This window comes from Lissotriton vulgaris, unplaced genomic scaffold, assembly GCF_964263255.1.
Source record: "Lissotriton vulgaris unplaced genomic scaffold, aLisVul1.2 SCAFFOLD_630, whole genome shotgun sequence".
Lineage (NCBI taxonomy): Eukaryota > Metazoa > Chordata > Amphibia > Caudata > Salamandridae > Lissotriton > Lissotriton vulgaris.
Window position 1 is genome coordinate 625,238 of NW_028252722.1, and position 60,948 is coordinate 686,185.

Below are 60,948 nucleotides of genomic sequence, written 5' to 3' on the forward strand. Positions count from 1 at the left end.
CGACGGGGGTCGGGTCACTAGCGTGTCGGGCTTCCGCCACTGCCAAGTCAGCCTCCAGAGTTTATAATTCTACCTGTTTCTCACTCTTAGTATTTACTATGGAGGATATTGCCTTCCCCCTGAGGACTGTGTTATAGGCCTCCCATAAGTGACATAGGAATTCACCGACCCCTCGTTCTCCTGAAAATAGTGTTTTGTCGTCTTCTTTAGCGCCTTCTTAATCTTATGGATTTTAAGATAACCAGGGCGTATCGGATAAGTCCGGCGCCGTTTTTGTTGATGGTGCGCATAGCTGAGTAGTATCGGGGAATGGTCTGAGATGCCCCGTGGTCTGATTTCGATATTGTTAATATTAGAAAGGCTACCCAAGGAGCCCAGAAAGTAATCTATTCTAGTGAGGCAGTTATGGACATTAGAGTAGTATGTGTATTGTCGCTCTGCAGGGTGGTATTTCCTCCAAACATCTATCAGTCCCATCGCTTCTAAGAAGCTCTTCAGGCGAGACACTCCCGACACGCCCACCCTCGAAGGGAGTCTATCCATGAAATTGTCTGTTACCGAATTAAAGTTTCCACCAATGAGTAGTTCCCCCGCTGGGAACCCAAGTAGAAATGCACTGAGGTCAGGGAGGACCACTGTGTGTAATGCTGGGGGTATGTATACTGAAACAATATTTAGGCGCTTCCCTTTCTATTTTGTATGTATGGCAGCAAATCGCCCTGCTCCATCAGATTTAACTTCTTTTAAAATTAGTGGAAATTGCTTTTTGACTAATATTCCAACCCCCCTGGAGTTTGATGTAAAGTTGGAGTGCGCCACCATCTTATAGCCCCATCTATCCATTGCTTTGGTAGACGTGCCTCTGAGGTGCGTCTCCTGCAGTAATACCACTGCTGGGTTTACTCTTTTTATGCATTGTAGAACCAGCCCCCGCTTAATTTTATCGCCCAGCTCTCTTACATTCCATGTGAGCACGGAGAGGGACGGAATCGTGGTGTCAGAGGCGCCCCTCAGAGTAGTCAGTGATTCATCCCCCATTATTAAAGTGGAAAAAGCTAGTGATTTCAACGCTTCGTGTCATGCTTGCTTTCTTGGGTGTTTGTGCTTGTGAAAATCATACGGACAACGTCATCCTCGAGCGAACATCTAATCATGTAGCAATCTGCTTGGGAATAAACTTGAAACAAGCCCCGATCCCCCACCATCCTCCCTGCCTCCCTGCCATGCGGACCCAAAACTGCCCGCCACCCCAATTCAGCAGAGTGCTTAAAAAACATTCCAAGAACCATTACTTGCACGTATAGGAGCGAGAAGTCCAAGGAAGACCATTCCTTCCCCATGCCCCAGAGTCCTCATCTTTTGATAGTCTTGCCGTCGTCGTTTTGTCGAGGAGCAGCTCAGTCTGCATCAGTCTGCCAGTTTGAGTCCGACGGTTGGCCGTCTCCCGGGGTCTCATTCCCTTGATTCTTCATGCAGCTGGTCATTCTCGCCCTCTCCTTGTTCAGTGCTTTCGGGGTTGACCTCTTTCTCAAGACGGCGGCGTCCCCTTTGCTCTCGTCCAGGCTTACCCATCTGTCGCCAACCTTCCAGCCAGTCATGGGCCTCTTCCGGTGTGTCGAAGAACCACATTTTGTTGTCTGCTATCACTCGCAACTTTGCCGGGAAGAGCATTGAATATGGCAGCTCGCTGGCTCTCAGCGCCTTTTTGACCTCCAGAAAGCTTCTGCGCCGTGCTGAGACCGCCACTGTGTAGTCCGGGAAGAAGAAAATCACAGAATTCTGTATTTTGATGGGTGGTGCCACACAGGCCGTTTTCAGAATAGCGTCCCTGTCTCTGAAATTGAAAATGCGGGCCACCACTGGTCTTGGGGGGGCACCGGGTCTCGGCCTACCGCCCGGCACCCTATGCGCACGTTCTACTGAGAAGTAATTAGAGAGACCCTTTGGCTGAAATCTTGTTTTAATCAAGTCCTCAATGTATAGATCCATGGCTGGGTCCCCTTCCTTCTCGGGAATCCCTATAATTAGGACAATATTCCGGCTGGAGAGTCCTCCTTGATCGTCCAGTTTTTCTGCCATTCGCTTATTTTCAGCCTCCAGGCGCTCCACTTTCTTTGCCAAAGTGGTGATGTCTTTTTTAAGAGACGTTGTTACCTGTTCCACCTCCGTGACTCTGGCGGACATTTTTTGGAAATCCGCCACAGGAATGTTACATCCGTTGAGATGGAGCCCACCATCGTCTGTACATTATTGAGAGCTGCCATTATATCTTCCAGCGTTATTTTAGGCGCAGTTGCTTCTTCCCTTCCTTTAGCTGTTTGCCCTTTCGGTTCTGGCAGTGGCGGAAAGTCTTTATTAAAGGCAAATGTGCTTAATTTCCCTTGTTGGGTCGTACAGGAACCTTTTCCACTCATCGTTTATCACTCGCCACCCGACGTCACCGCGGTGCAGTTTGTGGTAATTATCGCCTGCTGGGCCACCGGTCGCCACCTCCGCGGGTTTTCAGCCCACGATACTCCGCCGCTGTGATGCTTATCTCCTATAGCCCGGTGCAAGTCGGTCCTGGCCAGGGGTTGTTTTGCTGTCGTTGCTGTCAATTGTCCTCCCTCACCAGCACACCTTAGAGTCGTGATGAGTCGTGCAGGCCCGTACTTTGTTATCGATAAATGTATGGAGCTTCTCTAGCCAAATACATCAGGGTTAGCACTGGCTGCGCGAAATATGCCCCTCTCTAGGAAGTGTTGCACCACTCTCCGGGCGTATTGCCAGCTTTTGTCTCCTCCGGTGTACCTCACCCCGACTATTCCCAGAGGGCCAGGTATATCAGCGTCCTTTGCACGGCCTTCCCCTCATTCGGCCACCATCAGAGGCTCAAGACGCCTTACCGCCAGACCCGCTTCTATCAGGGCACCTTCCGCTGTATCTGGCCCCTTCGTCAGATGTGGCCCTCAGATCGTTGCTCTTCACGGGGGCCCCACTTCACCCAGCTTTCACCCTAGTACTCTCAGTCGCGAGGCGCCCCGCTGACCGCCGTCGCAGCTCACTTCGGCAAGTTCTGACAATCGAGTCCCCGGCTTCCACCAGGGTGTTAGCGAGCAGGCTACTACAGGGTGTACTTTATATGAGTTGGGCACTGTCAGCCTGTGTGTCCCAGATTACCTCACAGTTATATATGTAGGCCTCGCGTTGTGCACATTACAGGTCGCTCATCAAGGAACTTCAGCCTCCAGCTCCAACACCCGGTCCTTTATCGTTGTCTAGTTCCTCAGGGACCCCTTGGGATGCCCACTTCAGATTGTGGCAACCGGGGACAGCAGTCTCATTTTATTGTTTACTCTCCAAGCAGCAGGTGGTCCGGATTCTGTGTGGGCGCACAACGAGGCGTCCGCTTTTACAGCCACTGTGCCTTCCGCTCTGTCCCACCGCCACACCGCAAATCGAGGCCCCGGCCCACAGCATTTAAACAGGATGCATTCCAAAAAGGCTGCAATTATGCCTCACGGAGCAGTGAGAGTCCTCAGCGTTTGTCTGCCGGGTGTCGATCCGCCTCTGAGTCACTGTTAGTTGGGTCCCAAATGTTGTAGAGGCTCTCCGCACAAGAGCTCCGGTCCCCGGCTCCAGCACCCGGCCACGCGATTCCTCCAGCCCGGTCCCCAGCTCTTGGGCTCACGGCAATCTCCTGGCTCACACTACCGTACTCGGCGCCAGCTATCTCCGTTGGCAGATATCAGGGATCAACTCGGTCGCGGCGTCGAGAGGAGGCGATTCCCCCTCAGCTGCCACTCAATCTACGCCGCACTTTTGTCGCCTCTGCAGAAATCGAGCCCCCGGCTTCGTTCCCAATCGCAGGCCGCAGTCAGCAGTGTTCGATATCTCCTGCCACGGAGCATGTAGAAGCTCCGGCTTTGCTACGTTTCACGCCGCTTCACCTCTGATTCAAAAATGTTGGCTCTGGGTACATTATTTATGACGGATAAATGAGCGGATTAATGGGGAGTTGGTCTCAGTCTCAGAGCCCCTTCAGGCTGCGGCCATTTCGCTCGGCTGCAAGCCACGCCCCCCATTTATGACTATTTTTAACTCTGCTATCTTCACTGTATTTCTGACGCTCTCCGGTCCACCGTGGTGCTTTTCTGCCATTTGTGTGGAGAGAGTCGGGCGGGAAGAGGGTGTCATCATTATCTACAGCCGCCATTTTCGGCGGTTGGAGGTCTAGCTGCTCACACTGTCAGAGCCTGCCTCACTACTTAATCGGCCCTGATGAGGTTGTGTAGTGGACATGTGCAGTAGGCGCGCCAAAGGCAAGCCCGTCTGTTTCGGCCCGCGCCAGCCACGCTGCTGGGTTTGGTAAAGACTCTCCCGGTATGCACATGTACTCCCGAGACAGACTGTTGGCTCTTTCCACCACTATACCGCGCTGCTCTGGTCCAGTCCTCAAATGTGTAAAAAATTCAGACCCTCGGAAAAGTCACATATGTAATTTACAGCTTTTGAACATCAAAATTACACATACCAGCATTCCCCAGAAGGCCCAGTCAAGGCTTCAGTGCGCTCTTATCAACGCACGCTCGCTTGTCAAACATAAATTTGAATTTGCTGACTTTGTGGAAGAACAGAAGCTTGACATTGTGTTCGTAGTAGAAACTTGGGCAGAGGAGACTTCAGAGCCCGACATGGTGGTAGCTATTCAGCCAGGCTTCTCCAACATTAGGAAAGATCACAGAGGTAGAAAATTAGGTGGGCTAGCTATTGTCTATAGCAGGGGTACTCATAGTACGGCCCGCAGGCCAGTGGCGGCCCGGCAAGCCTTCCCTGGCGGCCCACGGACCTGTCTGCAAACAGAGCGTGACTCAGACTCTGCTGCTCTGTGGGGGCCGGGCGATTCTCACTATAGTCCAAGTGGAGCTGTCGGGGCGCTGAAAGGTGAACAAAAGCTTATTAACATGCCAATGGTCGTTTCAAAAACGTGTGAAGTGCTTGGGTGCGGCTGTGTGTGGAGATTGTGTGTGCGTGCCCAGTAAAGAAATGTTCTCAAATCGCTGCGCTTCTTCGCAGGCGGGCAGCAGCACTTTGAAGCTGAACAGCATAGGAGACACGCCGTTTCCAAGACTGTTTTTAGGACTAAATGAAGCGAGGCTTTTTCATTTGCGTCCGCTTGGATAGTTGATGTTTACTTTGCAAGCGCCGGAACGCCTCAGCGACTTGCTTATTGATTTGATGCACCTGTTCTGTGTCAGCGCGCGGGTTTTTGAGTCTCTCTGGGGTCACTGAGGGAACGGGTGGCAGTGGTGCCCGCCAGGTGCCCGCAAGTCATGGCAGCAAATGGTGATGGCTCACAGAGGTTCCCGCCGCGAGGGGCACAGGGGGAGGCGGTCCGTGGCACAGGCTGATGCTGACAACACAGGTACAGAGACTCCTGTTGTTTTGCACTCTGTGACCTCCAGGGGAGCTGCCTAGAACCTCATCGGCTCTACCCTGTTCTGGGGGCACCTGGGACAGAGCAGACGCTCTTTAGAGGTTCAGCCCTTCATGGCCGGTGCACAGTGGCAGAGGCGATGGTGTCCAACAATGTCTGGGAACACCAGGGGCGTTGCGGAGTGTCCTGTGCTGCCCGCCTCTGCGTGCTCCAGGGACAGAGCCGAGGCTCGTGCAGCGCCCTGATCTCTGCGTGAGTTTCACTGGCTTTAGGGACCCAGCGCCCGATGTTTGGCAGAGCCAGAGATAGAGACGTTGCTCTCAAAGAGTCCGTCATCTCAGGTGTCCGGGTAGTAGAGACAGGTTGACGAGCCCTGTCTGCCTGTAAGGGCTCCAGGGAGAGAGCCGAGGCTCTCCGAGCGTCCTGATGTCCGCACCAGGGGTCTGGGGTAGCGACATAGGGTCCGGCAGTGTCTGGTGTTTGGGGCGCTAGAGACAGAGCCGAGCCTCCGGCAGCGCCCTGCCCTCTGCGTGAGTTTCACTGGCTTTAGGGACGCAGTGCCCGGTTTTGGGCAGCCGTGGCTCTCAAAGAGTCCGTCAGCTCAGGGGTACGGTCCGGTAGTGAAGAGAGGTGGTGGACGAGCCATAAGGCCTGCAGGCACGATGCCGAGCCTCTCCGAGCGTCCTGGTGTCTGCACCAGGGGTCTGGGGCTAGCGACATAGGGTCGGGCAGTGCCTGGGGTTAGGGACGCTAGAGCGCGAGGGAGGGAGAGCGAGGGAGGGAGGGAGAGCAAGCAAGGGAGCGAGGGAGAGCGAGAGAGGGAGCGAGGGACAGTGAGGGAGGGAGGGCGAGGGAGGGAGAGCGAGGGAGAGTGAGGGAGGGAGGGAGGGAGAGCGAGGGAGGGAGAGCAAGTGAGGGAGCGAGGGAGAGCGAGAGGGAGCGCGAGGGAGGGAGAGGGAGCGGGAGGGAGAGGGAGGGAGGGAGGGAGAGCAAGTGAGGGAGAGCGAGAGAGAGAGCGAGGGAGAGCGAGGGAGGGAGGGAGAGCGAGGAGCGAGGGAGAGGGAGGGAGGGAGGGAGAGCGAGGATGGGAGAGCAAGTGAGGGAGCGAGGGAAAGCGAGAGGGAGGGAGGGAGGGACAGCAAGCGAGGGAGAGCGAGAGAGAGGGAGGGAGAGCAAGGGAGGGAGAGCGAGGGAGGGAGAGCAAGCGAGGGAGCGAGGGAGAGCGAGGGAGGGAGAGCGAGGGAGGGAGGGAGGGAGAGCGAGGGAGTGAGACAGAGCGAGGGAGACAGAGGGAGGGAGACAGAAGGAGGGAGACAGAAGGAGGGAGACAGAAGGAGGGAGACAAAAGGAGAGAAAGGGAGACCTCAGAGTGAGGGAGACAGAGGGAAGGAGACAGAGGGAGGGAGACAGAGGGAGGGAGACAGAGGGAGCGAGACCTCAGAGTGAGGGAGAGAGAGGGAGACCTCAGAGAGAGGGATAGCTCAGAGTGAGGGGGAGGAAAGGAGAGAGAGAGAGACCTCAGAGAGAGGGAGAGCTCAGAGTGAGGGGGAGTGAAGGAGAGAGAGGGAGAACTCAGAGTGAGGGAGAGGGAAGGAGAGAGAGGGAGACCTCAGAGTGAGGGAGACCTCAAAGTGAGGGAGAGGGAAGGAGAGAGAGGGAGGCAGAGGGAATGAGGGTGAGGGAAGGAGAGAGAGGGAGAGAGAGGGAAGGAGGGAGAGGGAAGGAGGGAGAGGGAAATAGAGTGAGGGAGAAGGAAACAGAGAGAGAGGGAGAGGGAAGGAGAGAGAGGGAGACAGAAGGAAATAGAGAAAGGGGAGAAAAGGAAATAGAGTGGGAGAGAGGGAAATAGAGTGAGGGAGAGGGAAATAGAGTGAGGGAGAGGGAAACAGAGAGAGAGGGAGACAGAGAGAGAGAGAGAGAGAGAAACAGTCAGGGTGAGTGAGACAGAGGAAGAGAGGGAGGGAGACAGTCAGAGTGAATGAGACAGAGGAAGAGAGGGAGTGAAAGAGTCAGAGTGAGTGAGACAGAGGGAGACAGAGAGACAGAGGTAGGGAGAGAGAAGAAGGAGGGAGATAGAGAAAGAGAGGGAGGGAGAGAGAAAGAGAAAGAGAGTGAGAGAGAGAGAGATGTGTGTATGCCGGGTCTGGTGGCTCAGTGGACGAAGGCGTCCACTGCAGGGACCTGTGATCAACCTCATGGTCACAGGTTTTCTTTGCTCTAGCCCCGCCCCCTTCCCCACTGACCCCGCCCCGATCGGTGCGGCCCTTGGACACAAACCACACTGTAAATTTGGCCCCCGAGAGAAAGTTTGTGAGTACCCGTGGTTTATAGGAACCACTTTAACGAGGTTGCCACCGGAGCGAGTTGTGAAGTGCTTTCCTTTCAATTAGGTATTAATCACACGTATTCCTTTAAAGGAATGTTGATCTATTGCCCCCCTGGACCCAGGGTTAACTTTCAACAAACCCTGGGTTTACATACAGTTACTTGAACACAAGTCCGTTTTCAATACTATACCATTCTCTGGGACCTAAACTTTCATTTAGTTAACCTACATGATAAAGATTTGAGTTTCCTTATGGACCTTCTAACCAGTGAAGGCTTGGCACAGCTGATTGAAGGTCCTACTCATAGAGCTGGACACCTGCTGGACGCTGTTTTCTCTGACTGTCCGCTTCTGAAATCTAAAGGTACCCTGTAACTACTATGGTCGGACCATGCAGCAGTCAAGCTAACTCTCACATTGCCTTCCACAGTTGCTAATAGACCATCATTTATTAAAAGCCACAGGCACTTCCAATGGCACTGCCTGGACAAAAATAAGTTCAATTCTCAACTTAGGCTGAGCAGACCTCTCCTATCTCTAGACCCAGAAAGAGCAGCTCTAGAATACCGTGATTGAATTGGGTCTGCAGTTCTAGAAACAATTCCTCAACAAACTGGGAAAATTACCAGGACAGCACCCACCGAACCCTGGTTCTTAGAAGAGCTAAGACTTCTTAAAAGGCCTTGCCACAGACAAGAAAGGCGCTGGAGACTTAATGATGATTTAAAGGAAAAAGAGCGCCATGGGGAATTATTAACCCAGTACAAAGGAACAGTCCACACCACAAAAATTAAGTACTTTTCAGAAAAAATCAAAAAAGCCAAGAATAATTCTAAAGAACTGTTTGCCACGGTCTAAAAACTCAGCCAAGTGCAAGTTAACAAAGATAATACACCGTATCAAGCCTTCTGTGATACCTTGGCTTCCACCGTTTGCAGTAAGGTTTGCTGTGTCTTTGATAAATTTACACTGGTTCCAACTCATGTCGCAGGAAGTCTAGATCTCTATGTTCCTAAGAACTCCAAAAGCCCTAACTCTGCGTATCTCTTGGAGTTTCCACCTATAACTCATGAGCAGGTCATTAAACTTCTTTCTGTTGCAAAATCTGGCTCACCGTTGGACTCATGTCCTCCTAAGATTGTTCTCTCTGTGATTGATCCAATAACCGGCCATCTCACAGAGGTATTTAACCTTGTTCTTAAAACTGGTATTTTCTCTAACAAATGGAAAAAGACTTCAATTCTGCCACTATTAAAAAAACAATTTGGATAAAGCAGACTCAGGCAACTATTGTTCCATTGACCGCCTGCCAATACAGGCAAAAATTCTTGAAAAAATACATAAACCAAAAATGTACTTCTTTTATCCTTAACAATGACATTCTGGATCCATCTCAATACGGTTTCCGAAGTGGACATAGCACGAGTTTGTCCTGATCATAGCGTCCGAAGAAATCAGACACTCTGTAGATAAGGGTGGCATGGCGGCACTGATCCCACTGGATCTATCAGCAGTGTTAGATACGGTGGACCATAGCCTCCGACTACATCGCCTTCAAGTAATAGATGTTGCTAGTGCTGCCTTATCATTGTTCGATTCTTTCCTCTAGGACTGGGAATAATTTGTGGAGATGGACCGCCTCAGCTCTCAGAGCTTCAATCTTCCGTGTTGCGTTCCACAGGTCTCGTCTTTAAGCCTGACTCTTATTAATCTTTAAGTGGTCCCCCTGGCCAGGCTTATCAAATCCTACAGATTTGCTATGGTGTCATACGCTGATTACACCCAGAATATAGTATCCATCTCAGATGACTCCCGAAACACATTCCATAACTGTTATGCCTGTATGGGACATGTGAGTAGATGGATGTCAGAGAACTGTCTTAAGTTGCACTCAAATAAGACGGAGGTTCTTCTTTTTGGCAGAGATGTCTCTCTCTGGTCTTTGGACTGGTGGCCTATGGAACTAGGCCCTCTCCCCACACCAGTCACCAAGGCAAAAAACCTGGGTGTCATCTTTGACACCGCCCTGTCCTTTTTCCACCATGTGAATTACCTCAGCTGCCTGCTATTCTCCGAAGGTCCTGAGGAAAATTTTCCCTTTCATACCACTGGACCTGCAGAAAACAGTGGTTTCAGCCTTAGTCCCATCAAAGCTGGACTATTGCAATGGCCTTTTGATTGGAATTAACAAAGTCCTCCTTGGTTAAACTACAGGTTATATAGAATTCGGCTGCCCGTCTGCTTTTTAGATTACCAAAATACTCTTCGGCAAAGGCGTCCCTCAGTACCCTACACTAGCTACCAGTGGAAAAACAGATCAACTTTAAGGCACTTTACATTGCTTTTAGGGCACTGCAAAACCAGGGCCCTGCATATTTGATTGACCACTTTCGCTGGTATACACCAACCAGAATGCTGCAGTCCTCTTCACATATGTTAGTAGAGGTTCCCAAAGCAAGACTTTCTAACTGGGGTGGTAAAAGTTTTTTTAAATATCACTACTAGATTGTGGAATCAGCTGCCATTTACACTTAAAAACTCCCCTGACCTGATCTCTTTTAGGAAGGGTCTAAAGACAAGGCGCTTTAAGGCATAACTTTGATACATTTCTATTTTTATTTTCATTACTCAGCACTTTTCACCTCATGGCAGCAGGATGTTGGTCGACAAGCGCCTAGACGCCTTAGGGTATTAGAGGCGCTATATAAATAAAATACAAAAACGTTCCTCAAGGCCATGGAACTATCACACAAAGACGTATAGTCAAAAGAGGAGTGGGCCTATCTGTCGTGTGCAAGCAATCATTAAATATCACTAAAGCTGGCGATGCCTCCATACAAGGTTTTGAAGCCCGCTTGACCAGATGCAACCATACACCATCTTCCCCCTGTAACTTCCTACTCCTTTACAGACCTCTACCTATCAATGCAACATTCCCAGACACACTTCTAGACACAGTTTAAAACCTGATGACACTACACTCCAATCTATGCATTCATGGTGACCTAAACATTTGGTATGGCTAACAAAATATACCCCATCTAAAAACAATCATCACTGGCCTAGATAGACTGAACCCACATCAGATTGTCCTCAAACTCACACACATCCCACACAGCTTAGATGTCATTTCTACAAATCCAGAAATAGTTACCTTTCAAACAATTACTCCAGTCACATAGTCAGACTGCCATTTGCTTGATTCCCAACATAAAACACCACAAAGTAACACACCTAAAGCCCCCTTACATGAATTCACCTATTGTCTGTGGAACAAACTCAACTTTGAACACTTTGAAACACAAATAACATCCAATAAAGATCTAGGCACAATAATATTCCATTTAAAAACTAAATGAGTGGCTACAGGATGCTCTTGAAATCCCATACCACTGACAACAAACCAACAGAACAAAAGAAAACAGGAAGCAACTTGGAGAAATACAGAACTAAAAGAGATAAAACAGCAAATTAGAAAGCTGCAATGCATCTAGCTCAAAACAAACCCCAATCAAGACAAACTTCACTTGCAGAAACTTAACAGATCATACAAGTCAGCAATCAAAAAAGCTATGAGAAGATACTACTCAGACAGAATTCACAATGCTAAATATGGTAATAAAGAATTCGATAAAATTTGCACTGAATTTCGTAAACCGAATTGCCTAGAAGGAGCTCATCCCATTACTCAAGACTTCACAGACACAAACTGGCCAATCATTAACAACCAAAGCAGACATGTTGGGCTCCTATTTAATACAAAAAAAGAACACCAGCACCAATTCCTTTCCAAAAAACCCCTCCAAGAGTAGGCTAACTCAGCCTCTGAATTCCTTCCAACAAAAATCACACAATGAATTTATGGACCAGGTCAAAGCATGCAGGCCTGCCGGCAGCCCTTCTAACCCATGGCCGCCACAAACCTTCAAGAAAATTCTTCTAACTACCTCTGCTGCCACACCACTAAGAAGAATCATCAAAAAATCCTTAACTACTGTAATCTTTCCTGAAGACCTAAAAAAGGCCAACATACGCCTATTACTTAAGAAAACAAACCTGGAACCTCTTAACCCCGAGAACTACAGACTGATTACAAATGGACCTTTCCTGTGCAAACTGATAGAAAGAGCAACATTCGCCCAGATGTCACAATTCATTGAAGATGATTCCATACTTTGAGACTTCCAAACAGGATTGCATCCAGGAAGAGGCACAAATTCTGCCCTCATTGCCATCTGGGGTGACCTTAAGAACACAGTTGACCGGAAAGGGGTGCTGCACTACTTTTCTTGGTTCTCTCGGCTGCCTTTGACACAGTTTACTATGGCACTCTAATACAAAAACTCTATGAAGCCGGCATAGAGGAGACTTTTTGACTGGATCACATCCTACTTTCAAAACAGAACTAATGTCATCCATACCCCCTTTCTCATCCAAACCGATTTTCACAAAAGTAGGCGTCCCTCAATTCTATATCAACTCACCCATACTTTTCAACATCTACATAAAGTAATTACTGGCACTGATCAATGAATTTCACCTTACATGCTATAACAATGCAGATGACACACAAGTACTCCTTAAACTGGAAAGCCCCAAAGACATTGGAAACCCACAATTTTCAGTTGCCTCAGAGCCATGGATCAGTGGAGGGCATGGAGCGAAACTGAATGCTTTCAAAACGGAAATACTCATGTGGTGATTGGAAAAATTATGACCCACTTGCCGCATGGCCTGACAATCTGGGAACACCGCCTAAAGTATCTAAGGAATTAAGAAACCTCGAAATTACCATGGACTTCAAGCTATCAATGAATGCCCAAGTGGACAAACTAGCAAGCTCGAGCTTCATTACTATAAAAAATGTGCAAGGTATTTTCCCCCACCTGGGATTTCCACACAAGGTCAAGTCTACAATCTTTCTTGTTCTGTCTAAACTCGATTACGCCAATAGCCTCTACCACAGATCATCTTTAACAACTATGAAAAGACTTTAATGGATTCAGAACTCTGCTGCCAGACTACTCTTAAATATATAGCCACAATCTCACATTTCCCCTGCCTTGAAGGCCCTAGATTGGTTACCAGTTGCCAGAAGATCCACATTCAGGCTGCTTTGTAGCACCCACAAAGCGATACATGGAACAGGGCCGCTCCTCATCAGGAATAAAATCACCAAGGGGGCGTTGCTTAGGGGCTGATGCGGATGGACGTGTGAGCTGAGAGCTCTGCGCCAACCCCAACATTTCTCCTGTCTGGGGGCGGATATTGCCCCTATAAGAAAAATCCACTGACGTGCCACATCGTCTTGGAGGTGCCCGCGGTGGTTGTCGGGGGAAAAGGCACAGTTCCTGGGAACCTGGGGATGAACTTGAGCGAGACCCCAGCTGCTCAAAATGGCGCTGAGCTGAGGGGTGATGAGCCACTCTGAAGCGGAGCGCGATGGACAGATGATGCGGCAGCTGAGCGGAGGATCGGTGGGCAGAGTATCCTAATTCCAGTGAAGTGGATCCTGGAGCGGCCCCGGCTACTTGCCGCGGAGGGGATCCTGGAGCGGCGGCGGCTTAGGCAGAACACGGAGGTTTCCCCCCTCCGGCCCCCTTCCTCCCAGTGGCGTAAGTGGCGATTGAGGCGGCAGCGGTGAAATAGAGAGACGGAGCGGGTCTCCGAGGCACAGCGGGGGAGGACCGGACAAATTGTAGCAGAGATCTCCCCACGCTGACACTGCGAATCGCGGAGGACACAGGCTGCTTGCGGGGAATGCGAGGCCGCCATTTTGGAGTATCTACGGTGCAGCACGAAGATTGTCTGAGCAGCACTTGCCGCAGAAACCATTTGGGCCTGGGGCGAGGCAAATAACGAAGAGGCCCCTGTGGGAGGGGCCCATACAAGAGGGGGCAGATGGTTGGTGGACCAAGTGGAAGCCCCCTAGATACTACAACAGGAGCCTGTGGAGCTAGCTGGCACAGCTCCTTGGGCGGTGAGTGGGGGCACCGGAAATTCGGATGAGGAGGCCATAGGGCAGTGAGAGGACAGTCTGGACCCGGCGTCTGGGCTGCCCCCTGGCAGGGAAGAAGCACTGGTAGACCCCATTTCTGATGGCCAGAAGATCGCGGCTTACTCCTGATCACAAAAGAGTACAGCACTCCAGTGAGGTGCAGGACGCAGAGGTTGGACTATAGAAGATAAGGCCAGAGTGCAGGGATTGGGGGCACTGGACAACGGAGTACATCCAAATGGCATAGTGTGAGCTGCTAAGTTCCTTGACCGGGACCATCAGGGTTGTGGCAGGGTTGGCCGAGTTTCTTCCTCCAGAGCTAGGCGTATCCGAGAGTGGAGCCGAGTAAGCGGCCACTTGGGACCTCAGGAGACGGATGGGGTCCAGCACTTAGTGGACCAACGACCAGCGGGGAGTGGCCAGGAGAAAGCTCTGTGAGCCTTGCAGACTGAATGGTGACAGACTGCTACTAGGTATTGTGGTAAGGACGCCCCACAACAGGGAACGTCGCGAAGAATCCTGGCGAGAGCGGAAGACTAGAGAGGGCACGGTAAACCGCCGGGGGAACTGTTGGACCGGTGGACAGGGAAATAATGGGAAAACCGAGGGGCAAGCAGGGGGGTGCGCCCCCGGGACATGAAGAGGAGGCAGCAGATCAGCGGAAGACGGAGGCGTTGGAATCGCAGCCTGAGTGGATGATGCAACAGCAAGTGGAGGTGATCCTGAAAGCCATCATGGACACTAGAGACGCTCTCCAGCGGGACATAGCACAGGTGTCGTTGCGGCTGGGCCTACTCCGAGTGGACCACACAAAACTGGCAGACCGGGTGAAACAGACCAAGGCCACCTTGGAATCCTGGAACGAGCACACAAAACCCTGGAGACACAAATGGGGGAAGTGCATCGTCGATTACAGACTCTGGAGAAAAGGACAGAGGAAGCTGAAGGGGGGAAAAGAAGGAATAATGTACGGGTGGTAGGACTGCCGGAAGGAGTGGAAGGAGACAACATGGTGGAATATTTGGAGACCTGGCTGAGGACGGAAGTGGCCCCGGAGGGTTTGTCCCCCTTCTTCACCTTGGAGAGGGCTCATAGGGTACCGGCAGGTCCTTTGAACCCCGGGAAACCACCCAGGCCAGTGGTAGCACGCTTGCTCCACTACAAAGATAGAGATATGCTTCTGAATAGGGCATGCTCTGTGGGCCCCTTCGGGGTGAACAATAATAGTGTGACGCTGTTCCCTGACAATACCTTTGAGGTGCAACGACAGTGGGCCTCATTTTTGGAAGTTAAGAAAGCACCTCGTGATGAAGGATTGCAATACTCACTGATGTTCCCGGCGGGTCTTAGGGTGGCCATGGACGGTAAAACGTATTTTTTCAATAGTCCTGAAGAAGCGTAGGACTGGCTGGAATCCTACAGGTCAGGGCGGGGAGAAACTGGCCGCGACCCGGAGGCCGGCAGGGGGGTGCCGAGCCCTCCCCGGCCACAGCGTTCTGGAAGAAGGCTGTTTGGTTCTCAGAAGCCAACGATATCTCAGACGGAGAAGGAAAGGATGATGGCACTTCAAGCAGTGACTGAGATATCTCAGGAGCAGGGATCGGAATCGAAGGGGGCGATTGATACTCAGAAGTGATCAGAACGGACGGCATCAGAAGAATGGAATGAGGCGAGTGTCACCATGCCTCATGTCACACCAGGGACTGCTGATGAGATAGATCGCTGATGCATAGCAGTAAGACTGTTTCAAGGACTGGAGGATGCCTTTGCTTATTGACAATCCTGTGTCGCATTGTGGGGGGTGGTAAGATGGGTTTTGGGTGTGGGTTGGGCGGTTGGGGGATGGTTACAGGGGTGGGGCTCCCTTAAATCGGGGTGCTACAGCGGGAGCTGTGGCATTAGTGGGAATGGCACAAGATGGTGGGGCTCTTCTGAATCGGAGTCGCTAGGCACCTCCCCTCCTTTTGTTTTCTATTTAGCCGGCCCTGGTAGCTACTAGGGAGGCAACTTAGTTGTGACTTTGAATTGGTGCTGATTAGTTAGGACCTGTTCTGGGGCGGGATTGTTGCGGAATGTTATGAATGTTGTTTGGGGATGTAGGGGCTACCGGTGTGTCCATGGTCAATGTACAGAGGTTCCGAGAGGTGGAAGATCGTAATGGTGACATATTGAGAGGGATGCACACAATGGGAAAACGGAACAGGGTGCATGCTTATTTGGTGCGAAGGGGGGGGTGCATGTAGCCTTTCTACAGGAGAATCATATTAATCGAGCGGAGGGCAGGGCACTGCAACAAAGATGGCAGCTGCAATACCAATGCGGCGCTTACGACCGGAGGTGCTAAGGACACTGTCTTCCGTAAGGATATAGAAACGGGAATTGAGCAGTATTTTGCTGCCAATGAGGGGACGGCGCCTAGTGTTGTGATGGAGTGGGACGGCTTTAAGGCGGTGGTGACGGGAATGTGCATTGCCAAAATGGCGGGTGTGAGGAGGACATCGCTGCGTGATGTTGAATCGGCAGAACACCGCTTCCGAAGAGAGAGAGCGGCCTGAGAACCCAGAGGCGCAGGAGGAAGTGTCAGGTACCAGGGAGGAGGTGGCGACCTTGATAGAGAGATTACGTAGTTATGATTATAGGGCGTACCTAGCATGGGTGCATGCGGAACGAGACAAGGCAAGTAAGCTGCTGGCTTGGCTAGCTAACCCAGCGCACATCTATCCTGCCGTTGAGCTCACCGTCGGGTACTCCGGTTTACACTCAGAAAGGGATTAACGGTTTGTTTTTGGAGTATTACGATGACTTATATAGAAGCCGGTTGAGGGGCCCTGATTTTGCACTGGAGGAATTTTTGGCAGATATAACATTGCCACAGCTAGAGGAGGAGCAGGCAGATGTATTGGGGCAGGACATTATGCTGGGGGAAATATGCGGGCCATTAAACACATGGCGCGTAACAAAACACCGGGCACTGATGGCCTACCCATTGAGTTTTACTCAACTTATATTGATATACTAGGTCCAAGATTGTTGATGGTTTATAAAGAGGCACGAGCGGGGGGAAGGCTCCCAACCTCAATGAGAGAAGCTATTGTTATCCCGCTTCTGAAACCGTGAAGGGACCCTTTAGATAGGTCGGTGTATCGCCCGCTATCTATGCTGACGTCTGATTATAAGATATTGAGCAGCATTTTGGCGACTCGGCTCCTCCCCCACATGGTACATCTGGTGCATCGTGGTCAGGCGGGTTTTATCCCGCCTCAGAATATGGCCTCTAATATAAGACGTTTTCTCCGCATACTGGATGCAGACCACAAGGATACCACCAATGTGGCGGTACTATCGGTGGACATAGAAAAGGCATTTGACAGCCTAGAGTGGCCCTACCTGTATCGAGTTATGCGTGTATTTAGCCTAGGGGAGGCATTTGTGAGATGGACGGGGTTGCTGTACAGCGCTGCAACAGCAAGGGTGCAGACGTGGATGGTGATATCCTCCCCCTGCTCCATAGGTCGAGGCACACGACAGGGATGTCCACTGTCATTATTGTTTGCGTTGGCCATTAAACCGTTGGCCGTGCATGCTAGAATAGGATGGCACTACCAGGGACTGGCATTGAGGGGCGACAAACAGCATATATATCTAAACACTGATGATCTCCTTATTTACCTGGCCAATACAGATGAAGAGTTGGAGGGGGCAACGAACCTGCTGCGGGTGCTTGGAGAGATCTCGGGTCTGGGGGTCAACTGGGGAAGACATACCTCTTCCTGGTGCTTCCGTCAGAGGTGGGCTCTGCGCAAGTAGCGGGAATTCAGTGGGTGCCGAGATGCTTGCCCTATCTGGGGGCTAATATATACCATGTGCCTGCTGACTTGTTGGAAGGGAATGCGGGAAGGGCCTTACGTGGGCTGCGAGCAAACGTTTTGGAGTGGGCTGCCCCTGTCGGTACCTGGCAGGGTGGCGCTCCTGAAGATGGTGGTGCTCCCCTGCCTGCTATATTATTTTAGGACATTGCCAATTTGAATACCGGGGGCAACCTTTAGGCAGCTTCGATCCATGGTTAGCGTTTTTTTGTTGGGAAACAGCATTAGCCACTCTTGGCCTCAGCATTATAGGCAAAGCCACCCTTCGGTGGCTTTGCCTATAATGCTGAGGCCAAGAGTGGTTGGGGGACTGGCGGGCCAGATTTTGAACTCTATTATTTGGCGGCTCAGCTACAATGGCTCACTCAGGCGGTGGCTCGCAGGTTTCACAGCCCGGATGGACCTGAGGGCCGATGGCTTCCACGTCACGGTCTATCATTTACAAGATTGCAGCAACGCCTGCACTTGGGATCGCTTACTGCTGAGAAGCGGACATTGAGACAGTGCTGGAACAGGTACCAGCGTAGAGCCGGACTTAATCGTCCGTATACCCCGGAGATTCTATTGGACATGTGTTCTGCCCTTCCGCATGGAAGGATTGGTCGGCAGTGGCAGAATGGGAGACGTTGGGGGTCCAGGTGATGGGTGACTTGTACAAAGACAGGGTGTTGTGACCCTTCCAGACGTTGCGAGATAGATATGACCTGCCGCAAGGAGATTATTTGCTACATGCAGCCCTGGCCTTGGTGATACAGCGTGTGATACTTTTGTAATGGGCGGGGACCCAGAAAAGGCTTATACAGCGTGAATTCCTTCTAATATTCCTTCATTGAATAAATCAAACAAAATATATTTGTTCAATCGGTCTTCTCTTGACTCTATTCTCTTTCTCTCCTTCTTTCCAGGATCTTCTTGTGGCAGTCCCAGGGCTGATGTCTTGCTGACCCAGCTTCCCTCAAAGAAAGAAAAGGCTCAGGTAAGTCTTTCAACCTACTCTGTTCTCTTAATGGGGAAGGGTGTGAGGGACCACCAGAACCCCCCAAAAATTACAGGGATAAAGTTATAGGGGTAGGGGAATGGAGGAATACGACCAGTTGCAAGGCTGTCAGCACCTATGTGAAAACGCTAGGAACTTCTTTTTATTAGCACTCCCAGTTATGATGTGCTTCCAACCCCCTCTGTCTTTTGTCCCTCCCGACCTCTATCTAGCTCTCCCCTTAAATAACCCTGCAGGCATCCATGCACCTGTGAAAGCCACGACCCTCCTGGGCCATGGATGGGTTCTTCCGTGGTACTCTGCGGCGACTGCTTTCTTCGCTCTGCTTCACGTTCTGAAGTATCCGCTCTTTTCTCTCCGTTTCCGTCTTTCTTCACTTTCAGGGGCTCCTCCATATCGGGAAACACCTATTCTTTCTCTTCGCGTCTTGTCTGCGTCTTTTTCCCCGCCTCCTGTGTTCCTTTTCCGTGTTCCTCTTCCAATGACGTTGTGCTCACGTGAAATTCCCCGTGGAATGTGAAAGGGCCTGTTCTGAAGGGCCTGCAGTCTTCTTTCTTGTCAGTAGCGGGTGATAGCAGGTATGGCATTCCAGTTTGGCTGTAAATTCCAGTTTGGCTGTAAATAAAAGAGGTGGGAGCTGTGAGGTGGAATGCAGTCCGCATCTCCCGTCTCTGGTATTTCTTGCTCAGCGGTTCTAGGACATACCCCAGCCCCAGTTTTTTCCCGTTCGGGGAAATCTGAGGTACGTGAAAGAAAATCAGCACTCCCGTTTTCTATTCCTTTCCGATGTCATATGTCAACGGAATAAGGTTACAAGGATGAGAACCACAGGAGTACACATGGGTTGTTACCCTTGTTGCGACTCATCCATAATAGGGGAGCATGATCTGTATACAAGGTGAAAAGGGTTCCTTCTAAGTAATAACATAACTTCTCTATTGCCCATTTGATGGCTAAGCACTCTTTCTCAATTGTAGAATATTTATTTTCCCTTGGGAACAGTTTACTACTAATAAACAATACCAGGTGTTCCAAATTATCCTCGGTCCATTGGGAGAGAATGGCTCCTAAACCTGGCTCTGAGGCATCGGTTTGCAACAGGAAAGGTTTCTTGAAATTAGGGGAAACAAGGACAGAACTGCTAGTTAGGGCCTCTTTGAGAGCAGAAAATGCTCCTCTGGCTGTTTGGGAGGGGTTCAGTAATTCTTTATTTTTGACTTCTTTCTTTAGCAGATCGGTTAGGGGTACTACTTTCTCAAAATAGTTAGGAATAAACCGGCAGTAATATCCTATTAGGCCCAAAAAAGATCTGATAACTTTCTTAGTAGAAGGAAAAGGGATATCCAGGATTGCTTTGATCTTTTCTTGTTGAAGTGCAATTACCCCATCCCCTAAAAAGTATCCCAAATATATTACTTTAGTGTAACCTGCTTCTGACTTTTTTGAATTGACGTGTAGTCCTGCCATTTTATGTGTGTGAAACACCTCTTTACAATGGAGGAGTTGTTGTTCCCAATTGGGACTGAATATAATGATGTCATCTAAGTATGCTGATAAATAGGCTTGGTGTTGATGGAGTACCTTATTCATCAGACGTTGACAAGTTGCAGAGGCCCCATGTAACCCAAAAGGAAACACTGTAAATTCGTATAAGCCAGTGGGGGAACTGAAGGCTGTTTTCTCCTGATCTTCCTGTCTCAGTGGAACCTGCCAATACCGCTTTGTGAGATAGAGGGTAGTTATGTATTGGGCTTCACCTAGTTTCTCGATTAATTCATCAATACTGGGTAAGGGATAGGCGTTAAATTTTGATATAGCATTAACCGCTCTGAAGTCAATGCAAAAGCGTATGGAGCCATCAGGTTTTGGTACTATGACAATAGGGGAAGACCAGTTGCTATGGGACGGCTTGATAACACCTAAGTTTAACATGTTCTCTATTTCAGTGATAACCGCATCTCACATGGCTGCGGGAAGTCTATAGGGGCGTTGCTTTACTATTTTCCCCAGAGGAGTGGTGATAGTATGTTCGATTAGGGAGGTTCTACCCGGAAAATCAGAGAAAATGGAAGAAAAGTTCTCTAAGAGGTGGAAGAGAGACTCTTTTTGATCGCGAGTTAGGTTCTCATTTATATTTGGTCTACGGAAGAAGGAAAGGATTCAGTTTCCATAAAGGTCATTTGGACAGCTTTAGGAAGGGATCTAACCACTTCTTTAAAAGATTTATGTGGCAAATGTGTTTTTTTTTTGGTGATAATCGTAACTGATAGGTTTAAGACCTATTTTATCAATGACTTCGTAGGGTCCCTTCCATTCTGCCTGTTTAAGGATATGGAAGAGGGTAACAAAACCAGAGCCCAATCATGGATGTTGAGTTGTCTCCATTTCTTTCCTTTGTTATGGTATAGTTGTTGCTTTCTTTGGGCTTGTTCTAGATTGGCGGAAGCAAAGTCTCTTAATTTTTGTAGGCGTGATTTTGATGCTTGAGTATATTCAAGAAGATTTTGGGTATCCCCCTGTTTCACCTACTCCCAAGCCTCTTTTGTCATCTTGAGAAGGGTTCTAGGCTGTCTCCCATAAAGGAGTTCAAATGGGGAGCAACCCAGACTACTCTGGGTTTGACTACGAATAACAAAGAGAGCCTCCTGTGTTCCTTTTCCGTGTTCCTCTTCCAATGACGTCGAGCTCACTTGACCTTCCCCGTGGAATGTGAAAGGGCCTGTTTTAAAGGGCCTACAGTCTTCTTTCTCGTCAGTAGCGGTGATAGCAGGTATGGCATTCCAGTTTGGCTGTAAATTCCAGTTTGGCTGTAAATAAAGGAGGAGAGAGATGTGAGGTGGAATGCAGTCCGCATCTCCCGTCTCTGGTATTTATTGCTCAGCGGTTCTGTGACACAGCGTCATTGGAAAGAAGGGCTTTTGGAACCAAAGACCTCTATGACATGCCAATATGTAGTAATGGCGGCGGGACGATCAAAGTGATCACCTATGTATATAGGCGACTGGTTACAGAAGGCCTGCAGCCGCTGCAAGACTTACGAAGAAAGTGGGAGGTGGATCTCGGGAAGGACATACCAGAAAAAAACATGGGCGCAATTGATTCGGAGGACCTGGAAGAGTACTAGGAATGCAAGCTGCCAATTAATACACTTCTTTATATTACACAGGGCTTATTTAACCCCGGCCAAGATTATTCTGTATTTTCAGACAGATACCGCCCAGTGCCCACGCTGCCAATTAGAGGGAGCAGAGTTGCATCACATGTTGTGGAGTTGTGGACAGTTAGGAACATATTGGGAAGAGGTGGTCGAGCTGCATTGTGGAATTACGGAGTGCCACATAGACACTGACATGGGCACCTGTATACTACACTGGTTTCCGCATAACCCCAGAACGAAAATCACGAGTAAGTTCCTGGACCTGGGCCTACTGCTAGCTAAGAGAGAGATCACGGGCCAATGGAAATCAATGCGGGGGCCTAGCATAGGGAAGTGAAAATCGGAGTTACTCAAGTGGTCTACGACCGAGAGCACGGTTAGATTGCAACAGGCGGTACGTGCTAATAATGAGAAGGTGATGGAAGCGGAGAGGGCGTGGGAGGCCCTAGTAATAGCTTTACAGATACCTGACACTGACTCGGAAGTGGGCTCTGTCGGGGAGGCATCAGTGGGTCCCCCCTTGCTGGGCCTGGGAATAGGGGTGGGCCTAATAGTTTAGTTTGGAGTTAAATGATGGGAGTCCTGTGAGAAAAACAGGAGGCAGGAGACATTGTCCCCTAAGTATACTGAAACGAAACACGAAGGAACTGTTACTAATATTGAAATGTGAAATTAGGGACCTGGACACACTGGACTAAGAGGGAGGGGGAGGGGGTTTCATTGCGATGGCTCATTGTTATTTATACGGATTGCAATATCAGACATAGACATTGAGTAGTCCTCAACTTGTTCCTAATAACTTATGCGTACACACATCGAGAAGTTTGCAGTAAAAGGGAATAAAAATGTATAAATAATATAAGGAATGTTACACTGTTAGGAGAGAGGGTGGGGCAATAGGACTGGTATGATGTACAGAACAGATGTAACTCATTGATGTATGATTTCCATATGCTGTTTTGGAGAAAAAATAAAAACTGTTTAAAAAAAAGGAATAAAATCACCCAAAACATTCAACAAAGGAACCTCTGCTCTAGATTGGCACCTAATCTCAAAATCCCACCATACATGACAAAAACCGTAGGTGGCACATACTTCTCTGTTCAAGCAGCCAAACTATGAAACTCTTTACTTACGATCCACACCTTATCTTCAGAAGACTACTCAAGAGATGGCTCTTCCCCACATAACCACCATACTCAAACATAAATATACAGGATATCCCTGTGTATATAAACAGATATTTGGATGATATATTTGTACCTAGATATGTGTATTCCTTTGTGTAAATCTGTATAATCATGTTTATAAATATTTAGATATTCATTAGTTCGTATTAACAAATGTACATATTACTTACGGTTACATTATTCCATGTTTATCATGCATATAGGTCAGTGCATAAATAAGCTAATTGTTATCATAACTATCCGTCTACAATTGCTTCAGTATTGAAGAAAAAACCCAATTTAAAATAAATTAGCTTAAAGTACAGCAACATTTGAAAGTCTGGGTTTATTAAATACAACTCAAATCTAGATATAATCCCTTACTGATACGTATATACCTTCCATGTACATATGTATCTTTATATTTATTACTTTACTCCTAATTCAGAATCTCTAATGCATTACCCTATATCTCAACCTATACCTCTCTCAATATATCATTTACCTCCATTCTCTGACAACTCAAACCTCAATCTACTACCTACTTCAATGTACTACTACCCTGTGTCTCACACTGTACCTGTCTCAATATATCCTCTACTTTCACTCTCTGATTCACCCCAAACCCCATTCTGCTACCATGACCGCCAAAATAACCTTTTCTAGACATTTCCCTCCTCTACCCCTCCTTGCATCTTAAACCTCTTATACTTTTCACAACTCCCAAACAAGCCTCTATAAACCCTTCCCTCTAACTCTTGCCCCCTCCCCATCTCATGCCAAACTTCCTCCTGCTGCTACGATCTCCACATAAACACTTTTTAGACCCTACACTCTTCTATCTCTCAACTATCCTTTGCAATCCAACTAACAGACTCACATGTCCACCACTCAAATTAATTTCATATTTCCCTATTCTAATTCACCTCTAATCCTGGTTGGGTTCCGGAGTAGCGTGCTACTCGACGAAAAGCGCTTTGACACCTCATCTGGGGTACCAAGCGCTATATAAATGTAAACCCTCCTCTCTTCTATCCTTACACTATCCTTATTCAATCTAAATAACAGATTTGCACGTTCACTGCTCAAATTAATTTTCAGATTTTCCTATTCTAATTCACCAATAATCCTTTTTGTGTTCTGGAGTAGCGTGCTACTCGCTGAAAAGTGCTTTGATGCCTCGTCAGGGGTAGTAAGCGTTATATAAATGCAAATGCAATGACCTCCTCAAATGCATCCTTGAAACCAAACCCTCCAACCATTCCTCTGACCCCATCCCTAGTGTCATTGCCATTGATTTCTACACCAATACTCTCTCTTACTGGACCCGGCTAGTTAATCTCTTCCTCTGTCAATGCTCCCTCCCTGCTGCCCCCAAAATAGGACAGGTTACCCCTCTTCTAAAAAAAACCTCTGCAGATGCGAACGACCTCAACAACTTCCACCCCATCACCATTGTCCCTTTTCTTTCTAAAATCACAGAAAAATGTGTTGTGAAACAACTTTCCCTACATATTATGGACAAAAATCTCCTTGACGTATTCCAGTCTGGCTTCATTCAAAATTACAGCACTGAAACAGCTTTGTTGCAAGTAATTGATGATGCGCTGCATTTACTCGAATCTGGGGAATCGTGCCTTCTGATTCTTCTTGACCTCTCTGCAGCCCTTGACACTGTTAATCACAACACCCTCCTTAACACTCTTCAACAGAGAATGGGCGTGGAAGGCACAGTGCTTAAATGGTTTGCCTCATTCCTCTCTGACAGATCCCAAATGATCAAGATAGCGAACAATCTTTCGTCTCAATTGGAGGTAGGACAAGGCATCCCTCAAGGTTCTATCCTTGCACCCACTTTGTTTAACTTTGGCGCCAGGATTCTGGAACACCCTTCCCCCCAAACTGCCCCAAACTCCCTCCTATCCTCAGTTTAGGAAATCTCTCAAGATGTGGCTCTTTTCCCAGGCTTTTAATTAACTATCTCTCGCTGAATCTGTCCATGCATCCCCGTCTAGCGCCAAGAAACCGCTGGTGAACGTGCGCTTAATAAATGATTTTATCATATCATATCAATCACGGTCTGGAACCATTAGGGAAGCTCCTAAGTAAATCTGGGATCCACTACCATCTCTATGTGGATGACACTCAAATCTACCTTAAGGTGTCTTCCGCTCACGATCACTCACAACTCAACGCTACTCTCAACTCTTTTCACAACTGGATGTTAGTTCACCAACTCATTCTCAATCCCTCCAAAACTGAATTCCTCCTACTATCCACCTCTCTCTCCCCTCCTCCTGTTCAATCCTGGATGGACCAGCTGAACTTACTCAACAATAAACCCATCATTGTCGACAGCGCTAAATCCCTAGGTGTCATACTTGGCAAAAGACTCAACCTAATCTCCCACATCAACTCCATTGCTAGGAATGCATGTTACCAGCTGCGCCTTCTGTGGGGGATTCATCGGTTCTTCACGGAGAAACACCTAAAAACATTGGTCCAATGGCTAGTTCTCTCTAGACTGGGTTACTGCAATTCTCTTCTGACTGGCCTACCCAAATCTCACCTCTCCCCCCTCAAATCCATTCTCCATTCAGCAGCTCGCTTTAATTCAGGGTCCAAATGAAGAGACCACATCACTCCTATCCTGTCTTCTCGTCAATGGCTTCCCATCGAGGCAAGATCTATTTACAAAACTGCCTGCATCACCCACAAAGCCTTACACACTTCCTCCCCTTGTTACCTGGCGAATAAACTGAAAATGTCTGGAGGTTCGAGACCTTCTCGTAATGTGGAAAAGTTTCTGTTTGAGCCCTTTCCTTCAAAAGGGAAAGATCGATGGCTCAATCGTTCTCAGGTAATGCAGTGAGAATCTGGAACTCGCTTCCACCATTGCTCTGTGCCACCGCCTCCATCATGATTTTCAAAGCTGACCTCAAATCTATTCTCTTCCAAAGACACTTTCAGAACTAATACCCTCATTCTCAGACCCCTCTAGGAAGTTAGATCATCAATGTAAATTTTTAATATTTTCTTGTTCATTCCCCACCCTTGATTGCTGTATTTGATATTGTGTTATTGCCTCTATGGTTTTACCCTATCTCTTCTAGTCTCCTGTTTATTTTTGTAACGTTCTATTTTGTACCATTTCTCTCATGTAACGCAACTGGTTCTATTGTACAGCGCTCTGGCACCTTCGGGTAAAGTCTGCGCTATATAAAAATGCATTAAATTAATAAATACATAATAATAAATTACATTATTGCTACATGACACGGCGATTGGTGGAGAGATGGACTACTGGCGATCGTGGGTTAAGTAGTTGTAAGTTTATGTTTTTAGGTTTTGCCTAGCGAAAGCTGCGCTCTGCGCAGCTTTTTCGCGCAGGCGAAAACCTGATGAGAACTGTAGTGTGCTTTGGGTCGGCCCTCGTCATTCATTGGCTGGCTCCGTAAATGGAGCCTTGCCATTGGACGAGGGGCCTGTCCGTCAATGCCGGACCAGACACGGGGGCGTTCCTGACATTCTTTGGCTTTTGCCGACGTCACGCGACGCCGGGAACGCCCCCGAGTCTGGTCCGGCATTGCCGGGACCTGCGTTTGCTGACGTGTCGGGTTTCTTTGTCTGTGGCGGAACAAATTGCAGGTAAGCGATGGTGTCTTTTGTAATCTAAATGACTGTCTCTTTTGAATGCCCCAGCCGAAATGTTTAATGACGTATTTTTTTTTGTTGTTCTCTGCAGGTTGCCGGGACCTGCCTTTGCTGACGTGTCGGGTTTCTTTGTCTGTGGCGGAACAAATTGCAGGTAAGCGATGGTGTCTTTTGTAATATAAATGACTGTCTTTTTTGAATGCCCCAGCCGAAATGTTTAATCGCGTATTTTTTGTTGTTGTTCTCTGCAGGTATTTTGCGACGGCCCGGTGGGGGGAACAATTTCCGGTCGGGATCCTTGGCTCGCTGTCTGTCTCCGTCTCCGTGCTCCAAGGGATTTCTTGCAGGTAAGCGATGGTGTCTTTTGTAATATAAATGACTGTATTTTTTGAATGCCCCATCCGAAATGTTTAATCACGTATTTTTTGTTGTTGTTCTCTGCAGGTATTTTGCGACGGCCCGGTGGGGGGAACAATTTCCGGTCGGGATCCTTGCCTCGCTGTCTGTCTCCGTCTCCGTGCTCCAAGGGATTTCTTGCAGGTAAGCGATGGTGTCTTTTGTAATATAAATGACTGTCTTTTTTGAATGCCCCAGCCGAAATGTTTAATCACGTATTTTTTGTTGTTGTTCTCTGCAGGTATTTTGCGGCGGGTCTCCGTCTCCGTGCTCCAAGGGATTTCTTGCAGGTAAGCGATGGTGTCTTTTGTAATATAAATGACTGTATTTTTTGAATGCCCCATCCGAAATGTTTAATCACGTATTTTTTGTTGTTGTTCTCTGCAGGTATTTTGCGACGGCCCGGTGGGGGGAACAATTTCCGGTCGGGATCCTTGCCTCGCTGTCTGTCTCCGTCTCCGTGCTCCAAGGGATTTCTTGCAGGTAAGCGATGGTGTCTTTTGTAATATAAATGACTGTATTTTTTGAATGCCCCATCCGAAATGTTTAATCACGTATTTTTTGTTGTTGTTCTCTGCAGGTTGCCGGGACCTGCCTTTGCTGACGTGTCGGGTTTCTTTGTCTGTGGCGGAACAAATTGCAGGTAAGCGATGGTGTCTTTTGTAATATAAATGACTGTCTTTTTTGAATGCCCCAGCCGAAATGTTTAATCGCGTATTTTTTGTTGTTGTTCTCTGCAGGTATTTTGCGACGGCCCGGTGGGGGGAACAATTTCCGGTCGGGATCCTTGGCTCGCTGTCTGTCTCCGTCTCCGTGCTCCAAGGGATTTCTTGCAGGTAAGCGATGGTGTCTTTTGTAATATAAATGACTGTATTTTTTGAATGCCCCATCCGAAATGTTTAATCACGTATTTTTTGTTGTTGTTCTCTGCAGGTATTTTGCGACGGCCCGGTGGGGGGAACAATTTCCGGTCGGGATCCTTGCCTCGCTGTCTGTCTCCGTCTCCGTGCTCCAAGGGATTTCTTGCAGGTAAGCGATGGTGTCTTTTGTAATATAAATGACTGTCTTTTTTGAATGCCCCAGCCGAAATGTTTAATCACGTATTTTTTGTTGTTGTTCTCTGCAGGTATTTTGCGGCGGGTCTCCGTCTCCGTGCTCCAAGGGATTTCTTGCAGGTAAGCGATGGTGTCTTTTGTAATATAAATGACTGTATTTTTTGAATGCCCCATCCGAAATGTTTAATCACGTATTTTTTGTTGTTGTTCTCTGCAGGTATTTTGCGACGGCCCGGTGGGGGGAACAATTTCCGGTCGGGATCCTTGCCTCGCTGTCTGTCTCCGTCTCCGTGCTCCAAGGGATTTCTTGCAGGTAAGCGATGGTGTCTTTTGTAATATAAATGACTGTATTTTTTGAATGCCCCATCCGAAATGTTTAATCACGTATTTTTTGTTGTTGTTCTCTGCAGGTATTTTGCGACGGCCCGGTGGGGGGAACAATTTCCGGTCGGGATCCTTGCCTCGCTGTCTGTCTCCGTCTCCGTGCTCCAAGGGATTTCTTGCAGGTAAGCGATGGTGTCTTTTGTAATATAAATGACTGTCTTTTTTGAATGCCCCAGCCGAAATGTTTAATCACGTATTTTTTGTTGTTGTTCTCTGCAGGTATTTTGCGGCGGGTCTCCGTCTCCGTGCTCCAAGGGATTTCTTGCAGGTAAGCGATGGTGTCTTTTGTAATATAAATGACTGTATTTTTTGAATGCCCCATCCGAAATGTTTAATCACGTATTTTTTGTTGTTGTTCTCTGCAGGTATTTTGCGACGGCCCGGTGGGGGGAACAATTTCCGGTCGGGATCCTTGCCTCGCTGTCTGTCTCCGTCTCCGTGCTCCAAGGGATTTCTTGCAGGTAAGCGATGGTGTCTTTTGTAATATAAATGACTGTATTTTTTGAATGCCCCATCCGAAATGTTTAATCACGTATTTTTTGTTGTTGTTCTCTGCAGGTATTTTGCGACGGCCCGGTGGGGGGAACAATTTCCGGTCGGGATCCTTGCCTCGCTGTCTGTCTCCGTCTCCGTGCTCCAAGGGATTTCTTGCAGGTAAGCGATGGTGTCTTTTGTAATATAAATGACTGTATTTTTTGAATGCCCCATCCGAAATGTTTAATCACGTATTTTTTGTTGTTGTTCTCTGCAGGTATTTTGCGACGGCCCGGTGGGGGGAACAATTTCCGGTCTGGATCCTTGCCTCGCTGTCTGTCTCCGTCTCCGTGCTCCAAGGGATTTCTTGCAGGTAAGCGATGGTGTCTTTTGTAATATAAATGACTGTCTTTTTTGAATGCCCCAGCCGAAATGTTTAATCACGTATTTTTTGTTGTTGTTCTCTGCAGGTATTTTGCGGCGGGTCTCCGTCTCCGTGCTCCAAGGGATTTCTTGCAGGTAAGCGATGGTGTCTTTTGTAATATAAATGACTGTATTTTTTGAATGCCCCATCCGAAATGTTTAATCACGTATTTTTTGTTGTTGTTCTCTGCAGGTATTTTGCGACGGCCCGGTGGGGGGAACAATTTCCGGTCGGGATCCTTGCCTCGCTGTCTGTCTCCGTCTCCGTGCTCCAAGGGATTTCTTGCAGGTAAGCGATGGTGTCTTTTGTAATATAAATGACTGTATTTTTTGAATGCCCCATCCGAAATGTTTAATCACGTATTTTTTGTTGTTGTTCTCTGCAGGTATTTTGCGACGGCCCGGTGGGGGGAACAATTTCCGGTCGGGATCCTTGCCTCGCTGTCTGTCTCCGTCTCCGTGCTCCAAGGGATTTCTTGCAGGTAAGCGATGGTGTCTTTTGTAATATAAATGACTGTCTTTTTTGAATGCCCCAGCCGAAATGTTTAATCACGTATTTTTTGTTGTTGTTCTCTGCAGGTATTTTGCGGCGGGTCTCCGTCTCCGTGCTCCAAGGGATTTCTTGCAGGTAAGCGATGGTGTCTTTTGTAATATAAATGACTGTCTTTTTTGAATGCCCCAGCCGAAATGTTTAATCACGTATTTTTTGTTGTTGTTCTCTGCAGGTATTTTGCGACGGCCCGGTGGGGGGAACAATTTCCGGTCGGGATCCTTGGCTCGCTGTCTGTCTCCGTCTCCGTGCTCCAAGGGATTTCTTGCAGGTAAGCGATGGTGTCTTTTGTAATATAAATGACTGTCTTTTTTGAATGCCCCAGCCGAAATGTTTAATCACGTATTTTTTGTTGTTCTCTGCAGGTATTTTGCGGCGGCCCGGTGGGGGGAACAATTTCCGGTCGGGATCCTTGGCTCGCTGTCTGTCTCCTGGTCTCCTCCGTGGCGTGACGACTTGCAGGTAAGCGATGGTGTGTTTTCTAATAGTGTTTTCGTGTCGGGTACCCAATTTACATTTTTATGTCATACTTATTTTGTTTACAAGTCTTTAGCCTATTTGTTTTATATATTTTGCGCTTGTTCTCTCTAATGTTTCCGTGTCGGGTCTCCTCCGTGGCGTGACGACTTGCAGGTAAGCGATGGTGTGTTTTTTAATTTACATTTTTATGTCGCTGTAATTTCTTTTATGTGTTCAGTCTATTCTGTTTTTATTGTAATGTATTTATTTTTTGTGCCTGTTCTCTCTAATGTTTCCGTGTCGGGTCGCCTTCGTGGCGTGACGACTTGCAGGTAAGCGATGGTGTGTGTTGTAATTAATAAATGACTGTCTCTTTTTAATGACTGTGAGTTTTTGTAACTTTGTAAAGCTTTTTTTAGAATTAATTTATCTCACTTCTTTTGCAGGTTTTTTTCGGCGTCGCTGCGTGGTCCCGGTATCTGGGCGTGGTCACGGTTTCCGGTCGCCATTTTGCGCTCGTGTCTGTCTTCGTGGTACGATGGATTTCAGGTACGCGATTTAAATTTGTATGTAATTGTAATTTGTTTTATGTGTTCTACTTTTTATAACTTTGCAAAGTGTTTTAGAAATTAATTTATCTCACTTTCTTTGCAGGTTTTTTTCGGCGTCGCTGCGTGGTCCCGGTTTCTGGGCGTGGTCACGATTTCCGGTCGCCATTTTGCGCTCGGTGTCTGGCTTCGTGGTACGATGGATTTCAGGTACGCGATTTAAATTTGTATATAATTGTAATTTGTTTTATGTGTTCTACAGTCTTTAGCCTATTTGTTTTATATATTTTGCGCTTGTTCTCTCTAATGTTTCCGTGTCGGGTCTCCTCCGTGGCGTGACGACTTGCAGGTAAGCGATGGTGTGTTTTTTAATTTACATTTTTATGTCGCTGTAATTTCTTTTATGTGTTCAGCCTATTCTGTTTTTATTGTAATGTATTTATTTTTTGGGCCTGTTCTCTCTAATGTTTCCGTGTCGGGTCGCCTTCGTGGCGTGACGACTTGCAGGTAAGCGATGGTGTGTGTTGTAATTAATAAATGACTGTCTCTTTTTAATGACTGTGAGTTTTTGTAACTTTGTAAAGCTTTTTTTAGAATTAATTTATCTCACTTCTTTTGCAGGTTTTTTTCGGCGTCGCTGCGTGGTCCCGGTATCTGGGCGTGGTCACGGTTTCCGGTCGCCATTTTGCGCTCGGTGTCTGTCTTCGTGGTACGATGGATTTCAGGTACGCGATTTAAATTTGTATGTAATTGTAATTTGTTTTATGTGTTCTACTTTTTATAACTTTGCAAAGTGTTTTAGAAATTAATTTATCTCACTTTCTTTGCAGGTTTTTTTCGGCGTCGCTGCGTGGTCCCGGTTTCTGGGCGTGGTCACGATTTCCGGTCGCCATTTTGCGCTCGGTGTCTGGCTTCGTGGTACGATGGATTTCAGGTACGCGATTTAAATTTGTATGTAATTGTAATTTGTTTTATGTGTTCTACAGTCTTTAGCCTATTTGTTTTATATATTTTGCGCTTGTTCTCTTTAATGTTTCCGTGTCGGGTCTCCTCCGTGGCGTGACGACTTGCAGGTAAGCGATGGTGTGTTTTTTAATTTACATTTTTATGTCGCTGTAATTTCTTTTATGTGTTCAGCCTATTCTGTTTTTATTGTAATGTATTTATTTTTTGGGCCTGTTCTCTCTAATGTTTCCGTGTCGGGTCACCTTCGTGGCGTGACGACTTGCAGGTAAGCGATGGTGTGTGTTGTAATTAATAAATGACTGTCTCTTTTTAATGACTGTGAGTTTTTGTAACTTTGTAAAGCTTTTTTTAGAATTAATTTATCTCACTTCTTTTGCAGGTTTTTTTCGGCGTCGCTGCGTGGTCCCGGTATCTGGGCGTGGTCACGGTTTCCGGTCGCCATTTTGCGCTCGGTGTCTGTCTTCGTGGTACGATGGATTTCAGGTACGCGATTTAAATTTGTATGTAATTGTAATTTGTTTTATGTGTTCTACTTTTTATAACTTTGCAAAGTGTTTTAGAAATTAATTTATCTCACTTTCTTTGCAGGTTTTTTTCGGCGTCGCTGCGTGGTCCCGGTTTCTGGGCGTGGTCACGATTTCCAGTCGCCATTTTGCGCTCGGTGTCTGGCTTCGTGGTACGATGGATTTCAGGTACGCGATTTAAATTTGTATGTAATTGTAATTTGTTTTATGTGTTCTACAGTCTTTAGCCTATTTGTTTTATATATTTTGCGCTTGTTCTCTCTAATGTTTCCGTGTCGGGTCTCCTCCGTGGCGTGACGACTTGCAGGTAAGCGATGGTGTGTTTTTTAATTTACATTTTTATGTCGCTGTAATTTCTTTTATGTGTTCAGCCTATTCTGTTTTTATTGTAATGTATTTATTTTTTGGGCCTGTTCTCTCTAATGTTTCCGTGTCGGGTCGCCTTCGTGGCGTGACGACTTGCAGGTAAGCGATGGTGTGTGTTGTAATTAATAAATGACTGTCTCTTTTTAATGACTGTGAGTTTTTGTAACTTTGTAAAGCTTTTTTTAGAATTAATTTATCTCACTTCTTTTGCAGGTTTTTTTCGGCGTCGCTGCGTGGTCCCGGTATCTGGGCGTGGTCACGGTTTCCGGTCGCCATTTTGCGCTCGGTGTCTGTCTTCGTGGTACGATGGATTTCAGGTACGCGATTTAAATTTGTATGTAATTGTAATTTGTTTTATGTGTTCTACTTTTTATAACTTTGCAAAGTGTTTTAGAAATTAATTTATCTCACTTTCTTTGCAGGTTTTTTTCGGCGTCGCTGCGTGGTCCCGGTTTCTGGGCGTGGTCACGATTTCCGGTCGCCATTTTGCGCTCGGTGTCTGGCTTCGTGGTACGATGGATTTCAGGTACGCGATTTAAATTTGTATGTAATTGTAATTTGTTTTATGTGTTCTACAGTCTTTAGCCTATTTGTTTTATATATTTTGCGCTTGTTCTCTCTAATGTTTCCGTGTCGGGTCTCCTCCGTGGCGTGACGACTTGCAGGTAAGCGATGGTGTGTTTTTTAATTTACATTTTTATGTCGCTGTAATTTCTTTTATGTGTTCAGCCTATTCTGTTTTTATTGTAATGTATTTATTTTTTGGGCCTGTTCTCTCTAATGTTTCCGTGTCGGGTCGCCTTCGTGGCGTGACGACTTGCAGGTAAGCGATGGTGTGTGTTGTAATTAATAAATGACTGTCTCTTTTTAATGACTGTGAGTTTTTGTAACTTTGTAAAGCTTTTTTTAGAATTAATTTATCTCACTTCTTTTGCAGGTTTTTTTCGGCGTCGCGGCGTGGTCCCGGTTTCTGGGCGTGGTCACGGTTTCCGGTCGCCATTTTGCGCTCGGTGTCTGTCTTCGTGGTACGATGGATTTCAGGTACGCGATTTAAATTTGTATGTAATTGTAATTTGTTTTATGTGTTCTACTTTTTATAACTTTGGAAAGTGTTTTAGAAATTAATTTATCTCAATTTCGTTGCAGGTATTTTTCGGCGTCGCGGCGTGGTCCCGGTTTTGGGTGTGGTCACGGTTTCCGGTCGCCATTTTGTCTTTGGATTCTTGGCTCGCTCGGTGTCTGTCTCCGTGGTACGATGGATTTCAGGTATGCGATTTACATTTTTATGTCATTGTAATTTATTTTATATGTATTCAGTCTATTTTGTTTATATTGTTATGTATTTATTTTTGGGGCCTGTTCTCTCTAGTGTTTTTGTGTCGGGTCTCCTTCGTGGCGTGACGACTTGCAGGTAAGCGATGGTGTGTTTTTGTAATTTACATTTTTATGTCATTGTAATTTTTTATATGTGTTCAGCCTCTTGTGTTTATATTGTAATGTAGTTATTTTTTGGGCCTGTTCTCTCTAATGTTTCCGTGTCGGGTCTCCTTCGTGGCGTGACGACTTACAGGTAAGCGATGGTGTGTTTTGTAATTAATAAATGACTGTCTCTTTTTAATGACTGTGAGTTTTTGTAACTTTGAAAAGCGTTTTTTAGAATTAATTTTTCTAACTTTCTTTGCAGGTATTTTTCGGCGTCGCGGCGTGGTCACGGTTTCCGGTCGCCATTTTGTCTTTGGATTCTTGCCTCGCTCGGTGTCTGTCTCCGTGGTACGATGGATTTCAGGTATGCGATTGGCATTTGTATGTCATTGTAATTTCTTTTATATGTGTTCAGTGTATTTTGTTTATATTGTAATGTATTTATTTTTTGGGCCTGTTCTCTCTTGTGTTTTTGTGTCGGGTCTCCTCCGTTGCGTGACGACTTGCAGGTAAGCGATTGTGTGTTTTGTAATAGTGTTTTTGTGTCGGGTACGCAATTTACATTTTCATGTAATACTTATTTTGTTTACAAGTGTTTTGCCTATTGGTCTTATATATTTTGGGCCTGTTCTCTCTAATGTTTCCGTGTCGGGTCTCCTCCATGGCGTGACGACTTGCACGTAAGCGATGGTGTGTTGTGTAATTTACATTTTTATGTCATTGTATTTTCTTTTATGTGTTCAGCCTGTTTTGTTTATATTGTAATGTATTTCTTTTTTGGGACTGTTCTCTTTTGTGTTTTTGTGTAGGGTCTCATTCGTGGCGTGACGACTTGCAGGTAAGCCATGTTGTGTTTTGTAACAAATGACTGTCCCTTTTCAATGCCCGGGAGTTTTTTAACTTGGAAAAGGTATTTTTGAGTTTATGTATCTTCCTTTCTTTGCAGGAATTGAACGGCGGCGGCGTGGGAACGATTTCCGGTCGCCATTTTGTCATGGGATCTTTGGCTGTCTGTCTCCGTCTCCTTGGTCCAAGGGATTTCAGGTACGCGATTTAAATTGTAATGTAATTAGTATTTCTTTTACAGGTGTTCAGCCTTTTTGGTTTATATTCTTTTAATGTTTCTTTTTTGGGCTGTTCTCTCTAGTGTTTCCGTGTAGCCTGCCGTGACGTGTCGGGTTTCCTTCCCCGTGGACGAACGACTTTAAGGTAAGGGCTGTGGTCATGTATTAGTGTGACTCGGTGTAGATAGATTCGAATGTAATTTGTATTTTCTTACAGGTGTTGTAGATTTAACATAACAGGTGTTCGGGCTATTTGGTTTATGTTCTTCTGATGTTTCTTTTTTGGCCTGTTCTCTATAGTGTTTCCGTGTCGGGTCTCATCCGTGGCGTGACGACTTGCAGGTAAGCGATGTGTTTTGTAACTAAACAATTACTGTCACTTTCGAATACCCGGAGTGTTTTTTTACGTTTCAAAAGTAATTTCTGACTTCATTTCTTTTCCTTTATTTGCAGGAATCTGTCGGCGGCGTGGTGTCGTAATTCTATTATGCTTACTTTAATAGTTATTTTATATCGTGTGCTTTCTGTGTAGGGAATTATTGCAAAGAGCTATCATGTTTTTCTACTTTAACAAAATGATATTTACCAGCACTTCTTTTTGTATTTGCAGGCAGCGTGGCGCCAACTCGTCTACCACTAAGCTTTGATATTCAAGATCGGCAAAAGTCGCACATAGCCACTAAGTACTCTAACGAGTCACAGCATCCACGACCTTTTCATTCGGCCAGACAGCCTCCTATCGGCAATTTACATATGTCGAGACAGCAACATCCTAAACAACATCTCACCTACATGTTCTTAACAACAAACTTTGCAAGTCTTTTGTTATTTAATGAACTAACTGCGTTTTTTTTTGTCTTCCACAGTATGTAAAGGACTACAGCCACGGAAAGAAACATTTCTTCGAGCGAGCTCAGAAGGTATACTTCGTGACAGTGGACTGGAGCCTCTCGATTTCTCGACCGATCTCAGGAGGTATACTTCGAGACAGCGGACTGGAGCCTTTCGACATAAACTGTAAGTTCCTTCCTGTCTGTGAAAGTAATTTGTCCTTTTGAGCAGCGGTATTACGACCACAATTTTCAGTTTTACACGCGCAAACAAAGCAGTAATAATATGAATCACTTTAGAATTAAATTGTGTTGCCTATACGTTTGTCCAATTTTACCATGTTTTTGTTTAATGCGTTTGAGTTCTTTTTGGTACATCGCCAATAGGTACATTTACGATATAAATGTTGTCGCATGTCTCCTTTCTTCATGAACTTTTCAAATTCAAACAAATGCTTACATTGTAAGGACCTCTGTTTATTCAAATTCGCCATTATGTACATTTTGGATGCCTTGTTTGTGCGATGCCACATTTTATTTAATATGCAGAAATCGTGGGGCTGAGTTAGCTGACCACAAGCATGTATTTGTCGCAACACTAGATTTAGTCAAAGCATGAAGGCCTGTTACATTTACTGAGAGCATAAAGAACAGTTAGGATAAGGTGAGACCGACGAGTTTCAGTGCAAAGTTATACATCGGCAAACTGTGCATTTAGGAGGAAAATGTAGGTAGATTTACGATATAAATGTTTGCGCATGTCTACTTTATTGATGGCCTTTGAAAATTAGAACACATGCTTACTTTGTAAGGCCTTGCTGTTTAATCCAATTCGTCATTATGTACATTTTGGATGCCTTGTTTGTGCGATGCCAGATTTTATTTCATATGCTCAAATCGTAGGGCTGAGAGTTAACTGAACACAAGCATGTGTTTGTCGCAACACTCGATTTAGTCAGAGCATGAAGGCCCGTTACATTTACTGAGAGCATAAAGAACAGTTAGGATAAGGTGAGACACGACGACTTTCAGTGCAAAGTTATACATCGGCAAACTGCATTTAGGAGGAAAATGTTTGCGCATGTAAGTTTAGCCCTTTCTGTGAAAGTAATTTGTCCCCTTTTTTATTTCATATGCTCAAATCGTAGGGCTGAGAGTTAGATGAGCACAAGCATGTGTTTGTCGCAACACTAGATTTAGTCATTGCATGAAGGCCCGTTACATTTACTGAGAGCATAAAGAACAGTTAGGATAAGGTGAGACACGACGACTTTCAGTGCAAAGTTATACATCGGCAAACTGAGCATTTAGGAGGAAAATGTTTGCGCATGTAAGTTTCGCCCTTTCTGTGAAAGTCATTTGTCCCAGATTTTATACTGAGAGCATAAAGAACAGTTAGGATAAGGTGAGACCGACGAGTTTCAGTGCAAAGTTATACATCGGAAAAATGCATTTAGGAGAAAAATGTAGGTAGATTTACGATATAAATGTTTGCGCATGTCTACTTTATTCATGGCCTTTGAAAATTCGAACACATGCTTACTTTGTAAGGCCTTGCTGTTTAATGCAATTCGTCATTATGTACATTTTGGATGCCTTGTTTGTGCGATGCCAGATTTTATTTCATATGCTCAAATCGTAGGGCTGAGAGTTAGATGAGCACAAGCATGTGTTTGTCGCAACACTAAATTTAGTCATTGCATGAAGGCCCGTTACATTTACTGAGAGCATAAAGAACAGTTAGGATAAGGTGAGACACGACGACTTTCAGTGCAAAGTTATACATCGGCAAACTGAGCATTTAGGAGGAAAATGTTTGCGCATGTAAGTTTCGCCCTTTCTGTGAAAGTCATTTGTCCCAGATTTTATACTGAGAGCATAAAGACCAGTTAGGATAAGGTGAGACACGACGACTTTCAGTGCAAAGTTATACATCGGCAAACTGCATAAAGGAGGAAAATGTTTGCGCATGTAAGTTTAGCCCTTTCTGTGAAAGTAATTTGTCCCCTTTTTTATTTCATATGCTCAAATCGTAGGGCTGAGAGTTAGATGAGCACAAGCATGTGTTTGTCGCAACACTAGATTTAGTCAGAGCATGAAGGCCCGTTACATTTACTGAGAGCATAAAGAACAGTTAGGATAAGGTGAGACACGACGACTTTCAGTGCAAAGTTATACATGGGCAAACTGTGCATTTAGGATGAAAATGTTTGCGCATGTAAGTTCAGGCCTTTCTGTGAAAGTAATCTGTTCTTTTGAGCAGCGGTATTACGAGCACATTTTTCAGTTTTTATACGCGCAAACAAATCAGTAATAATACGTATCACTTTAGATTTAAATTGTCTTGCATATACATTTGGCCAATTTCCCCATGTTTTTGTTTAATGCCTTTGAGTTCTTTTTCATACATCGCCAATAGGTACATTTACGATATAAATGTTTGCAAACTGTGCATTTAGGATGAAAATGTTTGCGCATGTAAGTATGCCTTTCTGTGAAACTAATTTGCAGTAAGAATACGTATCACTTTACAATTAAATTGTGTTGTATATACATTTGGCCAATTTCACCATGTTTTTGGTTAATCCATTTCAGTTCTTTAGGTAAGACTAATCTTTCACACACACATATATATATATATATGTTCAGTTACAACTTTAGTTCACAAACTGCTTTGCACGATGCGAGAAATTAAATAAAACACTGACAACATTCCTTCTTTTATTTTCACTACGTGCATGCGCGGATTTCTATATTTTTAAAGGCACATACAAACCAGTAACGTGACGCAAATAATTGCCATACTATTACATTAAAACGCATTAATCGCTAATACGCAAAGCTTTAGCTAAGATTCAATTTGCACAGTTTGCATGAGAAAATCACTGCTTTTTTTGCCTCCACTCATAATATTTTGCTAATGCTATTTTTGTTTTATAGGGTAAAAAAGTACACGTTTGTTGCAACTGACTCATCGACTACACAATTTGAAATTCGTTATATAAACACGGTATGTTAATACTTTATTTATTTTACTTAATACATTTCTTTTTTTAATAATTGCTGTTTGTACTGAGCATTCTTTGCTGTATACTTATACACAAAATTTCGCTCATAAAGCACATCTTATGCTTTTGTACAAGAGCGGCACTGGTGAAGTTGTAGTCAGCAGAGAAGGAAAACTTATAACAAACACTTTTTTTACAGGTCCCTGTAGGAAATGCTTTGACTCATTTACCACACGCAATATACATAGATCTCTTTCTTTCCTGCCTTCCCTTTCAATTTCTTTCTTGCCTTTCCTTATGTCTCTCTTCTGCATTTACTCTGCATCTCCTTCACAATTTTACATTCACTGTCCTTTCTTTCACTCTCGCATTATTCTTCTCTCCTTTTCTCCTACTTTCTCTTTCTTTTGCTCTCCTTCTCTCTCCTGCATCCTCACTCTTCTGCCTTCACCCTATATATTCATCCCCACCTTCTTTACAGGTCCCGGCAGCAAATGCTTACATACTAAGCTAGCACATGCAACATACATACATTTCACTCTCTTGACTTCCAGTTCAATTTTGCATTTTTGCCTTTATCTCTTTTGCATTTACTCTGCATCTCCTTTCCCATTTTGCCATCAGTCTTTCTCTTTTATTTACTCCTGCTCTATTCTTCCCTCACTATTACACCTACTTTCTTTCTTCTTCTCTTCTCCCTCTTTTTTTCATGCCCTCTCTTATACCTTCTCTCTCCTGTTTTAATCTTCTTTCCTTCTATCATGCACACTTTCTTTTACTCCCTCTCTATTCAGCTCTCACTTTTACCCATCCTTTTCTTCTCTCTCCTGCTCTCTATTTTTTGCGTCCTCCCCCTTCTGCTTGCTATCTCCCGACTTATCTATTATGCTTATCTCTTTTACCTTCTCTTTTCCTATTCCTTCTATCTTTATTTCTCTCACTCTCTTGATATCTTAACCTTTTGCCCCTCTCTTCTTCCATACACTTTCCACCACTCCTTCTTTCTCTCCTCCTTATATCTCGCTCTTTTGTATTCCTTCTTTATTTCTCTCAATTTTGCACACTCTACCCATCTTACTTTCACACTCTTGTGCTTTTCTTCTTTATATACCCTTTTTCACATTCTTTTGTCAAAATCTAGTTCCTCCCGTTCTCTCTTGCACTCTCTCTTCCTTTTTTCAATTACCAGCTGCTCTCTCCTTCCTTCTTGCTCCCTCTCTATTATGCTTCACTCTTTATCTATCTATCATACTTCTATTTCCTGCACTCTCTTACTTTATCTTTGTCGTCTTTTCACTTCTTTGCGTTCTCTCCTTATCAAGCTTCTTTTTAACTTGCACTGTTCATCATCCTTCTCCTTTTTTATTTTCACTCCTTTTCTTTTTGCCTATCCTCCCCTCTTTCTTTCCATCTCTCTCTTCTTCCTGACCTCTATCTCTTTCTACCTTGCTACTTTATAGTCTTTACTACTATACTAGTTACTCTATAATACATAGTGCTTCTAATTCTCTATTTACAACTTCTAATATACTTCACACAAATGTCCTCACTCTTTTCAATCTTTTGCTAACAGTATATTTTACTTTTACAGGACAAAAAATTTGCCATTTGGTCCAACTGCCCCATCGAGGACACATCTTTCAAATTCGTTCATTCAACACGGTACGTTCATACTTAAAACTTATTTTACTTTAGACATTTTTGGGTAGTACTTCCTGTCTGTACTGGGCATTCTTTGCTAGATAGTTATACACAAAAGTTTGCCTCATAAACAACATTTAATTTACTTTGGAGATGAAAGCAGCACTGGTGAGGTCGTAATCAGGAGAGAGGTCAAAACTAAAGGAAAACTTATAACTAAGACTTTGTTCTTCCTGTCTGTACTGGGCATTCTTTGCTGGATATACATAAAAGTTTGCCTCATAAACAACATTTAATTTAGTTTGGAGATGAAAGCTGCACTGGTGAGGTCGTAATCAAGAGAGAGGTCAAAACTAAAGGAAAACTTATAACCAAGACTTTGTTCATACGTCTCTACACACACCCTATATCTTCTTCCACATCCTGCAGCAAATGCTTAGATACTGAGACAGCACATGCAACATATATACATCTCCTTCTCTTGCCTTCCCTTTCAATTTTGCATTCTTGCCTTTCCTCTCTCTTGCATTTACTCTGCATCTCCTTCATGATTTTGCCAGCAGTCTTTCTATTTTATTTACTCCTGCTCTATTCTTCCCTCACTTTCTCCTACTTTCATTCTTTTTTTCCTCTCCCTCTTTTGCATCCTTTCTCTTCTACACTCTCTCCTGTATTCCCCTCTTCTCTTTCTTTCTATCATGCACTTTCTTTTACTCACTCTATTCTGCTCTCACTTTTACTCCTCCTTACCTTCTCTCTCATGCTCTTTCTATCTTGCGTCTCGGCTTGCTCTCTCTACTTATGCTTGCTCTCTCCCTACTTATCTATTATGCTTATCTCTCCTTCCCTCTCTTTTCCTATTCCTTCTATCTTTATCTCTCTCCCTCTTGCTCTCTTACCTTTTGCCCCTCTCTTCTTCTTGCATACCCTTTCATCTCTCTCCTTTCTTTCTCTACTTCCTAGATGTAGCTGTCTCTTGAATTCATTCTTTATCTCTCTATTTCATGCGTCCTTTCTCCTTTCTGCTTGCTCTCTCCCTCCTTTTCTATCATGCTTATCTCTCATGCCCTCTCTTTTCCTATTCCTTCTATCTTTATCTCTCTCCCTCTTGCTCTCTTACCTTTTGCCCCTCTTCTTCTTGCATACCCTTTCCATCTCTCTCTCCTTTCTTTCTCTACTTCCTAAATGTAGCTGTCTCTTGAATTCATTCTTTATCTCTCTATTTCCTGCGTCCTTTCTCCTTTCTGCTTCCTCTCTCCCTTTTCTATCATGCTTATCTCTCCTGCCATCTCTTTTCCTATTCCTTCTATCTTTATCTCTCCCGCATGCTCTTACCTTTTGCCCCTCTCTTCTTCTTGCATACTCTTTCCATCTCTCTCCTTTCTTTCTCTCCTCCTTATGTCGCTATCTTGTATTCCTTCTTTATTTCTCTTTATTTTGCCCACTCCATCTTACATTCACACTCTTGTGCTTTTTTTCATCTACACTCTCACCTTCTTTCTTCCATCACAATCTGTTCCCTCCTGCTCTCTTTATCGCTCTCCTATATATATCTCTCCTTTCTGCTCTCTCCTTCTCCCTACTACCCCCTATTTCAACTGCTCTCTCTTTCCTTCTTGCTCCCACTCGATTATGCTTCTCTTTTTATCTCCCTCCTTTCTGCTCTTTTCTCTTTGTCATCAATCTCCCTCTTGCACCCTCTTCCAACTGCTCCATTCTTACTTATTTCTTGCTCATGCCCTCCTTCCCACCCTCTCTTTACCTCATGCATTTTCTCTCTCTCCCTTGCTCTCCCTTTTGCCCTCTCTTTTACTTTCACTTTCTATCTCCTTCCCTATGTTGTTCTCCATTTCCATCTTGCACTCCTTCTCTTTCTTGCTCTCTGACTCCATTCTGCACTCTCTTCTCTCTCCTTTTTGCTCTTTTTTCTCTCTCCTGCACCCTATTCCATCTCCTCTCTCTCCTTCCTTCTTCCTCCCTCTCTATCATGATTATTTTTGTATCTCCCTTCTGCTATTTTCCCTTTGCCATCACTCTCCCTCTTGCCCCCTCTTCCAACTGCTCCCTTCTTAATTCTTTCTTGCTCATGCACACCCTCCCTTTAACTCCTGCTTTCTCTCTTTCTTGCTCTTCCTTTTGCACTCTGTGACTTTCACTTTCTATCTCCTTCCCTATCTTGTTCTGGCTTTCCATCTTGCACTCCTTCTATTTTTTGCCCTATGCCTCCATTCTGCAGTCTTTTCCCCTTTCTACGTTCTCTCTCATGATCTCCATTATCTTGCATCCTCTTTACTTCCTTATCTATCATACTTCTATCTCCTGCACTCTCTTCCTCTTTCTCTATCTTCTTTTTACCTCCTCTCTGCGTACTCCGTTCTTTTTATGCACTCTCTCTTCTTTTTTTAAATTACTTCTTTATTCTTTCTTCTCTATATATCTCTCCTTTCTGCTCTCTTCCTTCTTCTTCCTGCCCCCTATTCCATCTGCTCTCTCCTTTCTTCTTGCTCCTTTTCTATCTATCATGCTTCTCTGTCCTGCACTCTCCTTCTTTTCTAATACTCTCCGTGTTCCTCTTCCTCCCTATCTTTCATTCTTCTCTCTATCTCTTTTATGCTTTCTTTTCTCTCTACCATCCCTCTCTCCTGCACCCTCTTCCATCTGCTCTCTCTCCCTCCCTCCTTGCTCATGCCCTACTTCTTACTCTTCCTTTACCTTCTGCCTTTCTTCTTACTCCTGCGTATTATCTCCTTCCTGCCTTCACTCTCCATCTCTGTCCTTAAAATACACCATCTCTTACCTGCAAGAAATCCCTTGTACCATGGAGACGGAGACAGACAGCGAGCCAAGGATACAGACCGGAAATTGTTACCCCCACCGTGCCGTCGCCAAATACCTGCAGAGAACAACAACAAAAAATACGTCATTAAACATTTCAGCTGGGGCATTCAAAAGAGACAGTCATTTATATTACAAAAGACACCATCGCTTACCTGCAATTTGTTCCGCCACAGACAAAGAAACCTGATACGTCATCAAAGGCAGGTCCCGGCAATGCCGGGCCAGAATCGGGGGCGTTCCCGGCGTCGTTTTGTCGGCAAAAGCCAAAGAATCTTGAACGCCCCTGAGTCTGCTTTAAATTGACGGACAGGCCCCTCGTCCAATGGCTAGGCTCAATTTATGGAGCTAGACAATGAATGACGAGGGCCGACCCAAACTCACACTACAGTTCTCATTAGGTTTTGGCCTGCGCAAAAAAGCTGCTCCCTTTGCGCCCTGCGTCCTTTCTCCTTTCTGCTTGCTCTCTCCATCCTTTTCTATCATGCTTATCTCTCCTGCCCTCTCTTCCTATTCCTTCGATCTTTATCTCTCTCCCTGTTGCTCTCTTACCTTTTGCCCCTCTCTTCTTCTTGCATACCCTTTCCATCTCTCTCCTTTCTTTCTCTGCTCCTTATGTCGCTATCTTGTATTCCTTCTTTATTTCTCTTTATTTTGCCCACTCCATCCTATATTCACACTCTTGTGCTTTTCTTCATCTACCCTCTCACCTTCTTTCTTCCATCCCTCTCTTTACATCATGCTTTCTCTCTCTCTCCCTTGCTCTCCCTTTTGCCCTCTCTCTTACTTTCACTTTCTATCTCCTTCCCTATATTGTGCTACATTTCCATCTTGCACTCCTTCTCTTTCTTGCCCTCTGACTCCATTCTGCACTCTCTTCTCTTTTCTCTCTCCTTTTTGCTCTCTTTCTTCTTACTCTTGACCCCTATTCCATCTGCTCTCTCTCCTTCCTTCTTCCTCCCTCTCTATCATGATTCTTTTTTTATCTCCCTTCTGCTATTTTCCCTTTGCCATCACTCTCCCTCTTGCCCCCTCTTCCAACTGCTCCCTTCTTAATTCTTTCTTGCTCATGCACACCCTCCCTTTAACTCCTGCTTTCTCTCTTTCTTGCTCTTCCTTTTGCACTCTGTGACTTTCACTCTCTATCTCCTTCCCTATCTTGTTCTGCCTTTCCATCTTGCACTCCTTATATTTTTTGCCCTCTGCCTCCATTCTGCAGTCTTTTCCCCCTTTCTACGTTCTCTCTCATGATCTCCATTTATCTTGCATCCTCTCTACTTCCTTATCTATCATACTTCTATCTCCGGCACTCTCTTTCTCTTTCTTACTTATCTTTCTCTATCTTCTTTTCACCTCCTCTCTGCATACTCCGTTCTTTCTTGGCACTCTCTCTTCCTTTTTTTAATTACTTCTTTATTCATTCTTCTCTATATATCTCTCCTTTATGCTCTCTTCCTTCTTCCTGCCCCCTATTCCATCTGCTCTCTCCTTTCTTCTAGCTCCTTTTCTATCTATCATGCTTCTCTGTCCTGCACTCTCCTTTTTCTTTTCTTTTCCTCTTTCTAATACTCTCCGTGTTCCTCTTCCTCCCTATCTATCATTCTTCTCTCTATCTCCTTTATGCTTTCTTTTCTCTCTACCATCCCTCTCTCCTGCACCCTCTTCCATCTGCTCTCTCTCCCTCCCTCTTGCTCATGCCCTACTTCTTACTCTTCCTTAACCTTCTGTCTTTCTTCTTACTCCTGCGTTTTATCTCCTTCCTGCCTTCACTCTCCATCTCTGTCCTCATCTTGTCTTCTCTTTCTATCTTGCACTCTTTGGCTCACTGTCTCAGTCTCCATGGTGCAAGGACCCCCATAGAGAGAGATGTAGATGGAGGGCAGTAAGAAGAGAGCAGTTGGAAGAGGGGGCAAGAGGAAGAGTGATGGCAAAGGGAAAAAAAGCAGAAAGGAGAGGGAGATAAAGAATAAGGATAGATAAGGCAAGAGAGAGAGTATGCAGAGAGTGAGCAATAGAAAAAACAGATAAAAAAGAGAAAGTTAAAAGGATAAAAGAGGGAGCAAGTGCAAGAGAAAAATAGTACATAGGGAGGAAGAGAAAAAAAAGACAAAAAGAAACGTAAGGGTAGAATGAAGTCAAAAAATCCTTTTCAAACTTAAAAAAAAATCTGGTCATTCAAAAGAGACAGTCATTTATTTGTTACAAAACACATCGCTTACCTGAAAGTTGTTACGCCAAGGAGGAGACCCAACACGGAAACACTAGAGAGAACAGCCCAAAAAAAAACATATTATAAGAATATAAACAAAATAGTTAAACACCTGTAAGAGAAATACTAATTACATTACAATTTAAAACGCATACCTGAAATCCCTTGTGCCATGGAGACAGCGAGCCATGGATCCCAAGACAAAATGCCGACCGGAAATAGTTACTATCTTGCACTCTTTGTTTCCTATCTTCTCGCTCCATTGTACACTTACTTTTCGTCTTCCCTCTCTCTTCCTCCCTCTCTTCCTCCCTATCTACTATTCTTCTCTCTTGCACATTCTCCCTGTTTTCCCTTTAACTTTCTCTCTTTTCTATCTTTTATCTGTTTTTTCCTCTTGCTCACTCTCTGCATCCACTCTTTCTCTCCTTCCTTATCTATCATTATTCTCTTTATCTCCCTCTCCGCTTTTTTCCCCTTTGCTATCACTCTTCCTCTTGTTTCCCCTTTGCTATCACTCTTCCTCTTGCCCACTCTTCCAACTGCTCTCTTCTTTACTGCCCTCCATCTACATCTATCTCTATGGGGGTCCTTGCACCATGGACACTGACAGCGAGCCAAAGATCTCAAGACAAAATGGCAACAAGAAATACTTGCCCAACCCTGCTGTCAAATACTGCAACAAAAGAAAAATAAATTTAGTCACATTCGGCGCATTCAAAGTGACAGTATTATCAGCTTTACAAAACACAAAATTGCTTACCTGAAAGTCTTTACACCACTGAGCTGGCCCTCTTGCTCCTGCACTTTCTTCCATCCATTCCTCCTTCTTGCTCATGCCCTACATCCTACCCTCCCTTTTTCTCTCTCTCTCATGTCCTCTCTCCTTCCTGCCTTCACTCTCTATCTACGTCTCCATCTTGTCTTCACTTTCTATCTTGCACTTTTTTTACTTGCTATCTTCTCACTCCATTCTGCACTTACTTCTCTTCTTGCTTTCTAGCTCTCTTGATCTCTCTTATGTGTCTCCTCTCTTCATCAACACTTTCTAGCTACTTTGTGTGCTTTACACACATTTTTCCACTTCACTTTACTAAGTTAGTGTGAGCATCCCTATAAGGCTATATAGATATATAGATGATGTTAACTATAGTGTTTATTTAGGAACACTATGCAACAACTATAGAACACCCTGGACAAACGCAATGACTTATATTTACAACTAATTGTGTGAAAGTTTTATATGTTTGTCTGTTATTTCTTTTACAGGTGCACAAACACTCCGCAATTAGGAGTATTTTTGGAATGAGCAATTGCTCTTCCCCCTTTTTTATGCACTAAATCATTTTTTTGATATTTTCACTTTCACGCCCCCAGGTCAGGGTGGGCGATTAGAGAGTCCATACCTCCGGGGTATAATTCTGTCATTATAAATGCCTAAGTAAATGTAAACAACTGTAAAACATGAAACATGTTGACTGACTAATTAGTATTTTAAATTAACAAATCCATTACCTTGGGCATTAAATTCAGACACATAACTCTTTCATTTGTGTACTAAGCATCAAGAATTATAGATTTTTACTTACACATTAGGCAGTTTTAATTATAAAACTCACAACATGCCTTTTTCACAAAACCTGCTCCGCAGTCTTCTGGCGTCGTAGCACACCAAAGAGGCATTCGGCCTCTTTGGTGGGGCCCAATGATGAAGCATGACACTGACTAGGTCGGTGTGTGAGGGCTTTCTTTCCACCTAAAGTGAGTGTGCAATTCCCCAGTTGCATCACTCAGTCTCTGTAGCAATTTCAGATTTATTTAACGTCTCTTCTATTGTTTATTTAGATTTAACAAGGGATTAAGTGTTCCTTAATCTCACTACCTCTCCTATTCCTTTGTACTTGCTTAAAATTACAAACAATGCATCTAATACACTCTTTACAACTTCTAATAAAAATCACATCATGTAATTTACATTTCTATTTTTTTTTAGCTTCCTTTCTACACCTCTATATCCTCTCTCCCTTATCAGACTTCTCTTTTCCTTATCTTTCTCTTCATCTTTCCACTACTCTCAATATTGCCTAACAACCCCTCTTTATTAACATCTCTTCTTCCTGCCCTCCATCTCTCTCTATCTTGCTCACTTTATCCTCCTTACTACTATACTTTACTAGTTACTCTATACTACATACACTTCTAATACTCGATTTACGACTACTAATATACTTCATCACTCAGTCCACACACATACTACACATACAACTTCTACACATAGTCTTAAAGTATGTACTACATATACACTTTGTACACACAATTTCTACACATATGCCTTTGTACATATACGTTTGGCACTCATTACACATGCACTCTTTACACATGCACTCTTTACACATGCACTCTTTACACATGCACTCTTTACACATGCACTCTTTACACATGCACTCTTTAGCCATGCACTCTTTAGCCATGCACTCTTTAGCCATGCACTCTTTAGCCATGCACTCTTTACACATGCACTCTTTACACATGCACTCTTTACACATGCACTCTTTACACATGCACTCTTTACACATGCACTCTTTACACATGCACTCTAGTCACAATGTTTCAAAAACCTATATCAACATACAATACAATACACTATATAGTATTAAATATAACTTACTGTATACACAATTTAATACTATTAATTAATTACAAATAAAAAATGTTTTGCTAAAATTTTTAAAATACTAACAATGATTAGGAGTATCGAGCCGCTTTTATTATATTAATATGTAAACTCAATATTAATGCTTGTTTCATTCTTCCTTAGATTGCCAATTGATTGAATAACATCAGACGTTCATAATTGTTTGACACAACATCAGTGAAAACATCATCACGGTAAAAGTATCTATTTTGCTTCTGTATTGACTTGTAAGTATAGAAATAGCAAGGGAAAAAATAAGACACATATCAACACACACACACATATATATATATATATATATATATATATAGTATATACTTAAAATTCGAAAATATCATATAGAAGATTTCCATAGGTAACATTAATCTTAAGAAAAAAAAATAGTTAACAAAAAAGTAAAACTAATTGCTTTTTATTTTGCTACCAGCTCCAACTATAAAACAAGTCCAAAACAACAATAGAGTGGATTTAGAGAAAAAAAACTAGACCAAATCAGATATATAATTAGTTATTTAAAAAATTATATATATATTTATATACTTACCATTGAAAATTATTTCTTTTATAAAGACAATTGCTAATTGTTTGGAAATATATACAATTAGAAGTATGTTTTTTAAATAAGCTATCAACCTGTAACTTGGAATATATTTAACAGTAAAATAACTATATATATATATACATATAAATATATCCAAATATATATATATCCAAATATATATATATATATATATATATATATATATATGCTAATAGTATAACTTATAGCTAGTACATCACTAAAATTGTAAACAAAATACATCTAAAGCTGCTACCTAAAATACAAAGCAAAAAAATAGTGTTCAATTAATTGCCTTGCATTATAGTTAACTACAAAACAAATATAAATTAGCAATATATATATATATAGAGAGATTAAATAAGAGAGAACGAAAATAGACTCACGTATAACAAAAAAATCTAGCAATACTGTAGCGATATCAAATTATTTCATAAATTAGATTAGCTAAGATGCAAATACTAGCAGCAGATTATCATCAAGGTCATGACAAATTTACATGCAATTCTAGAGGTTATCAATGCTTGCCAAATAGTACTTTTGCAATTATACACAACTATTACAAAGATGCACATACATGGACTAAAGAAGACTTGCATTACATTATGAAATTAGGTGATGCTTTATATATAGATATGCATTTACTTAATAGCGAACAACTTAGGCATCCAGATGAGTTACCAAATTTTATTGAACACAATACTACTATCTATTCTCTTAAACTTAAAGAACCTTATTATGGAGACATATTACAACAATGTGACCCTTCGTTTCCAAATCTCAACAAAATATTAAAACCTGCACTTGATTCCAACTCCGGTGTTATACTTTGCATGGAAATTTATGTTATTTCCATTTTTAAGAAAAATGATTCGTACTTTGTATTTGACTCACATAGTCGTGATAACACTGGAATGCCTCATCCAAATGGAACATGTATTACTATACAGTTCACATTTGAAAAACTTCTAGAGTACATCACTAATCTGGCACACTATCTTAAGAAACCAAACATGAATTGTGTGCCGTATGAATTAACTCCAATACAAGTAAGTACGATTACAAAAGAATCACTTCAAAAAGCAATGGTGCGTCATGAAAAAAATAAGAATGCAGTAGCACCGAAATTTTTTTATGTGTATTCTACTAAAGGTAGTGAAAATTTTTTCACACAAGCATTTGAAATGCGTATAGAAAATGCCAAAAAAATCATTCAGAGATGTCAATCTAAAAAAAATACTTTTTGGAATAAGGAACAGCCATTAGCATTTTTAGATAATACTCCTAGTACTAGTACGTATTCCTGTGCAATTCTCACTACAACAGGGCCTAATAATCAATCTAAAAAGAACAGCAAGCAGATCAGCACAACACAATATACTAATACACGAGAAGAGACTACTCCTACTGACACATATGCAAGTATACTTAAGAAAACACTTAAGAGCAACACAGAAAGACAACATATTAATAGCACACACATAAATGTACAACAAACAATACCAGCAAGTAATTTAAATACCAACACATATTCTACTAATGTAATTAATAACACACACATAAATGTACAACAAACAATAAACACAAGTAATGTACATACAAACACATATTCAAGTGATTACTATAATACATATAAACTTATTACTGGAAGTAATGACAGTTTACTTCATGATAATATACACAATAGCACATTGCAGAACAAGGAAAGTAGCACAAATAATACCAATATAGATTCAAATATTTTAACACAAACACCACAAGAAATTCCCTTTTTACATAACACACATCCACAGGAAAAAAATACACATAGTGATAAAACTATTCACTATACACATTGTCTTCAAAATAGTATATTTGCTATTCTAAAGAACTACTGTAAACCAGCATATATTTGGGATAGTGTAGACTTGCACTGTATTATGAATCTTGGAGATGCTTTGTACACTGAAATGCACTCTCTCGATGAACAAGATTGTATGCAACCTCTAAAGTTACCAAATTACATAGTTAGCAATGACATAATCTATTCTACAAAGCTCAAAAAATGCTTTAGCGAAGAACTAACAAAATCAGCACAAACTTTACATAGTAAATTTATATCTGCATTAACTTCTACAATTAATTCACAAACTGGTATATTGATCTCTATAGGTAGATATATAATTTCAGTCTTCAAAACTATACATACATACTCTCTATTTGATTCACATAGCCAAAATGAAAATGCAATACAACATCCTAATGGAACATGTATTGCTATCCAAATTGACTCTATTAATCTTATTATAGAATACATCCTAAAGTTAGGCAATAGAGAACAAATTACTAATTCTGAGAGTATTACTTTAGATTTAACTACAGTGAACATAACAACAATTAGCAAAAAAGGATTACACCAAACACAACGGAATCATAAACAAGGAAATGTAAAGTCTAGAAAAAGCATATATGTTCATACGACACATATATCTATAAATGCATTAGGGGAAAATCCTTCAAATAACTTACAAGTAGAAAATACAATAATAAACACACAAAACAGCAATAGTCAGGACAATAGACTGCATGTAACAGAAGACAGTTATTTACCTTCACACATAGCTCTTAACAATACTGAGATAATAAACACATTAACAGCTGATGTTGAATCACTAATTCAACCAACCAATATAGAAATTCTAGAAATAAACAGTAATAGAAAAAGAAAACGGACACAAAACAAAGAGAATGAACCTAATCATAGACATATAGCAGGTCAAACAACAAATGAGATAATTAGGATATTTCAGGAAGAAATACGATATGGACCCGAGTACACTTGCACTATTTGCAATCAACTATGGCATAAGCAAAGTCTTCAAAATACACACAGTATTAGTAAGAGAGCTAAATTCATAGAATGTAATATTAGCAAATACAGAACAAATGAGATATGCAGAACATGTTACACATATATATCTAAAGACAAAATACCTCCATGTTCAGTATATAATGGGATGACATTTCCTGATATCCCAGCAGTCTTACACTTGCATAACTTAGAAGAAAGATTAGTATCACCAAGAATACCTTTTTTACAAATTAGAACATTACCACGTGGATTCCAAAAATCTCTATCAGGTGCAGTAGTAAATGTCCCTGCAGACGTTATGACAACAGTAACTGTTTTACCAAGGCAAATTAATGATAACATGACAATTCCAATAAAATTAAAAAGGAAATTAAGTTATAAATCTTATACCCATTATGAAAATGTTAGACCAAACAAAGTTAAACGTGCAGCTTTATATTTAGCCACTAATAGCACTTTGTTTCAAGAATATGGAATCACTATTAATAAAGATTGGGATTATACAACACAAGATATACATTCTTGTGATGAGACTTCAGATACAAGTAATACGTCAGATTCCTCAGACAACATTCCAGCAGGAAATTTAGATACTATGTTAGATAATGAAACTATTACTACAGAAACAAATAATATTTTAAGTTTAGCACCTGCAGAATATAACACACCAAGAGGCCTGTATGAAGACAAAGATTCTGAATATTTGGCATTCCCAACTATATTTTGCGGAAAACGAAGGCCGACTAATGAAGAAAGGCATGTCCCAATACATTACAGCACAATCTGTCAATCAGAAGTAAGAAGTAATGATCTAAGAGTAGCAAAGTGTGTTACTAATCTTTTCTTTAAATTAAAAACATTACACATTAAACAATTACAGAGCAAAATATTTATATCTCTTAGGAAATACTTTAATAATGGAAACATTATAACTGCCAAAGACATAAAGAATAAATTAGATACAATTTTGCAGTATAATGAAGGATACAAAATACTTAAAACTATCCGTAGTTCACCACCATATTGGGAGCAATGCAAAAAAGACCTCTTTGCTATGATTAGACAATTAGGATTACCAACATTTTTTTTAACTTTATCTGCTGCAGAAACGAAATGGTATCACTTAATTAACATATTATTACGTACAGAAAAGAGACCAGAATGCACAAAAGAAGAATTTAACAATATGTCATGGGAAACAAAATGCAAATTAATACAGCAAAATCCCATTACATGTGCAAGACATTTTGACTTCCAAGTTCGGAAATTATTTAATTCTGTTTTATTGCATGAAAGTAATCCAATTGGCAAAATTATTGATTACTTTTATAGAGTGGAATTCCAACAACGGGGATCACCACATATACATGCTATAATATGGATAGAAAATGCTCCACTATATGAAACTTCTGATAGAAATGAAGTCACTACTTTCATAAATAAGTATGTTACATGTGCAAAAATAGAAGAACCAGATATAGAGTCTTTACTACCTCTACAAAGACACGGCCATACCAAAAACTGCCGTATCAAACATAAAAGAACATGCAAATATCATTATCCCAGATATCCAATGCCTGAAACTTTTATACTAGAACCAATAGAGCTAGACAAAACAAATAACGAGCTCTTACAGCAAATTGAACTAATACATCTAACTATAAATAGCCAAGAATTTTCAAATTATACTTTTGAACAGTTTTTACATTCAATGAACATAGATCTAAAACAATATACTTTATGTATACAATCTATTATACAAAAAAATACTATTTTCTTGAAAAGGACACCAGCTGAATGCTTTATAAATAACTACAATCCAACTATTTTGAAAGCATGGCAAGCAAACATAGATATACAATACATCTTAGATGCATATGCATGTGCTGTGTATATTGTTTCATACATTAGTAAATCACAGCGAGGAATGAGCAAACTAATTGCCCAAGCTGCTAAAGAAGTACATGCCAATCCAAGTATTAAAGAACAACTTAAGCATATAGGGAACAAATTCTTAAACTGTACAGAAATAAGTGCCCAAGAAGCAGCATATCTAATACTACAAATTCCTTTACGGAAAAGTTCAAGATCTTTTGTATTTATCAATACAAGTCCTAATGAAAAGCGTACATACTTATTAAAAGACATCGAAACTATCAATTCTTTACCAGATGAGTCTTGTAAAATACAATATGATAATATTATAGTCAGGTATAGTAAACGCCCTGTAAAATTAGAAACATGTACATTAGCTGACTATGCATCTATGTATAATGAAAAGAAAAAATGTAAAGGAAAAGAAGAAACAGGCCATGACAATTTCCTTATTGAAAATAACTTTCATAGCTCAGATGACGAAGAACTTGAGATAAATTTAGTAGACGAAACAAACTGCATAAAAAGAAAAAAAGCAAGAGTAATTCGCTATTGCAGATTTAACATCAAAAATGACTCAGAAAATTACTATAGAGAATTGCTCATGCTTTTTTACCCATGGCGAAATGAACATAATATAATTAATAACAAGGAAACTTATTATGAACGCTATCTAGAACTTAAAAATGCAGTTGATTCAAACCATAATAAATATAATAAACATAATAAACAACTAACAACTAATAGCAATGAAACTAGTATATTAGATACATTGCTACCACCAATAGATACAGAAGAAGATAACACCATATTCCATGAAGTGCAAAATAATGAAAACCCATTGTATGACCTATCATTTGATTTAGGGATTAGAAGTACAAGTAGAGAAGAATCAGTAAGCAATAACATAATGCCAAAAGAACAATATGATAGTATAATGCAAAATCTAACAGCAGAACAACTTAACTTTATATATCATCATTTGCATTGGGTTAAAACAAAAGAAACACCATGCTACACATTTTGTACAGGTGGTGCAGGAGTAGGCAAAAGTTTCCTTATAACAGCACTTTACCAAACATTAGTACGTTATTACAATACAAAAGCAGGAGAAAACCCAGATAACATATATGTATTGCTTACAGCTCCAACTGGCAAAGCAGCACATAACATTCAAGGCCAAACACTACATAGTACTTTTAAAATACCTATTTCACAAACACTAACTCATAGACAGCTAACTCATGAGAATAGAAGCACACTACAAGGTCAGCTAATGCATCTTAAATTGCTAATAATTGATGAAATATCAATGGTAGGGGCTAATGTATTCAACTTTATACATAATAGATTGCAAGAGATAAAAATGTCTGATCTCCCTTTTGGCGGAATATCTATTTTAGCAATTGGAGACTTTTACCAATTGAAGCCAGTTTTTGACCCATACATATTTGACAACCCAAAACATTCATATAGGCCAGTAAGTACTAATTTATGGCAGACACATTTCAAGTTATTTGAGTTGACTAAAATAATGAGACAACAAAATGACTTGCCATTTGCTCAACTACTAAACAGATTAAGAGAAGGGAAACAAACAAATGAGGATATTATACAGATAAAAACACGAGAAATAGAGCCACCTGAAAACATTAGCAAAACGATCCCTTACATTATGGGAACTAACAATGAAGTCAATAGCATAAATAATGCAGTTTTATTAGAACATATAACCCATTACCCAGTTTACACAGCTACAGCAATAGATACAGTTGCAGCAGACTTAAGTGAAGCAGTAAAAAAAAAAATACTCAAACAGTTGCCCACAGATTCTACTAAAACAATGAGCCTGCCATCAATATTACATATTGCATTGCAATTAAGATATGATTTAACTAACAATATAAATGTCAATGATGGTTTAACAAATGGTGCAACAGGTATAGTAGAATTTGTAGAAACTATCAATAACAGCCCAAATGTAATTTGGATTAATTTTGATAAAGAAACAGTAGGCAAATTAACAAGACAAGAAAACAAACACATATATCACAGTAATATTTTGCCTCATTGGACACCCATTCATGCTATTACACGGCATTTCCAATATACACAGAAATTTATAACTATTATACGCAAACAATTCCCATTGCGACAATCATCTGCAAGAACTATACATAGAACACAAGGAGAAACAATTGAGCCCATTTACATTCACTTTAACAACAGTAAAGTACATCATCTACATTATGTAGCTTTAAGCAGAGCTAAATCTTTAGACAACATATACATTAGAAACTTTCAGCAAGACAAAATAGCTGTACATCCAAAAGTGCATGAAGAAATGACACGTTTAAGAACACACATGCAATTACAAATATCAGTACCACAATTAGATAGCTATAGACAACAGTGTAATATAATTGTCCATAACATACGGTCCTTGCAAAGAAATTACACTGCTATTAAATCAGACAAAAATATCATGAACAGTGATATTATATGCCTCACTGAAATCAACACAACTAGAAAAGCAGATAAGAATACGTTCTTAATAGAACAATATCACCTAGTATTATTTGATAAATTTCACAACCAGCACACAAAGCATGGTATTGCCATTTACTACAAAAAAAACATGCTTTTATCGCCAATATATCAAACACAACACGAAATTGACTTTTTATTTTTCACTCAGCATCTTAATGATTCAGAATACTTATTTATTATACTGTACAAACCACCACATGTACTTTTGCAGACATTACTACAAGTTTTAAGTAGCATAATTAACTTGTATCCAAATTCAAAATATGTCATCATGGGAGACTTCAATATAGATTTAACACAAATGTCACCAAACAGAACTTTGCTATTAGAATATATGCTGCAGCAATTTCAATGCCAGCAAAAAATACAACAATACACAACAGACTACAATTCTACACTAGATCACATCTATACTAATGACAACATCATGCACTACGGTACATTAGAATCATATTATAGTGATCACAAAGCATTATGGGTGGCAGTTTAAAATGCAACCACTTCATTAACATGCTATTTTATTACAGGTAATAGCAAAAGGGGAAAAATTTATGCTCAGAATGTGTACTAACATTTTCTCTCATTTCAGATGATTTCCATACAAGACCTCAAACAAATGAAACATGAAGACAACAAACCTTACCAAAAAACAATCCGAGCCAACGTAATAAAATGTTCGACAAAAACAAACTATACAAATGCTAAACAAGAGCACAAAGTCATGTATCATCTAGCTCTAGCTGATGAAAGTAGTTGCATTAAAGCAACGTGCTACAATGAGCCATTTTACCAGCAAACTAAAGAAGGACAAGCTATTATGATTCGCAATTTCTTAGCCAAAAACAATGTGATTATCATCACGAAACAAACGAAACTATCACGCATGATGCCCTTATCTATACCTCAAGAAATAATACAGGAGGCAGAATATATCCTACAACCCCCTGCTCCACCAATATCACCGATAAAAACAGTTAAAGCAGCTTCACTACGCTCATTAATGAGCATTTCTGGGACTATTGCTGAGGTAAGCTTATAAAAAAAAAAACACACACTCACCCTTTTACACGCACACTATATACCAAAAACTCTTGCACACAATACTTACACCTTTGACAAACTCTCACTCTTTGACAAACTCTCCCTCTTTGACAGACTCTCCCTCTTTGACAGACTCTCTCGCTCTTTGACAGACTCTCTCTCTCTTTGACAGACTCTCTCTCTCTTTGACAGACTCTCTCTCTCTTTGACAGACTCTCTCTCTTTGACAGACTCTCTCTTTGACTCTCTTTGACTCTCTCTTTGACTCTCTTTAACTCTCTCTTTGACTCTCTCTTTGACTCTCTCTTTGACTCCCTCTCTCTCTCTTTGACAGACTCTCTCTCTCTTTAACAGACTCTCTCTCTCTCTCACAGACTCTCTCTCTCTTTCACAGACTCTCTCTCTCTTTGACAGACTCTCTCTCTCTTTGACAGACTCTCTCTCTTTGACAGACTCTCTCTCTCTTTGACAGACTCTCTCTCTTTGACAGACTCTCTCTCTTTGACTCTATTTGACTCTCTCTTTGACTCTCTTTGACTCTCTCTTTGACTCCCTCTCTCTCTCTTTGACAGACTCTCTCTCTCTTTAACAGACTCTCTCTCTCTTTGACAGACTCTCTCTCTCTTTGACAGACTCTCTCTTTGACAGACTCTCTCTCTTTGACAGACTCTCTCTCTTTGACAGACTCTCTCTCTCTTTGACAGACTCTCTCTCGTTGACTCTCTTTGACTCTCTCTTTGACTCTCTCTTTGACTCCCTCTCTTTGACAGACTCTCTCTCTCTTTGACAGACTTTCTCTCTTTGACAGACTCTCTCTCTCTTTGACAGACTCTCTCTCTTTGACAGACTCTCTCTTTCACAGACTCTCTCTTTCTTTTACAGACTCTCTCTTTCTTTGACAGACTCTCTTTGACTATCTCTCTTTGACTCTCTCTTTGACTCACTCTCTCTCTTTGACAGACTCTCTTTGACAGACTCTCTCTTTGACAGACTCTCTCTTTGACAGACTCTCTCTTTGACAGACTCTCTCTTTGACAGACTCTCTCTCTCTTTGACAGACTCTTTGACAGACTCTCTCTCTTTGACTATCTCTCTTTGACAGACTCTCTCTCTTTGACAGACTTTCTTCGACAGACTGTCTCTCTTTGACAGACTGTCTCTCTTTGACAGACTGTCTCTCTTTGACAGACTGTCTCTCTGACAAACTCTCTCTCTTTGACAGACTCTCTCTCTTTGACAGACTCTCTCTCTCTTTGACAGACTCTCTCTCTTTGACAGACTCTCTCTCTCTTTGACAGACTCTCTCTCTTTAACAGACTCTCTCTCTTTGACAGACTCTCTCTCTTTGACAGACTCTCTCTCTCTTTGACAGACTCTCTATTTGACAGACTCTCTCTTTGACAGACTCTCTCTCTCTTTGACAGACTCTCTCTCTTTGACAGACTCTCTCTCTCTTTGATAGACTCTCTCTTTGACAGACTCTCTCTAATTTCTATTACCAATTTTGTCTTACAGGAAGAAGAAATAAAAACAATTGTTATTGCTGGACAAGATACAAAACTTAAATCAATAACTGTGAAAGATACAACGGACTCAGTAAAAATAACTCTTTGGAGAGATGCCACAGACTTTCCCATAGAAATTGGATCCTACATAAAGATGACGCACCTGACAGTGCATGAATTTAACAACAATAAAATGTTAAACACAACAAGAAATACACAATTTCAAGTAAGTACAAATTATAAAAATATTAATAACTTGCTCTACTACTCAATCTATACTATCTACTTTTTTAAACACCATCAAACTCTATATTCACTAATTACAATTCACTCAAACTCTCGCTTCTAATACTCTCTATCTAAATCGATTAAGCTATACTATGTATTCTACTAATCACTACTATAAAACTCACTAATACTCTCCACTAATAAATCTACTACTCAATCTTAACTACTCTCTCTTTATTACTCTCTCTCTTTGACAGACTCTCTCTCTCTTTGACAGACTCTCTCTCTTTGACAGACTCTCTCTCTTTGACAGACTCTCTCTCTTTGACAGACTCTCTCTCTCTTTGACAGACTCTCTATTTGACAGACTCTCTCTCTTTGACAGACTCTCTCTCTTTGACAGACTCTCTCTTTCTTTGACAGACTCTCTCTTTCTTTGACAGACTCTCTTTGACTATCTTTGACTATCTCTCTTTGACAGACTCTTCGCTTTGACAGACTCTCTCTTTGACAGACTCTCTCTCTTTGACAGACTCTCTCTCTCTTTGACAGACTCTCTCTCTCTTTGACAGACTCTTTGACAGACTCTCTCTCTTTGACTATCTCTCTTTGACAGACTCTCTCTCTTTGACAGACTTTCTTCGACAGACTGTCTCTCTTTGACAGACTGTCTCTCTTTGACAGACTGTCTCTCTTTGACAGACTGTCTCTCTTTGACAGACTGTCTCTCTGACAAACTCTCTCTCTTTGACAGACTCAATCTTAACTACTCTCTCTTTATTACTCACACCATAAAAAAACACTATTACAGAAAAATAACATTCACTATTTCAAAATAACTTACTAATAATGCCCAACTATCACTTACAAATATAACTTTAATACTAACACTTAAGTACACAATTTTTGGTAGTTTTCAAATTAACTTTATACTACTACACCAATAACTTCAATACTCCAAAAATACTTAACAATGCACTCAAAATCATACACACTCTACTAATAACTCGGTCTACTCACACTGCACTATTAACTATAATCACTATTTACAATACTATTCTAAAACACAAAACTAGTACCTACTACTCACTATTTATTAAAACTTATTTTTACTAAAGTAGCTATAACATTACAAAACAGTTTCTAATCCTCTATTATACACACTATATTATACCTTTTCACTATACCTACTCACAATCTATCCTTTCTTAAACTATCTTCACTACTTATTAACATTATTTAAGACTGCATATAACAAGAAATTTTTCCGTAGGTCAACACAAGAAAAGAAATAAAAGAACTTCATAAATATGAAATTAACTAAATTCTTTTTCCTTCACAGAAAATACAACCACCAGAAGAAGAAATAAATATGACTATATATGGGCTAGAAACTGCGAATCAGGAACACAGTACACTAAATGTACATATTGATAATGCAGAAAATTTACAATCTGTAGAAATAAATAACAATATTCTACTGGACTTCTTCAATATACCATCGGACATTGACGACATTCAAGAAGCTCTAATGCCAATCTTGCCAAAAAATGTAAATGTAATATTACAAAATGGATACATACGAAAAATACATGAGTTGTAAAAAACAACACAATACTTTACTGTAAATAAAAGTACAAAAAGAAGATATTCAAATTATGTTTCTGTAAAAAGGCTAAAAATACAGTATTTTAATTAAAGTTTAATTTGCTTGCAAACAATAATACTAAATATATTTACTTAAATAAAATTTTTAAAGCTTTTTATCTTGTATTTGCATTATTATTTACAGAGTACATAAGATATGTTAATGGACAATTTTACTTTAAAAGACTACAACAAATGCAATTATTCTATAGCAAATTGAGCAAAATGCAAAAATGTTACTGTGCAAATTTTTTTTTACA

At 42.4% G+C, this 60,948-nt stretch overlaps 1 protein-coding gene across 1 annotated transcript; it reads left to right on the forward strand.

Moving 5' to 3' along the window:
* Positions 1-48,571: 48,571 nt before the first annotated feature.
* On the forward strand, positions 48,572-60,644 carry LOC147662059 (uncharacterized). Its single transcript, XM_086951144.1, has 4 exons — positions 48,572-48,626; positions 56,857-57,294; positions 58,824-59,039; positions 60,384-60,644. Exons 2-4 carry the CDS (start codon positions 56,857-56,859, stop codon positions 60,642-60,644), a joined length of 915 nt encoding a protein of 304 aa, XP_086807270.1. The 5' UTR covers positions 48,572-48,626.
* Positions 60,645-60,948: the final 304 nt, after the last annotated feature.

Bases quoted from the DNA above. Each gene is read 5' to 3' on its own strand.
- LOC147662059 (XM_086951144.1), top strand. From the start codon at position 56,857: ATGATTTCCATACAAGACCTCAAACAAATGAAACATGAAGACAACAAA. The intron at 57,295-58,823 runs GTAAGCTTATAA...TTTGTCTTACAG, and splicing joins TTTCTGGGACTATTGCTGAG to GAAGAAGAAATAAAAACAAT. The intron at 59,040-60,383 runs GTAAGTACAAAT...TTTCCTTCACAG, and splicing joins CAAGAAATACACAATTTCAA to AAAATACAACCACCAGAAGA.